General features: G+C 34.2%; 3 protein-coding genes across 4 annotated transcripts in view; all 3 read right to left on the reverse strand.

Annotated features, from left to right (window-relative positions):
- Positions 1 to 13,826: 13,826 nt before the first annotated feature.
- On the reverse strand, positions 13,827 to 16,431 carry LOC138691436 (zinc finger protein 782-like). Its single transcript, XM_069813363.1, has 2 exons — positions 16,403 to 16,431; positions 13,827 to 15,273 (listed from the first exon to the last, which is right to left on the reverse strand). Exons 1-2 carry the CDS (start codon positions 16,429 to 16,431, stop codon positions 14,247 to 14,249), a joined length of 1,056 nt encoding a protein of 351 aa, XP_069669464.1. The 3' UTR covers positions 13,827 to 14,246.
- A 3,231-nt stretch (positions 16,432 to 19,662) lies between these two features.
- Positions 19,663 to 36,971, reverse strand: LOC138691940 (zinc finger protein OZF-like). Its single transcript, XM_069814597.1, has 5 exons — positions 36,810 to 36,971; positions 34,116 to 34,189; positions 26,663 to 26,797; positions 26,195 to 26,277; positions 19,663 to 21,136 (listed from the first exon to the last, which is right to left on the reverse strand). Exons 2-5 carry the CDS (start codon positions 34,182 to 34,184, stop codon positions 20,188 to 20,190), a joined length of 1,236 nt encoding a protein of 411 aa, XP_069670698.1. The 5' UTR covers positions 34,185 to 34,189; positions 36,810 to 36,971; the 3' UTR covers positions 19,663 to 20,187.
- Positions 36,972 to 60,012: 23,041 nt separating this feature from the next.
- The window catches only part of LOC138691933 (zinc finger protein 235-like), a 25,772-nt gene continuing 13,695 nt past the window's right edge, over positions 60,013 to 72,089 (reverse strand). For both annotated transcript variants that reach the window (XM_069814587.1, XM_069814585.1), the window contains exons 2-5: positions 71,361 to 71,458; positions 68,895 to 69,032; positions 68,217 to 68,293; positions 60,013 to 61,645 (exon numbers count right to left, since the gene is read on the reverse strand). In XM_069814587.1, the coding sequence (XP_069670688.1) occupies positions 60,667 to 61,645; positions 68,217 to 68,293; positions 68,895 to 69,032; positions 71,361 to 71,458 (1,292 nt within the window). In that variant the 3' untranslated portion in view covers positions 60,013 to 60,666. The remainder of the gene's footprint in view (positions 61,646 to 68,216; positions 68,294 to 68,894; positions 69,033 to 71,360; positions 71,459 to 72,089) is intronic.

Consider the following 72,089-nt stretch of genomic DNA (forward strand, 5'->3'; position numbering starts at 1 on the left):
TAATGACCTTCATCTCATTCAGACGCTAAATAACCTCAGCTGTTGATAAAGCGTCGTAAAATAACCTACTAAAATAAAAATTCATTGGAGTTTCTTCTGCTGTTACATATTTGATACCTAAACATCTTCGGTTCTACAACTTTCTTTGATACATTAACATTACTCTTGTTGCTATAATGTAATATAATATAATATAATATAATATAATATAATATAATATAATATAATATAATATAATATAATATAATATAATATAATATAATATAATATAATATAATACAATATAATATAATATAATATAATATAATATAATATAATATAATATAATACAATATAATATAATACAATATAATATAATATAATATAATACAATATAATATAATATAACATAATACAATATAATATAATATAATATAATACAATACAATATAATATAATACAATACAATATAATATAATACAATATAATATAATACAATATAATATAATATAATATAATACAATATAATATAATATAATATAATATAATATAATATAATACAATATAATACAATACAATATAATATAATATAATATAATATAATACAATATAATATAATACAATATAATATAATATAATATAATACAATATAATATAATATAATATAATATAATATAATATAATATAATACAATATAATATAATACAATATAATATAATATAATATAATATAATACAATATAATATAATATAATATAATATAATATAATATAATATAATACAATATAATACAATATAATATAATATAATATAATATAATACAATATAATATAATACAATATAATATAATATAATATAATACAATATAATATAATATAATATAATACAATATAATATAATATAATACAATATAATATAATACAATATAATATAATATAATATAATATAATATAATATAATATAATATAATATAATATAATATAATATAATATAATACAATATAATATAATATAATACAATATAATATAATATAATATAATATAATATAATATAATATAATATAATATAATATAATATAATATAATATAATATAATACAATATAATACAATATAATATAATACAATATAATATAATATAATATAATATAATATAATATAATATAATATAATATAATATAATATAATATAATATAATATAATACAATATAATATAATACAATATAATATAATATAATATAATATAATATAATATAATATAATATAATATAATATAATATAATATAATATAATATAATATAATATAATATAATACAATATAATATAATACAATATAATATAATATAATATAATATAATATAATATAATATAATATAATATAATATAATATAATACAATATAATATAATATAATATAATATAATACAATATAATATAATACAATATAATATAATATAATATAATACAATATAATATAATATAATACAATGATTTGAAATTGTTGATCTGTGATGTACAATTCAAATATGACTCCGTCTATTGCAATAGTGTATTGTTAAATGACTGTGAACATGTATGTAACATAAAAATAATATATAAATATATTAAACATAGTATGTAATATTGCAACACTTGTAAAAAATTTCTGATAATGCATTTAGGCATAAGCTTTGTAACTGGCGAGCGGATTGATTCTGTATAGTACATAGATAATTTAATTGTGGATGTGTAATGTGTATTTGTGATGTATTAATTAATTGTGGATTTGTAATGTACTTAAGCATAAGATTTATAATTACTAGTTGATGATCAGTTGATGATATTGTGTAGAGTAGATAATTTTTATTTATTTTAAATTTGGATATGTAACATAAACGTAGCATGTAGTATTGCAAATATTGTATGCAATGGAACATGCTGTTTTAGCACAATAAAGAAAAAAATATATATATAATACAATATAATATAATATAATATAATATAAAATAATATAATACAATATAATATAATATAATATAATATAATATAATATAATATAATATAATATAATATAATATAATATAATATAATATAATATAATACAATATAATATAATATAATACAATATAATATAATATAATATAATATAATATAATATAATACAATATAATACAATATAATATAATACAATATAATATAATATAATATAATATAATACAATATAATATAATACAATATAATATAATATAATATAATATAATATAATATAATATAATATAATACAATACAATATAATACAATACAATATAATACAATATAATATAATATAATATAATATAATATAATATAATATAATATAATATAATATAATATAATATAATACAATATAATATAATACAATATAATATAATATAATATAATATAATATAATATAATATAATATAATAGAATACAATATAATATAATACAATATAATATAATATAATATAATATAATATAATATAATATAATAAAATATAATATAATATAATACAATATAATATAATATAATATAATAGAATATAATATAATATAATATAATATAATATAATATAATATAATATAATACAATATAATATAATACAATATAATATAATATAATATAATATAATATAATATAATATAATATAATATAATATAATATAATATAATATAATATAATATAATACAATATAATATAATACAATATAATATAATATAATATAATACAATATAATATAATACAATATAATATAATATAATATAATATAATATAATATAATATAATATAATATAATATAATATAATACAATATAATACAATATAATATAATATAATATAATATAATATAATACAATATAATATAATACAATATAATATAATATAATATAATATAATATAATATAATATAATATTATATTATATTATATAATATATCACTCCTATTAGCAAACATTTTATTCAAACTCCCATATTTACACAAAACAAACATGGTAACTGACAGCATGGAGTTGGTTCTAAATTGCAAAATACTGCACTATGGATTCTGTTTTTGGTGGTTGGTTCAGATTTCTCTATAGGGAAGCACGTTACAGATAGGAGTTGGTTCTATTTTGTATAAGAAACTATAGACATTAAGACACATTTTGCAATAGAAATCCAGATATTCATAAAATGGTGGTTGGTTCCATATTGCATAAGTGCATCCAGTTTTCATCGAAATCGGTTCAGCCATTATCGCGTGAAAAGGTAACAAACATACAGACAGATAGACAGACAAACAGACATACAAACAAAAATTTCAAAAAAGCGATTTTCGGTTTCAGGGTGGTTAATTATATATGTTAGGACCAATTATTTTTGGAAAATCGAAAATTACCAGAAAAATTTCGGCTACAGATTTATAATTAGTATAGATGTCATAAAAGTATGGAAATTCCTCGTAAAGCTTGATTAATTTCATTACTTGGTTTTTGTTCCACTCTGACATGATGCTACAAAGGGCGCGGAAACAGAGAAACAGCTGATTAAAAGTTGTCTGCTACTGCTTTTCCGAACCATGTTCGGGTCCTGTCGCGTCGATTCGGCTGGCCCACCTAGGAAATGTGGCACAGAAATAGAAACAGCTTCTACTCAGCAGATGTCGAAAGGGAAGGAACGAAATACGTACTGCGCATGCGCCTGCGCTGTAAGTCGAACAACAAATAGCAAGTGTGTGTGTGTGTCGGTATCTCTATTCAGGGGTACCACTTGCTTTAGGGACTTAATGCCCTCTTCAGATTGGGGTGTCTTTTTTTTGTAGGTGTTTGAAGTTAGCTCTTTGCGTTTTGCGGTATTAGGTTTAATTTTTATAGGAATGTGATTGTAGGTGTGAAGGTGAATGGTTTTTGTTTGTTTTTTTTTTATAGTTTAACAGCAGTGAGACACAACGGAGGGATTTCCCTCCTACGGCGGGCGATTTGCGTATTGAATGAGTAATGAATCAACAGTTGTGGGAGGATTAGTATTAGGAGGGTTGAGGAATGTTTGTTGGATAAATGGTTTCTGTAGTGCTTTGTGAACATAGTTGCAATTTTTTCTTCTAATATAATCGGTGATTGGTTCGATTTTGGTGACATTGTAGACAGTATGGTTTGAGGTATTGAGGGGAACGTTAAATGCTTTGCGGAGTAATCTTCTTTCGGGCTGACATGAGGGAAGGGGGAATTTTTGTGTAAAGTTGGGAGGCGTAGAGAATTGTTGGTCTGATTATAGATTTATATATTATAATAGTGTTGTTGGGTCGGCAACCTGGGTTGTTTGGGTCTCTGCCAGCGCATGTATAGAGTAGTGCAATGGAGGACTTGATTTTATTGCGAGTTTGGTTGATATGTTGTGTTAAACTGAGTTTATCGTTAAAGATAACGCCTAGATATTTAATTTTTCTTGTGTAGGGGATTATGGAGTTGTTAATACGGATAGGATATCTTCCTCTCGCTCCCAAGGGGCATCTGTGTTTCTTTATCAACATGGCTTGGGATTTATCAGTGTTGACTATCAGTCTCCACCTGCCCAGCCATGTTGCTAATATTTCCAATGCGAGTTTGATGTGCCGCCTCGCCGTATGGATTCGGTAGGAAGTGATGATATCATCAGCGAATTGTCCGAGTCGTACGCAGTCGTTTTGTGGTATCGGGATATCCGCTACGTAGGGATTAAAGAGCGTCGGAGAGAGAACCGTGCCCTGTGGAACACCGCTATTTAAAACTATTGGAGTTGATATGTGCCCACCGATTTTAACTTGGGCTGTTCTGTCTCGTATGAAGTCGGATATCCATCGTGTGAATTGTGTCGGTAGTCCAAGTTGCGTTAGTTTATATCTGAGGCCGTCAAGCCAAACAGAGTCGAATGCTCGTTGAGTGTCTAGTGCTACCATTATAGTAGCTTTGAGAGTCTCCAGGCCGTGTTCGACTGGTGTTATGGTTTTTAGCAGCTGGTCTACAATGTCTGTGCCTTGACGGAATCCGGCCTGAGCGTCTGGTAGTAAGTTATTGTCATCGATGTAGCTTTGTAGGCGTCTGTTAAGCACTCTTTCGAGTACCTTACAGATTGTAGCTGTCAGGCTAATCGGTCGGTAGTTTTTCTTGTCTGTGTGGTCTTTGCCCGGCTTTGGGCGTGCTTCCATCTGGGAGGTAAAGATCCCAGACGGAAACTCAATGGCCTTGTCTGGGGTAAATAGGGACTTCTTAATATATTGTGACGGCTACGTGAGGTTCGATCTCACGACGACACCAGTGTAAGTTTATTTCAACTCAACAATGTAAATTTTATTATCTCAACAATAATTATCACTCCCTACAATTTCACTCCCGTCAACAATGACAATTTACTTGAACTATTACGAACAACAATGAACTGTTGCAGCCATACAGATGTTTGACAATGACTTGTTTCAGTATATTTTAGTGTCATTGTTATAATATTTTCAACTGGCTAATAATAAAATTAACGAATGTTGGTTTGAATGTTGGGGAGCGACACTAGCGGTGGAGAAAACATTTATCTTTTTGCCCTGAGTGGTTTGAGATTTGTTTTCTTCCTTACAGTTTACTTCGTAGTGTTTTGTGAATATCGGTATAGGAAATAGTGTACATAGCGTAGTGTTAATCTCTTATATAAGTACATAGTTTTTTTATTTAAGCTTAGGACCGTATTTTATCGTAGTTTATAAATTATTTAACGAACATTATGGCTTCCAGCAGTGTTATAAAACATAAAAAAGGTAAACCAATGCGAAGTGGTCAGAACAGATGTGTGTTGAATTTATTTCAAACGTTATGTGCTGAAAATCCAACTTACAGTTTAGAAAAGGTGGCTGAGATGACGGGGAAACTGACGGGAGTGGGAAAAGCAAGTGTTTATCGCATCAGAAGAGAGGCGAAGATGAATGACAATAAATTAAAGAGTCCGGTGAAATTTCGCAAAACTGTTCCACTATTAGAAAAATACGACGAATTCACAAAATCAGCAATAAGATCTAAAGTTCACCAATTCTTTTTTCGTCAAGAACTGCCAACTTTATACAAAATATTACCTGCGGTGAACGGTGATGAAGATAATAGTGATAATAGTGATAAGATAAGACGTAAAGAGGTTAATTTAAATTAATTCTTAATTTCCGCACAAAACAGATTATGAAAGTCTATAAAAATATTTCTAGTTCTAATTTTATTATAATGCATGTCATAATACAGGCTTTGTAATAAAAATAGAATTGCCTTCTTGGTGTAGACTTTCGAAATATAGATTTTGACACTTTGTGTTGTAAGTCAATTAGTCGAACGTTTTTAAGACGGACAGTAGCACCTTCCCCTTCACTGACGGTAGAGAGTGTGAGTAGAGGGGACAGCCTCTCAACTAAACTGAAATGGGGATTAATATTCACAAAGCACTAAGCAGTTTTCAGTTCACAGCTCGTTTGTCTTGGCTAGTCATTCAGTCAGTCAGTCAGTCAGAGAGTAAGTCAGTGGACAGCAAGCCAGTCTTGTGTAGCAGTGAAGCCAGCTTCGAGACCAGAGCGCGACTGTGGAGCCTGAAGCCAGGCATTCGAACGTCAAGACGCCGAAGTTCGATGGAACGACGTCTTGGGCGATATTCCGTCGCCAGTTCGAGGCCATCGCAGAGCACAATGAGTGGAGTCCAGCAGAGAAAACCACTCAGCTGCTGGCCGCGCTTCAGGGACAGGCGTCGGAGATTCTTCACAGCGTTCCAGAAGATGGGACAGCCGCTGAGATAATGGCGGCCTTGGAGGGACGTTATCAACTTGCGGCAGCATTTAGGACCCAACTAAAAACGAGGATCCAACAGTCAGGCGAGTCCCTGCAAGAATTTGCAATGGCGGTGGAACAACTGGCCCATAAGGCCCTCAGGGGCCTACCTACTCACTTCATCGCTGGAGAGGCGGCCTACACCTTCGGCAGCGGAGTTCGAGACCCCGAAATCAGACAACAGCTACTCTTGGCAGAGCATCGCACCATCAACGCAGCTCTGACGGCGGCCCTCAGGATGGAGGCAGCAAAGTTGACGGCGAACGTCTCGACGTCGCACCGGATTAGGAGCATCAACCGAAATCAGCCGAGCGACGAAGACGAGGAGCCCTTCCTCTGTCGGTCGTGAGATCGAACCTCACGTGGCCGTCACATTATTCTTTCCCACTCAAATTTTACAAAGAGGAAGGACCCAAAGGCTTACACTACAGCCAGAGGCTTATTGTGCTTACTTCTGTGAATTATATTTGTTGTCCAATGGCTGCACTCTTGTACGAATACAGCACGCTGCACTGTGAACTTAACCAGGCAATGGTAGTGATGACAATGACATGTATATAGATGATGGTGAAATGAGTCGAAAGTTACCAACAAGATAGGACGAAAAGGAGGAAAATTGGACAATGTTTGGATCAAAGTTAAGGCAGAAAACTATGAATAAATTAATGTTCTTCTTTGTTTTTAAGGGAACTAGGTAGTGATTAGGAGTAAAAAATCCGATCTTTTATTTTGTGTTTAAAAAAGTTCAAAACATGCTCATTTAAACAATACTGTATAGTATATATTGTGGAGATATCTCTGCAGGTAAGCTCATTGAATGTCCTCTTTAAATTTGGCGGCTCATGTAATTCACATTCCTTTTTTTTTTAATGCAGTTTTCAGTAAGTTGATATATTTCAAACTTCAGTGCATTTTTCTCTGAAACTACTAAATCTATTTATATGAAATTTTTACAATATTTTCTGCAGTCTTTGTTCTACAAAGTAGACCTACTGGTTTATGAATATCATACACAGAACATGAGAAAAAAATTATATGCTTTGAAATAAATGACAAAAATTGTTAATCAAAGTTCAATATTTTTTTTTTCTGTTTCACTGAGGGTAAAATATTTCACTAAATTTTGCTTTATAATTTACTATATACATCACTTGATAACTTTAAAAAAATACAAGGTATATAAGTGAAGATTGTAGCAAGTAATGTGCACCTGAAGATAGAAGTACATTTAGCAAAACGGGAAAACAGGTTATCAGTTACGGCCTTTTTTTCGCACTTATATCCGAAACTAATTAGTTGTCTTTCGTACCACTGAATTCAGAATGATTTATTGTTTAATCATGGAAGTTTTTATTCTAATCTGAACACTAAAATCCTAGAAATAAACTAAACTTCTATACTGAAATTCTTTATTCGCATAGGCATCACTACTCACTATCCTTAATTGTATGACTCAAGAATAAATATTATAAATTTGAAGATATGTCTGTCATTTAGGATATATACATTCTTTTACACATAAACATACTCGTAAGCAGTCACAGTAGCGGCTGGTGGTCAAAATAATGAGTGTGCTACAATTTCTATATTGGCCTACTGTATAGGTACACTTATATGTATTTATCTTAATTTGAGACTCGCCCAGTGACGAAATATGGAGTTCCTTCCTACTGCAGAACCTGTCGATTACCCTGGAGTTAAACCCCTCCATCTTGGACATCACACTCTTTTCTATTGACAGTGTTGCAAGAGCAGTGAGGCGATCCTGGGATATAGTGTTCCTTAAAAACGTTTTTATGCGTTTCAAACAAGAAAAACATCTTTCTGGCTCAGCAGTGGTGATTGCTGTTGTAACCAAAATATTTAACAACTTCGTTATTTCACAGAATAGACCCTGTGAGTTGTTGGAGGCTATGTATCGTAACAATTGAACAGCTCCATCTATATTTCGGAAGTCGGGTCTTCCGTATAGAACTCCAAGTTGTGTCTTTAACAACCTTTTGTTCAGTACAGTATAGCTGTTGACAGGAACTTCGCGTTCAGGAAAATTAGGCTATGCGAAAAATTGCCAGAAAATTTGCTGTTTAATAATTCTGTTGCGTCTAGTTAGCTTAAAGACTGGAAACGATGAGTAGTTTCCTGAATTATACGGTTACATACCTCCTTGGCATCAATTTCCTGGGATTCCATTTTCCGTCCCTGCTGACTGATTCAGGAGGAACCTCAAAAAGCAGGTAGACGGCAGCAGCAGTCGGACACTTGAATTACCAAATACATTGTAAATAGTTCCGAGTTCTTCCACAAACAAGCATTCTTTCGTTACGCTTTACTTTTGCAGTCTCCAAGCTGTGTTGTGCTGAAGCTGACTACAGCACTTCCCCGCGTAAAAATAGCCAATCAGAGCAGTGATTTCAGCTTCGCACATGCGCATAACTGTCTACATTCTCATGTGGAGTTCAGAGTAGCACAACGAACCCCCTGAGGCACCAAAGAGCTAAGAGCGAAGACTAAACACTCTATAATGCGTCATGAACATAACCACGGGAAATTGTCAAATGACAGGTCAGATACTATGGTATTGCAAATACATTATTTGAGCAAAAATTATCATTGTGCTGTAGCATTGTAGCACATAAGGACGGGCCGCCCCTGAGCAGTCACTGCAGTTTGATGTCTGTGGGGCTTGTCTCACACAACAAAGTCACCCCCAATTTTTAGCACTGCTACACTTAAGTGGAAGGACCTACACGAATAGCCAAATATGTGTCAAAATTAAGTTTTTATTTTTTGCCTAAAAATACTTCATAGTATTGACATAATTTGAGCGAAATTTCAAGATTGTTAAGAAGGAAATCATTTCTTATACTCCATTTTTCAATAGCCGCTACATGCCAACCTTTTACTCTGCTTTAACTTCTCCGTTAAATATCCGCAGTTTGTTCATTTTACATTTTCTAACATTCAATATGTAATATCTCAGACAATAATTGAGAAAATTGAATAAAATTTTCAGGGCATATTCTCGCGCTATACATGAATAATTCTATAAGAGGAAATTGTCAAATTGCAAATTAAAGAATAAGTTGAAATTAGACGTGTAATTTTTCTTTCTCTTCTTAAAAATGCAAAATAAACACAGATACGGAAATACTGCACATCCAACCAAAAAGCCAGAAACTCAACACACTAGAACAGCGTTTCTCAAAGTGTGTTCCGCGGAACCCCGAGGTTCCATAAGCAACTCTTAGGGGTTCCGCCAATTCCTGATGTGAAATTATTTACTTTTTAATCTTTAAAATATAATGTTATAAAAACATAAAAAAATAATAAGAACAGAAGTATAATCGTCTATTCTGTTGGCAATTTTCAGAACAACAATGGATACCGTTTTCGGCAATCCGAACACTAATGCACATTGTTGAAATAATAATAGGTGCGCTTGAAGTAACTTAAGCCTCTGCAGCTAACACATTTTCCAACAATAATACACAGATCTAAATTGTATATGGAATTAATTGAAAATTCTGTGAAGGATATTTTTTAGTAGGTTATTTTACGACGCTTTATCAACATCTTTGGTTATTTAGCGTCTGAATGAGATGGTGATAATGCCGGTGAAATGAGCCCGGGGTCCAGCACCGAAAGTTACCCAGCTCATATTGGGTTGAGGGAAAACCCCGGAAAAAACCTCAACCAGGTAACTTGCCCCAACCGGGAATCGAACCCGGGCCACCTGGTTTCGCGGCCAGACGCGCTTACCGTTACTCTACAGGTGTGGACAAGGATATTTTGCAGAGTTGTTTTGTCGTTCCTTCAAGAAAGCACAGGAAACTTCTTCTGGAGAGGAAAGACCATTGTTTGGAAGTTCAAGGTGAATTGTGTGTTAATTTTGTGTCTCAAAGTTTATTTAAAAAATATATATATATTAAAGGAAAATTGTGCGATTTTTATCATCCCTTCTTCAAAATTGTGTAAATAGAGGCGAGACCAATCATTGCGAGCTACAGTACGTCATCCTATTTTTAATACAGAGTGATACCGATCCTCAGTCTGTTTTTTTAAATACAGGGTGACACTGAATCATGGATCAGTGGCTTAAAACAGGATCATTAAAACAATCGACATCCAAGTGTGCCACTACAACTTCAACTATCCCTAAATGTGAGTCTGATGAAGGCGAAATGAAGAAAACAACCCCTCTCCACGAATATTCACTGGGTTCATTGGATTCCAGAGTTTTATTTTGGGTTTAAAAGGGTGCCGTGGATAGAAAAGTTTGAGAAACTCTGCACTAGAACAATACGAAATATACAGACAAATGGAAACACACCCCAACGAAATTCTCAACACACAACTCAATTTCAAAACACAAACACTCTTTGACTCTACACTATACCACAGGAACACACCCTCACAGGAAACAGAACAAGTGGCGCCAAGACCAACAACGACTAGTTCTGAAGGTGACCCATAAATAAGTCGAAACATGTAAACAAGGTACTGTACGTTAAAGTTTAACACAAGAAAGTCCTATCATACATATTCCGAAGTGATACAGTGTTAAAAGTTGTGTAATCATGATGTATAAAATTTCTAAACATCATCAAACAAAATAGACTAGCAGTGTTTTAGCTTTCATTTAAGACAAAATTTGTGATCCTGTGATACTCTTGAGAACCGACATAATTATCTTTATATTATCGCATCTTTTATGTTTGTGACTGTACAATAAAGAGGAAAAGTAAGATTGTTGTATTTAAAAGGCTTCATACATTTATATCAAACTATTTTAGGTAAATAGATGCTCTACTGAAAATAATGAGAAAAGATTTTTCTTTCCTGTAGGTCCTTCCCCTTAAGCGACAAAAAAAGTGAGTTACAAAATACTGCATATTTACATAATATTAATCGAATTCTTAAAGGCTACGCACGCCAGAATTCCGTTAAGCCATTCAGTCCCGATGTATATGGGAAATCATTTTGAAACTAATGAAATACCAACGTTCTAGCAAACTATTTTACATTGACTGCAAATAATGCAATTCAATGTGTGATAAGTACAGCATGCGACTCAGGACCCTACTGAGACGATGTAAGCAACCAGTTCTCTGGAGGTCAGTATGACGTAAACCCTCATCTCTCGCTCTATTAGAGTACTGAGCATCCAACTCAAGACATTCAGAGTAAGCTGGATTATATTACGCAGAACATTACAATGAAGTCACACAAGTTGTTCATGCATTAAATAATGAAGATTGAGCTGCATTTACCAACGGAAAAATCCCTGACTTCAGAAACTTGGTATGACAATCTGCAATTCATAAAGACCAGTTAAGGACATAGTGTCAATAAGGTTTCATGGGCCCTTTTTCCGGAGAATGCATAAATCGACTGTCCATGATTTCTTTGTTATACGCAGAAATTTTCGTTGTGAAATTTTGAACAGTAATGCTGGAAAACCTCCATTATTTATAAAACACGTTCATACACGAATAACTTCCCTCCAAGACTGGATTATCCATCAGCGTCTCGAGTTCCACTGAAAAATAATAAAGTTAAGGATGTCAGAGATTTATTTCCATATGCAAAAGAAAGCCGCTCATTTTATGAGTCTTTTCCAAGCTTCTGAGACTATGGAAGATGAAGAGTAGAGTGAAATTGATGACAGAGATGAGGAGGGAAATCGTCTGGAAAATGTGGATGTGGAATGAACGAAAATAATGTCCTAAATCGTTTGAAAAAAAGTTGTTACTACTCAACATGTTCATGATGTGTTACCTTGCTCGATAAACTTCTATTCCTTATTTTGTTTTGAAAACATATTCAACTTTTAAAAAGTTCGTGGTTTATTATTTTATGTGGAATAATTGTAACAAGTTCTAGACATTTATGATTCGTTATTTGCTATGTTATATGTAAAATATCTCAAGTTCTAAATGTTCTGTATCTTATATAAAATATAAATAAAAATAACAAATATTTACGAAGACTACACACGGCTTATATTTATTTCTGATTTGAAAGTACGTTATACATTATTAATTGACATACTGAAACTCTATTTCACTAATGTTAACTTAACGAAAACGTTTGAATGGAGCCGCCATTTTCAGTTGACTGTCTATGTTGTAAACAAATGACGACCGCAAAGCATACTTTATATTACAGTAAAGAATTTCCAGTTTGAAATGTTGGCAAACAAACAAATGGTACGAAGGTGATAAAAACAAGAGAAAATATACAGAGATTACAAGAAATAAAGTACTCTAATATAATATAATAGATATTAATTGACTTACTAAAATTCTATTTCACTAATGTTACCTTCACCAAAATGATTGAACGGAGCCGCCATTTTCAGTCGACTATCTATGCGGGAAACACATTACGATCGCAAAGCATGTTTTATAGTACAGTAAAGAATTTACAGTTTGAAATGTTGGCAAACAAGGAAACAAATGCTAGAGTAGTGATAAAAAAAAACAAATGCTAGGGAAGCGATAAAATTGTGGGATAAGCAGCTATGATTGGTTGAAAGACGTCCTTTCGTACCGTTTTATTGGTCAAAAGTAGTGTGACGTAGTAAAAGTGTAATAATCACCATGAGTTAATGGTCTGTCAAATATTTTCCTACTGGGTACCGTGTAATGTTCCAAGGAAATTCTTCAACCAGGTAATAGCCAACATTAATACTAGTCAGCTAGACAAATGGACAAACTTGCAACCATTTCTGCTGGTCTAAAGCATAGCATTAATTTTGGCCCTCGGCTGTACAATGCTTTAACTAAATTACACCCAGAACTTCTAACATGTAACCCACTAACATATAAGAAGAAAATTAGAAACGTGTTAATATCTTCAATTTGATTAAATAAATGTATAGCCTATGTGTATGAATTAATCAACGTGCGAAATTATTCTTCTCTAGTGTTAATATTATATTATATAATTCCATTGCCGCTGTAATTTAAATTTTAGTTCCTATTTTATTTTATTTATTTATTCTTATTATTATTATTATTTTATTTTTTTATTTCTCTTATATTAATATTGTATTATATAATTTCTGTAACTGTAATTTTAATTCTATTTCCTATTTTATTTTATATTCTCTTATAGGCCTATTAATATTATATCTGAACTGCGACCGAACACGAGCGCTGCTCATTCGGTCTCAAATTTTGTTAATACTACTGTATCTCCTGCTTTATATTGTTTGTATTATTTTATTTTATTTCTATTTCTCTTGTTTGTTTGCAATTATATTCTGTATTCTGTATATTTAAATTTAAATAAATAAAATAAATAAATTTCCATTTTGATATGACTGTCATTTGATCTTCACACTCAGCAAAATGTAGATATAGCAAACAAAAGAAGGTTGAACTATGTAGGGATTTACAACAGAAGTTAGTTATCACCTACGACAGGCCTGGACAATTTGTGTATCCCTCGGAATTAAGCAAGTACTACGACGGGGAAGGATGTGGATTCGGATGGCTTCCATCCGTGTGCTTACGTGAATGATATTTCAAACTTTTCGAATGTGAATAACATTTCTCGCAGAAGTCGCACTTGTATGGCTTTTCGACAGAGTGGGTACGAACATGATTTCTTAGAGTTCCCGACTGTGAGAAGCATTTCTTACAGATATCGCACTTGAATGACTTCTCGCCTGTGTGACTTCGCATATGCACTTTCAAAGTTCCCGATTCAGAAAAACATTTCCCACAGATATCGCATCTGAATGGCTTCTGGCCTGTGTGTTTGCGTACATGCGTTCTTAAATTCCCGGAACTTGAAAAACATTTCCCACAATATTCGCATTTGAATGGTCTCTCACCAGTGTGAATACGAATATGAGATTTCAAAGTCCCAGACTGCGAAAAAGAGTTCAGACAGATGTTGCATTTGAATGGCTTTACACCTTTGTGCATGCGCACGTGAGCTTTCAAGTGATTAGATTGCGAGAAACATTTCTGACACATCCCGCATTTAAACGGCTTATTTCCCGTATGGGTGCGTTCGTGAGTTTTGAGAGTTCCAGCTTCTGAGTAACTCTTCCCGCAGATACTGCATTTGAACGGCTTTTCACCAGTGTGCGTGCGGATGTGACTTTTACGAGCTCCAGTTTCTGAGAAGCATTTCCCACAAATGTGACATTTGAACGGCTTTTCACCAGTGTGAGTACGTAAATGAGTTTTTAGATTTGCTGAATATGAAAAACACTTCCTACAGATGTCGCACTTGAACGTCCTGCTGCTTGTGTGTGCTCGGGAGTGTATGCTGAACCTCTGGAGATCCCAGAAGACTTGGCCACAGATATCGCATATAAATGGGCCATGGGCTTTGTCATTGGCCTCTACCTGGAAGTTGCTATTTCTTCTCGGCACCTGGTGATCTGAATTTTCAGAGGCTGGATTCTCTGAAGAAGTACTATTATCAGGAATTTTCTCCTCTATCTGTGGCGAGTCAATCCCATTACTAGTGAAAATGCTGTAATAAAAAATCTACATTAACGAAAATTATGACGCTTCTAACAGGAACATGCTAAACATTACCCTGATTGTGGAATGCAGTAAATTCCAGAACTGGGGAAAAATACTTGGGAATATTTCACAGAATATGAGCTTCAAAATGTCAAATGTACTTCTGCATGCAACTATATTGTCGATCTGACTACACAGAAACCAGAGCAGAGTAATAATGCACTTGGATGCAATTACAAGATTAGTTTCAATCCCGTATACATTCATAAGTCTGTCTCCGTGAAGTTCACATTCTAATCATCTATTATTGATTAACGTTTTTTAACCCTCGGTCTATATCTACTATGGAAAAACGTGCTCTATACCTGGGGTCTTTTTTGACCCCGGATAGATTTCTTTCAACTAACTTGAAAATAGGAAGTTGTAAGAATAATTATTGGATAATTTATGTATTTTGGTATTTATTCAACTGTTTCCACATCAGACTATGGCATTATAGAGGAGTATTACTTCTCATTTTCTGTGTTCACATTCACTTATGTCAAAAGAATTATGCAGTGTTGACAACAACAAAACGGCTTTGAATCTTTTCAGCACGTAAGCGGCCACAAGAGTATTTTGTGTATAGCCAATATTTCTAGGAGGTTGCTTACGCTGTGGTGATGGCTGAGTAGCATAGTTCAGTTGTCCATTTCTTGATGTAAGTAAATGTGTCACTAATACATTGACGTTATCATCTGCATCAATAGAATCAATATCTATTTCGTCTTCAACTTGAATATCCTCCTGTCACATCTACTTCCGCAACACCGCCGTCGCTTTCGAATATGAAATCATTGTTACATTCACTATCACTGTGGTCTGCGTCTTTTAGAGCATGATTAAGGCTGTAACCTTTCTGAAAATCAATATTATAAATCAGTATTTATAATAAAGAGAGAGAGAAACCGACTTACTTCATCAGAAATCTACTGCACACTGAAAACAGTTAATTAAAAATGTGCAAATATCTCACAACAGTGCATCCCAGTTCAAGAAATATCAATATTTGATCTGTATTTGTCCCAGTGTTGTCATAAAATACACCAAGAGCGAGACCAAGTAACAAATTCATTATAAAAATTAGTATAGCATACTCTATACCTGGGGTCTTTGCTGACCCCATGTGATAAAAATGAAAAATAATATTATACCGCTTATACTAGGATCATGACAATGTAACATAATTGTAGCCAAATGCTCACAAATAGCATATCTGGAACATGAAAGAGTTATGTCAACATTTTACATATGCATTTGTAAAAAATAAAGGAGTGGGGTCACAAAAGACCCCAGGTATAGACCGAGGGTTAAAATAGTTAGTCACCCGTGGATGCCGTACCTTAGCAGTACAAACATAACAGTAACGGAAACACTTAAAATACTTCGAAAAATGCTTATCAAAAATATCACACCTCAGACTCACATTGACGAAATTATACACATTACAGAGATTATTACAAAACAAAATTATTTCACACATAACAATAAATATTATACACAAACTGAAGGATTACCAATGGGTTCACCTATATCAAGTATATTAGGTGAAATCTTTATTCACAACATAGAACAAACACACATACTAAACACCGACAACAACAAACACGCAGAGAAAATAATGTACTGGCATCGATATGTAGATGACATATGTAATAGTCCTATATAATGGAAACAAAGGGCAAAAATAGAAAACCTACATCAACAACTGAACAAAATACATCCCAAATTAAAGTATACAATAGAAACAGAACATAACCAAGCTATAAACTTCTTAGACATCGCCATAACCAAAACAAATAACAGACACGAATTCAAAATATACAGGAAACCACAACTACAACACACATACACAATTCATCAAACCATCCCATACAACATAAACATGCAGCTTTCCATACAATGACACACAGATTAATTAATATACCAATGAACAATGACAACTACGCTGAAGAATTAAACACAATAAAATATATAGCACAAGACAATGGATACAACCCTAACATAATAGACACACTAATAAAAAAGGCAAAACAAAAACAGACCAAACCAACACAAACAGCACGCGAGAATAAATACCATACATAACATTAACATATCACAATACCAATACCGACAAAATTGCAACTTCATTCAGAAAACTAAAATACAAGCCAGCATACAAAACAAATAACACAACACAGAAATATCTAAATAATCACATCAAACATTCAAGTAAATATAATTCAACTGGAGTTTACAAACTAAAATGCAATAGTTGCCCACATTTTTACATTGGATAGACAGGAAGATCCTTTCACACAAGATATAATGAACATATTAAAGCTATAACCAAACCCTACATCACATCAAATTATGCAGAACACATTATCAACAATTATCATGACTACAATAAGTTCAAATTCTAATCATTAATAATTGATTAACGTTTTTTAAAATAGTCAGTCATCTGTGGGTGCCGTACTTCAGCACTACTTATTCAGTTACGGTATTTTACAGCAGTGGTATTCAACCTTTTCTGATAGCATATCCCAAAATATATTGCTACTCACAAACTGTATTATAATTATATAAGAATCGACAAAAGATTATGATTATTGATGTACAAAAAATAAATTATTATTATTATTATTATTATTATTATTATTATTATTACATGGAAGTGTAACGATAAGTCGTTTGTCCTAAATACATACCTTATTATTTGCTGATGATATTGTTTATGGCAACTTCAGAAGATAATTTACAACGTTTGGTTTACAACTTTAATCAAATGGCAGAAAGTTTCAATATGGAAATTTCAACTGACAAATCTAAAGTGATGGCTTTTTTAGGAAAGGAACCAGTCCGTAGCAAAATATGCATCAATAATAAGATCATCGAACAAGTCAAAAATTTTATAGTTATCTCGATTACCAAATTTCATATGAACAAGAAAAGGATTTGAATGAGAAAATTATTAAATTCAACAGAGCAATGGGGATAATTAATCAGATATTCAAACCAACCTCAGTACAAAAACACACGCGCACCAGAATTTATAAAACATCGGCCAGACCTATACTCTGTTTTGGTAGTGAAGCTTGGACGATTCGTAATATTGATTCACAAAGATTAACGGCGGCAGAAATGAGATTTATGCGTCGTATAGCGGGATACACGAGAATGGATCATATTAGAAATTTTGACATTATGAAAGAACTGCAGATTGAACCGATTACGCAATACCTACAGAAATACAGACAAAACTGGAGATCACATGTCATCAGAATGCTTCGTTCTAGGATTCCACGCCAAATTTTAAATTACCATCCTGTGAGCAAGAGATCCTTGGGCAGACCGTTCAAGCGTTGGCAAGAGACCGTAACGGGCCACTAGGCCCAAGACATGCAAGGATGATGATGATGATGATGATGATGATTATTATTATTATTATTATTATTATTATTATTATTATTATTATTATCATTATTCTGTAGTTATTGATGCAATAATAATAGTAATGACTGAGGTAAAATTATATTCAAGGAAGGAAAAACAGGAGTTGATATTGCAATAGAAACTACAATAAAATGCAATAATTATAAACGAGTAGCAATAATAAAATTAATAGCCTATGTCAGAATTTTTACATACGTAATCATTGGGATGTGTACCCCTTGAGATAACCCTGTGTATCCCTAGATGTACGTGCACCACAGATTGAAAACCAAAGTTCTACAGAATATAGTTTTATATTACAGAACTGAGCTGGCTAAATGGGATCAGTATGCACGGTATTATATTTTATGCTCGACCATCGAAATGTAGTAATTATACACCTGGTAGTAACCCTTTAATGCACCTCATTAAAGTACACCTATTCATTATAATTCAGTTGTTCAGCCAATGAGAAATCACCATTGTACCATTATAAAACCGCAAGTATCGATTATTCTCGGAGACGCAATCGAAAGACAATTAGCGAAAAGTCACGGAGGCTGGAAATTCAATACTGTCGCAGAAGGTTATGTTCTGCTACTATAATAATTAGCGTCAATTATAAATAATATTCAAATAAATTCAATTTGTCATCTCGTTTTTCAATGTCGAATAATTAATAATTTTAGTTTTCAAACTCAGTATTAAGGTAGGACAGGTTGAATACATATTGAAAATATATGGGTAATAAGTGTTTCTCAAGAGAGCGAAATATCAAGAACAATGCACGCCATCACACGAACTATTGAAATGAGATGTATAAAAAAAAATATTTTACATAACCCCAAGTGACAGAAAAGAAAAACACTAAACCGGAATATGTGTTAAAAATGTATTTAATATTTATTTTTGAGTATTTATTTAGTAATTAATTAATTTATTTAACCTGGTAGAGATAAGGCCGTCAGGCCCTCTCTGCCCCTATACCAAGAGATTCCAACTACAATATGAAGAATAAAATTAGAATTAGTATTAAATTTACAATTACAATATAAATCAAAGTACGAAAAGATTACCTGACTAATTAAAGCTAGATAATTTATCATAGAAAAACAAACAATATTTTATATTTATTGAATTACAAATTAAACCTAGAATAATAAAATTGTATAGTGGTGAAATGACTGGATATTGAAATATTTTGTGATAGATTAAGGAAACTATTTACAAGAAATCAATTACTGACCAAGTGCCTAGTAAGTTTGCGTTTGAATTCCATTTTATTTCGACAGTCCCTGATGCTAGCAGGTAGCGAATTCCAGAGTCTTGGCAGGGCTATTGTGTCCCAGAAGGAGTAAAATTTAAGAATCAAGTCACCGTAAATTTAATAAAAAATTATTCTACCGCGCAGATTGTTTCTCCCCCGGTTTTGACGCCGTAATTAGTCAAGTACTGAGGAGTACTATGTCTGAAAAGAATTTTCCCTTGACGGTGAATTCAAGCGGCTTTCAGCCGTGTGCTTACGTGCGTGATATTTTAAACCTTTCGATTGTGTGTAACTTTTCTCACAAACATTGCATTTGAATAAGTTTTCTCCCGTGTGTCGGCGCATATGCACTTTCAAAGTTCCTGATTCCGAAAAACATTTTCCACAGACATCGCATTTGAATGGCTTATGACCCGTGTGCTTACGTATATGCGTTTTTAGATTTCCCGAACACGAAAAGGATTTCCCGCAATATTCGCATTTGAATGGCCTTTCACCAGTGTGAACACGAACGTGAGACCTTAGACTTCCAGACTGCGAGAAAGATTTCAGACAGATATCGCACTTATATGGTTTTACGCCTTTGTGCATGCGTTCATGATCTTTCAAATGGCTGGATTGTAAGAAACATTTCCCACAGAAGTCGCATTTGAATGGTTTATTTCCTGTATGCGTCCGTTCATGAGATTTCACACTTCCCCTCTCAGAATAACTCTTTCCACAGACGTTGCACTTGAATGGTTTTTCACCGGTGTGAGTTCGAATATGACTTTTTAGGATTCCAGAGACCGCGAAGCATTTCCCACAAATGTTGCATTTGAACGGCTTTTCGCCCGTGTGACTACGTGAATGTATTTTTAGATTGAATGAACATGAGAAGAATTTCCCACAGACGTCACATTCGAAAGTCCTGTTATTTCTGTGCACTCGAGAATGCATGCTCGAACTCTGGCCATCCCGAAAGACCTGCCCACAAATATTACATATAAATGAATCATGGTGTTTGTCACTCGGGGACTCCTTTTCTCTTGGCAACTCGACGTAAATCTGGTGATCTGTTGAATTTTCAGAGGCTGCGTTTTCTGTTGAAATACAAATATCTGACTGCACCTGCGACGATTCAGTCCCATCACTAGTGAAAATGCTGTAATCAGAATTCTACATTAACGAAAATTGTGACCCTCATAACAGCTAAAAGCTAAACATTAAATTCCAGAACTACGTAATAATTTCTCGCAGAGTAAGTTTCCGAATTTGAATGCTTTTGCATGGGCAGGCATTACGCTGATCTGAGTTCACACAAAAGTCAAAGCAGTAAAATAAATAAACATCGTATATATTTGGATATAATTAGAAAGTCCAGTTTACATCACATTTGATTTAAGACTGAAAGATGAACAGGAAATACCAACACGTGTCTCAAGATAACTGAGAATGAACGGAGAAAAGGAATGTTCTTTTTAAGGCCCGTAACACATTTGAAGAGTTTTCGCTAGCGAGAAATGTGTTGCGAGAAAGAGGCGAAGAGCCTTCCTCCACACACTTGGCGAGTTCTCGCTATCACAGATCACACCTCGCTATGATCATCTATGCACTGCCTTCATGCAGAAAGCATTTTTCTGATTATAGTAATCACTCGTTGGGGGAAATATTATAGGTTATGTATTTACGTATATTGCCGTACTTAAATATATAACCTGTAAGTATATTGTCGTACTTAAATATATAACCTGTAAGTATATTGTCGTACTCTACAAATTACGTACGAACGCTATGTTGAATCTGAGAATTCAGATGATGAGGAAATGGAGTTACATGAACATATTTTGTTCATGACAAGAAGAAGTAAGCCTAAAATTAAAGCCAGAAATATCTGAAAATCACATTGTATCTTACGAAAATAAGGGCGAGTTTTGGACACTGTTTTCGATTTGAATGATGATACGTTTAGGCGTTATTTCAGGTTGAATGGACCACAGTTTTTTCCATTCATGATATGATAGAGGATTATTTGCTATATTTTGATTAAAATTACGTAAACTGTTAAGACATACAGATACATTATTTCAAATATTTAATCAATACTATTAAATCTCATCAAAATAAAACATAACCCTATTTATTTTCAGATAATCTGATATTTGTCTCCAGATTTCTTTTGTAAGTTTCGTGTTTTTATAGTTTTCATCCCGTGTATCATATAAATAGGCCTGCGGGTGACATCGTACAAGTTCGATAAGTTTCTGACTGCAATAATAAGCCATTTTCCTCATTTTCAAATAAAAACAATACAATTCGTCGCCACCTGTGATCAGGGGCGTATTTTGCGGGCTACCAGCGGTAGCCCAAGGAAATTACAAAAGAAAAAGTTTATAATATAACATAATGTAATAATTTTGTATTATTAGTTTTACCATAGTAATTAAAATTAAAGTAATTGTTAGATATATTTTGTGTAATAATAGGGTCAGCGGTAGCCCAAACCCTTTAACCAGTATACGCCCCTGCCTGTGATATCTTTTTCTACATTCAATCGTAATAAGAGTATAAATGTCAAACATCTTTGATAAATGTGTCAAATAAGGGTGAGTTTTGGATACTGGTTTCGATTTGAATGATGATACGTTTAGGCGTTATTTCAGGTTGAATGGACCACAGTTTTTTCCATTCATGATATGATAGAGGATTCTTTGCTATGTTCTGATTAAAGTTATGTAAACTGTTAAGATATATAGATACATTATTTCAAATGTTTAATTAATACTATTAAATCTCATCAAAATAAAATATAGCCTTATTTATTATCTGATAACCTGGTATTTATCTCCAGATTTCTTCTTTAAATTTCGTGTTTTTATAGTTTTCATCCCATGTATCATATAAATAGGCCTACAGGTGACATCGTACAAGTTCGATAAGTTTCTAACTGCAATTATCAGCCATCTTTCCTCATTTTCAAATAGAAACAATACAATTCATCGCCACCTGTGATATCTTTTTCTGCATTCAATCGTCATAAAGAGTATAAATGTGAAACATCTTTGATAAATGTGTCAAGAAAATTCGCTGAGCTACCGATTCCAGCGAGAAACTCGCGCGAGGTTTTTGCCTCGAGCGAGAATCTCTTCCAGTGTGTGGACGTCCATTTGAATACATGTTATCAATTTTTTTTATTTTTTTTCGCAACACATTTCTCGCTGGCGAAAACTCTGCAAGTGTGTTACGGGCCTAACTAATGCAATGTTTCTGGCAATGAACCTCTTAACTCATTTGATCTCCAATATTTCTCCCAGAAAGAGCTGAACATCACTGAAATGGTTCTGATGGATTTTTTCTTAAAGACTGCATAGAAATAAAAGTAATGAAGAAATAATTCTGAATGAATTGAAGTGTTATGACCAGGCCCCGGGGTTTTGATGACAAAGATATATCTAAAAAAAAATATATATCTATAAAATGACCTAAAAAATCAATAAAATGATCTAAAAAATTACTTAAAAACTTTTGTCTTCAGTTTAGGGAATGGCAGTACAACACAGTTCTTACTTCTGTAATGCCAGAATTGAAACTAAAAACTAATATTAATTAAGCTTGTGTATTTGTATTTTTATTTTTATTTTAGTATCAACATCTTAGGTTATTTAGCGTCTGAATGAGGTGAAGGTGATAATGCCAGTCAAATGAGTCCGGGGTTCAGCACCGAAAGTTACCCAGCATTTGTTCATATTAGGTTGAGGGAAAACCACTGAAAAAACCTCAACGAGGTGACTTGCCCCAACCGGGAATCGAACCCGGGCCACCTGATTTCGCGAGCAGACGCGCTAACCTTTACTCCACCGATGTAGACGTGAATTTGTATGTTCTAGGAAAGAGCATGTATAGAAAATATTACGTTATTGCTGTAGGTAACCACCAGAATGCGCAGGTTGTCGAAAGTTAGTAATCGTTATTCATCTATTTCGACTTCACAATGTCTGAATAGGTTAAGTATTCATGAATATACAATTATTAACATTTTCTGAGAGAATTTTAGGGATATATTATTTACATTTTTATTTTATTCACGAAATAGTCCTAATAAATGTCACTCGAGGTCTGAGATAACCCAAATAAATGCACTCGCTTCAAGCGTGGATTTATCGGCAAGTCTTAGACATATTGTGACATTACTATTTACTTCGAAATTATTTTATCACATTTCAAAAGTAAGTACAATTCGGGAAACCATTCTCAGCAGATTTTAGGTGTATCCTTTTCTAACAATTGGGCCTGCAATAAGCATCATGGAAATAACTTCAACATTATTATTAACAAACAAATGCGACATAATGAATTAAAACAAAAACAAGGTTAATATTGAACTGTTAACTTTTCATACTACAATATTTTAAACTTGGACTGCCCTATAATCCTACAGAGATCAATATTTAATATTTAAACCTACATATTACACCATGTTTATATTTATTCCGCAAGTTCACTTTACCCATTATACAAATCACTGGAATATTGTTCTATCGAGTGTGGAAGTCATACATACCTGCGCCTGTTCTCCTTGTAAAAATTCTACCGGTACACTATTTCTACTCTCTTCAATCATTCTCTCTGCGCTTCGTTACATTTATCAGAGACCTCTTTTCAAACTTCAAAATATCATCCGTATATCCCTCTATGATTTTCCGTCTATCAACTGTTCCTGCATCATGGATAGCCCCGTAATGAGCGTAGTTCGTTTACCGACTTCAACAATGCATACGGGCCAATTCATTCTGAGCATATTTTAGAGGTGTCCTTTTCTACCAGTTGTTCGAAAAGTACATGTTAATATTCATTTATTAGAAGTAATGGAATCCGACCTAACAAAATAATTCCTTTCAGTGCTACTGTGAAAAAACCTCGGCATCTATTTCGACTCTAATATGAACTGGAATACGCAAATCAGATATATCTGTAGAAACGTTTTCTCTATCATGCATTCTTTGAAACGCCTGAAAAATTTCCTTCCTACTAAACTCAAACAAATTCTAGTACAGACCCTTGTAATGCCTCACTTTGACTATTGTGATGTTTTATATAGCGACCTAAGTACTGAACTTTCTCAAAAACTTCAACGTGTACATAATGTCTGCGTCCGATTTATTTTCAATATTCGCCGACATGATCATACATCGGAATATTTTCTACGACTCTCCTGGCTCCGCTTGCAAGATAGACGATTAGCACATTCTCTTTGCCTGCTATATCGAATTATACATGATTCCACACCCAACTACCTTGCCTCTCGGTTTACTCTCCTAGCTTCACATCACAATCGTAATACACGTTCACAGCACAATCTGTTGCTATCAATACCACGTCATCAGACATCTCTGTACTCAAGTTCTTTCTCAATAGACATGGCCCGCTCATGGAATTCACTGCCGCTGGAAATTAGGGGTAGTCTTAGCCCTCAGTTGTTTAAAATTAGGTTGTTTAGATATATTTTAAATGCAAAGAATTAGTTTTTTAGGTATAATTTTTATTTATTATTATTATTATTTTACACAGTCATTACTTTATTTTTCCATTAACACTAATATCTGGGTAATTGTCATTGTCTCAATGTAACCCGTGCTGTGCTGATCATACTAATTGTACTATTCCTTTAGTTGTGAGATTATATTCATATGTATTCTTTTTTTTTTAAGTTAATACTTGTATACTAGAATGTATTTTCCTGTTTGTGATTATGTATTCAGTCTCTTTTTTATTATATATTTTTTATTATTGTTATTTTAAAGTTAATACTGATTGTGCATATGTATTCAGTCTCTCTTTTTTAATTAATTATGTTTATTATTACTTTTAAGTTAATATTCGTATACCGGTATGTATTTTTCTGCATGTGATTTGATCGTGGTTGAGTGGAAGAGAAGGCCTGATGGCCTTAACTCTGCCAGGAAAATAATAATAATAATAATAATAATAATAATAATAATAATAATAATAATAATAATAATAATTGTGTAAACACCTCAACTTCTCACTAAAACCTCACTTTCAATCTTTGTAACATAAATAACTATTCTGTTCCATAACTATCTTACAAAGGCGGTAGTCTAAAATTCGATGTGATATCATGCTTGTGTTCCTGTAAGTTCCGTAACACAATTTATATGAACTAATGGAGCCAATCACAGGTTAAAGACATTACATTACTCACCTTTCTGATAGAACTTCGCAGTCCTCTGTGATCTCTTCCAGCTTAATCTCGTCTTTCACTTCAACAATGCCAAATGTCTCATCCTGAAAACAATAAATATACCGCTAACAGACGAGAATGACAAAGGCAGAGTGAAGAGCTAAGGACTATTAAGAAAAGAACGTCGTAGTCAAACCACAATCAAATGCAGTAGGGTGCGCTCCTTTACCTTGAGGGGTCGAGATTTGAGGCGTTGGATAATCATCCTCACGCTCACAGATCAAGTTCAGAACACACACACTATTTGACACAACTCTTCATCACACGAACGCACCCACACAACAGGCAGCGAAGCTGAGATAGCGCCGAGATCTAGTAGGCTCTGAGGATGGTGTCAAGTAACACCGAAACAGCTGTAAGCCGCACATGCGTACATAATTAACACGAGTAAGATCGCCATTTAATCAATTACTAACAAATTTGACTCACCTCAGATTCACGTTTCATTGCAGGAAGTGTAACTCCCACCGAAGTCTCCTCTATTTTAACTTCCCGTTTGAGAATGTAGCTGGGGTCCATGTTGTCCACAGTAATCTGAGAATGACGCGGAGTCAAATTTCCTTCCTGCGGAGTACAGAGCAATATTCTTTAGTGTTCTTTGGAAGGTAACAGATATCTTGAAACACATTACTCCAAGTCTGCATGTTACAATTATATATATTTTTTTTCCGCGCACAATTAGGAATATCCTCTTTACACTACCTCTGACTGAGGTTCTGCTTGATATGTACATCTACGGGGACATCAATTTATTTTTACTAACATTTCTAATATTAACCTGGCTATACCTTTGCATTAACGAATCGGAAACGCAGTTTGCTACTCCCTTCCACGACTGGAGTTCGATGATACTAGCTTAGTATACAAACAAATCACTTTACTGGGTATATGAGGAGAGAAAAGTAGTTCATCCTTTTACGTAAACTAGGAAATATCACGCTTTTGAGTTTGATAATTTTCATTAGGTTTTTGTTTAATCAAAATATAGTACAGTATTAACAATACTCACGAACTGAGCTGTCCATGTGGACGTATTCATTATGCAGTGTATATTATACTGTCTAGAGCACATTAGCGTACAATATAGAGAGTGAAGTTAAATTGAAAAATAATCATAATATGGATATTTAAACACATTTTCGAAAATAGTGGCCGTTCATTTCGATACAGGCTTCAGTTCTAATGTGCATATTATCGCACTATAGACTACTGTACGTAATTCCAATTACCAGATTCGTACTTCGTATCAGTAACTCATGCTCAAATAATTCTATACCTACTCTATAAAAGAGTACCTTACGTACTGTAAATTCAATCTTCACTTCTGTCCGATCCGAAAAGATAAAAGTACTCAGATACGCTATCCACTGTCCGTCCAAGTGGTTACGTCGCAGGGTCGTAGAAAAGGAGGTAATCACGTGACAGTTAATTACTTAACGAGGCCCATTTAAGCTATTTTAAACAATTGTATGGCTATAATATTACGTAGACGTCAAATTCCTAACAGAAATTAAAGTTCTCAGAAAAGAGATAACACAGCCCAGCCACTAGCCTTTACATAGAGGCGAACAGAAGCTGGTGGGGGAAACTGGGATGCCACGTAGGCAAATGGACGACAGTACCTGTGCGAAAATGATTCAATATTGAAAGCTCTTTCGTCACAGGAAAATGCAAACATATTTTTGGAACTTACTGTTCACTATGACCGTAAGGCTACTATGACTGTATATGCGGTCTTGGATCTGTGTAGAGGACGGTTGAACTTCATTAGTAGAAGGGGTGGGAGTGAAGTACATTAAAAAACTCAGGCACAATAAAAATTTAAGTAAAAATAAAATGACGTCCCTGTATTATCAGGCAATATATCTCACATATAAACTAACATAATTCAATTTAAATCCTGTCCAAATTCAACCTCACAAATTTCTAGCGCAATAATTAACAATAGATCCCTATTAGAAACAACAACAACCAAATTTCTTGGCTTAAAAATCGATAATGTGTTAAATTGGAAAAATCATATTAAAGAAATTCCCCCAAACTAAATTCAGCACGTTTTGCTATTAGATCTATGCAAAAGATAGTAAATATCAATACCTTAAAAACAATATACTTTGCATACTTTCACTCGGTAATGAATTTTGGAATAATATTCTGGTGAAATTCCACAGATAGTAACAGTGTATTCCTATTACAAAAAAGAGTAATTAGAATAATAGTAGGTGCGAAATCTAGGGAATCGTGTAGGACTATTTTCAAAAAACTACAAATAATGCCCATGGCTTGTCAGTATATCTTTTCATTAATAATCTTCCTCTTACGTAATCGTGAAAACTTTGTAACTAATTCAACAGTTCATAGCATAAATACACGTCAAAAAAAATGACTTTCATACTCCATCGGCAAGTCTATCGTGCTATCAAAAAGGAGTGCGTTATATGGCAGTAAAAATTTTGAATAGCCTCCCTATCGATATAAAAAATGAAACTCAAAACATAAAATTATTTAGAGCCAAATTAAAGAAGTACCTAATTTCTCACGCCTTCTATTCTGTAGGTGAATTCATGACATTCAATAACGCTTCATGATTGATACTAAAGCTTTGTGTTGTACTAGTAGACTATATTGTAAATCTCTTCTGTATATATTTCATCTAGACTGTGACTATAAATTAAGACTTTATAATAGTATTAAGTTTTTTGACTTGTTCCATATTCTAGCTGTGAAGCAATGTATGAATACCATGGAATGTTAATAAATACAAATAGCTAATAGACCATGTATGCAATGGAGGTGGAAAGCAACTGGCCACCTTAACCCGTTATCTCCTGGGTTAGTTGCCTCCTGAGTGATATCTCATTGGTGTTGCTTATGAGGTTCCAACCTGCCTTCAGACAGTTGACTAAACAACAAACAACAACTCTTTACACCTGAGAAGTTATAAAATTATAGGGTGCAATATTAATGACTGTTTGGGCGGCAATTCTTTCTGATGAGCTCAACGACCCTATTTCTTTGACCACACTGAAAATTACCTCGAAATGCTTCATGAAATAGTATCGAAACTCTCAAAAGAGTCCATCAGAATTAGAGTCTGGCTGGGCGGAAAAAAAGGCCTACTGGCCTTAGCTCTGCCAGATTAAATAAATTATTATTATTATTATTATTATTATTATTATTATTATTATTATTATTTATTATTATTATTTTATTATTTATAAATGATATAAGTAACAGAATAAGTTCTAGCTGCCTTTTATTTGCGGATGATCTCAAAATCTTTCGTAAAATTAATAGTTCGGCTGATTGTCAAATTCTTCAAAATGACATTAATTCAATTTTACGATGGTCTGTTGAAAATGGAATGAAAATTAATCAATCCAAAACTTTTGTTATTTCCTTCTCATGGAAAACTACTTCCCAAAAATTTAATTATTCTCTCAGTAATGTCGTAATTACTAAGAAAGATTGTATTAGAGATCTTGGTGTCTTACTTGAATCAAAATTATATTTCCATGATCATGTGCAATATATTTATGCCCATTCATTAAGAATGCTTGGTCTAATTAGATCTATAACTTATTCTTTTTCTACTCCTATGTGTTTATTAATTTTATACTATACATTGGTTAGATCCAAGCTTGAATATGCATCTGTTGTATGGAACTCCATTACTTCCACTGACTCGGCTAAATTGGAGAATATTCAAAGAAAATTTATTTCCTTGTGTTCTTATAGATTTTTACCAAATTCCGATTATAAATATGAGATTAATTGCAAATATTTCAATTGCGGTAGTTTGTTCACCAGACGTCAGGATCTTGATTATTTATTTTTTTGTAAAGTCATTAAGGGTGATATTGATTGTGAATCATTCATAAGCAATATCAGTCTTCGTATTCCTGCTAAGGGTTTAAGATTTCATAAAATGTTTAATAATAGGAATTCTAAATCTCTGTCTCCGGTCTGCAGATGTATTAAATATGCTAATTTGCATGGATTGAACTTGGATCCATTTAATGTGTAGTGTATGCTTTTCGAGTTTCATGTCAGTTTTATTAATTTATGCCATTTGTTAAGATATGTATTATACTATTCTTGTCAATTGGATATCTTTACAATATTACTTATAGACTGTTATATTGATTGTATTTCATCTCATTGCCATTTTCTATCATTCATTCTCATCATCATTTGTTGTTTTGTTCTGTTTTGTATCGTGCTAAACTGTAATTGGCCTTGTGCTGTTGTTTTGCACGTTAATATTCTAAATAAATAAAATAAATTATCATTATTACTATTATTATTATTATTATTATTATTATTATTATTATTATTATTATTACTGTTTGAACACCGAGGACTTGTTCAGGAGAAAATAATATGGCAACAAAATGATGAAGCCCTCACTGTAGACTGATTGTGAACAACTTTTTTAATTGAAAAAAACTGATCGGCAGATCTCTTGCCATAGAATATCCTCCTTGTTCACGATATCTCACTATAGTACTACAAGACAGAGTTTATGCACTGAAAATTCGTGATGGGCAACATTTAAAGAAACATATTCAGTTTGAATTAGGAAACTTACCCTCGTAGAATATTTGTGGCAGGATTTGTCTTTTTGCAATAAAGAGATATGTACAGTACAGAGGTCTGCATCGAACATTTTCGCTCGAGCGCCAAGTAGTTCATAGGATAATCCGATAGGTAGCGCACATGGATGATACGTAAAATTGTCACGAGCGATAAATCTTCGAACGGTATAAGCCGAGCGTTAGACATTCGTTCTTGTTATAGTGATGAATTGTGTAGTAACATCATAGATGTTTATCATTTCAAAACTTTGCAGTGTTTAACTAACCTCTCCATAGTACAACTACAAAACTTGCTTTAAAATGTAATATAAATGTTGTAGGTTCCCCCCCCCCCCCAATACAGGAGTGATTTTGTTTTTGCCACATCTAATAGATGTTATTGGATGTAAATGTAATTATTTCAAACGGAGAACACAATCACGATAATGCGAGAAATGTATCAAGTTTTCTAGTAATAATAATAATCTCTAATATAATTAGTGTATTAATCTTTGCGTCTGTAACAGTTGTGCAGCATGATTATTCGTTTTATTATATTTTCTGTGCCGTTATCTCTGTACTAATATTGTTATTAATCTACTGCTATATCAATAATATTTTGTAAAACGTTTCTACATTGTCGCAGTATATAGGCGGAACACTATGTATGGACCTATCATATTATATATGTGGTAAATCAAATATTGAATAATTATTAATTAGCAATAATAACTGTATATCGAAGTTTTTCATACTATTTTATTTTTAACTTCATGTTCCTGTTTTGGTATGTTCCACTAAACGTTTGTCATAAACGCAGAAAATAAAGCCTTATTTTTACCGTGTGAGCAAAACATATGTGTATCTTATCTGTCGCCTTCCATATACGATAAGACATGTCGGTGAGATGACCTTGTACTGTGCTTCTATTTATTACGAGCGTATCACGACCGATCGTATTTCACTCGAGGGTGCGACACTCGACCGAGTTCAAGCGAGCGATTTAAATCCAATGCAGCACTCTGTACAGTATATATGTTTTTACTTGATTATTTAACGACGCTGTATCAACTACGAGGTTGTTTAGCATCAATGGGATTAGTGATAGCGTGATGGTATTTGACGAGATCAGGCCGAAGGTTCGCCATAGATTACCTGACATTCCCCTTACGATTGGGGAAACCTCGGAAAAAACTCAACCAGGTAATCAGCCCAAGCGGGAATCGAACCCATGCCCAAGCGCAACTACAGTATCTAATTATCTAACATAGGTTAGAAAGCCTTATCTGTATGGCATTACGTTTGTAATAATATATTACGATACGGGGTTGAGAAGTGCTTTTTACAAAATCGAGGAAAAGTTTGAAAAACGAACTGAGCGAGTTTTTCATTTTCTGAGATTTTGTAATGCACTTCAAAAACGTGTATTGTATTGTACTTTTTGCACGACAGTATATTTTTAAAATATTGATATTCAGTACATACGTACATTAGACTATGAACAGCTGACTGATTCTCAGCAAGAAGTTTGTATATATATATATATATATATATATATATATATATATATATATATATATTACTGGGTTATTTTACGACGCTGTATCAACATCTAGGTTATTCAGCGTCTGAATGATATGAAGGTGATAATGCCGGTGAAATGAGTCCGGGGTCCAGCACCGAAAGTTACCCAGTAGTTGCTCATATTGGGTTGAGGGAAAACCCCGGAAAAAACCTCAACCAGGTAACTTGCTCCGACTGGGATTCGAACCCGGGCCACCTGGTTTCGCGGCCAGACGCGCTGACCGTTACTCCACAGGTGTGGACAAGAAGTTTGTCACAGGTGTCGGTAGATGTCAAGAGTAGTTTTAATTGCAACCCTAGAGCAGTTATTTGTAATATTTCAATTTACTTATCTAGGTTGGCAACTCTGAATTCAGTAAAATCAACGACGAAAAACACACTATAGTGAGGGAATGAAAGTTTTGTAGAATATTAATAATATAATTTGTCAACTGACTTATGAAAGCTTATTATAGACATTTACTTTGCCTGCACACATTGCATAATCTTCTATTAATAAATTTCTTTATTTTCGGTGTGTGTATATGTGTCTGTGTTGTGTGAGTATGTATGTATGTATGTATGTATGTATGTATGTATGTATGTATGTATGTTTACACGCACGGGCGTAAATAAATCAATCACCTCTCACAGACATCTTTATGCGTGCTTAACAAAGTTTATAAAAAGAAATGCAACTGACAATACCGGTATTACCTTCACAAGCTAGATTCAAATTCATGCAGTTTATAAATTCTAAACAAAAGACGGGAGAATTTAACTACTCATCATTGAAATTTATGGACTCAAATCGCAGAGTAAATGCTGCATAAAGAAGAAATTATTTCATTTTTAACAGCAAAGTTTTCATGGGAAATGAAATCTCAGTAACAAAGTGAGGCGTGAGTTTCAATAACATAAAATATGATAAATTAATAGTACATTATGCAACGAGCCTATAATGATAGTAATTAAGAATCGAGTATGGATATTTATGAAACGAGCGCAAGTGAGTTTCGTAATATTCATACGAGCTTCTTAATTACCATTATAGGCGAGTTTCATACGACTTTTTATGCTCGACCATATTTCTAACTTGAAATTACCGGTATTCAGATGTATACATTTTATTTGTATCTGACAAGATCGGAAGTGACCTTGTTCTAGGTCGTGAATTGTGAGATGTGCGCAGACGCGAAAGTATTGATTTTTTCCGAGGAACAATAATGTCATTGACCATGACGTAGTCCCGTTAATCTTGATAATATTATAATATTATAACCTTGATTATTGAATTCGACATTGAAAAACGAGATGACAAATTGAATTTATTTGAATATTATTTACAATTAACGCTAATTATTATAGTAACAGAACATAACCTTCTACGACAGTATTGGATTTCCAGCCTTCGTGACTTTTCGCTAATTCTCTTTCGATTGCATATCCGAGAATAATCGATACTTGCGGTTTTATAACGGTACAAAGCTGACTTGTCATTGGCTGAAGACATGTAAGCTGAGTTATCATTGGCTGAAGACCTGTACTTTAATGAGTAGGTGTACTTTAATGACATGCATTAAAGGACTGCTACCAGGTGTATAATTACTACATATCGGTATGGTCGAGCATAAAGTATATTACTACAGTGGCTGTGAAACAATTAGTAAATGAAAATAAGTATAAAACAGAAATAAAGGTTGAAGTTGTTGGATTCGAATGAAAGGTCTATTCACACTTACACCTAGTGACGTATTTGCCTCTTCTACAGCCAATGGGTCAACGTCAGGTTCCATTTTGATCACGTCCATTACAACTGAAAGAAAGTCAGACAATCAGCTGTTTGCTATATCTGAGCTTTTCGAAATGCCTTTAATGAAACTGCAACTTACGACATGCTTATTCAAACGGAAACATGTCATTTATTTTATTTTTATTTATTTTAGTAGGTTATTTTACGACGCTTTATCAACATCTAAGGTTATTTAGCGTCTGAATGAGATGAAGGTGATAATGCCGGTGAAATGAGTCCGGGGTCCAACACCGAAAGTTACCCAGCATTTGCTCACATTGGGTTGAGGGAAAACCCCGGAAAAAACCTCAACCAGATAACTTGCCCCGACCGGGAATCGAACCCGGGCCACCTGGTTTCGCAGCCAGACGCGCTGACCGTTACTCCACAGGTGTGGGAAAACATGTCATATGAAGGGTTTATTTTATATGGAAAAAAAAAACCATTGCATACGTTATCAATACTATTGAAACTTTCTCATATTTATCTTATAAATATATTCAAATTCCACTCTCACTATTAATAGTTCAGGTAATTGTTCACAAAATCAATATACGGTAATTATGTAGTAAGCATGGGCCAGGCTGTCTTCCCTCAATAGAGGTCCAGGGTACATACATTACCAAATATATAGGCTACATACCAGCAAGGTTTAAGCTAGAAAAAAATAAGGTGAATTTTTATTAATGTACTGCCAGCACAGTAAATTAAAAACAAACACTGAAAATACCTTAGTTTTGTAGTGTGGAGTAGTAGAAACTCGATGTGATCACTGGGAGAGCTGTGGTGCCACCCAACCCGCCCTAAATAGGTTCCTTACTTATATAGGAAAATCGTCGTACTTGAAGGAAGAAGGCGGCCATATTCTGTCGTTGTGATGTTATTTGAGGTGGAGTGGGAGAATGATTGCAGTGTCGCAAACTGTGGTAACCATTCATATTATCTTACACACCTAACAAAACCTAACCTAACCTAACCTAACGTGCTACACACCTATTGTAACATTCCTAACGTTTAGCACACCTGTTGTAACATTTCTCATAGTTTCATTTCGTTTGCCGATATTGGCATCCCTGCTACGCCTATAGCCTGGAACTCAAGAGTCATCTAGTGGAAGTGAAGTGAAACTGCTATTCTGTTAATTACGTTTCCGAAGTTGTTTCTGTGTTATCTGCAAGAATTATTGTGTCATTGTAGTGATAACTGCATTTATATTGTACAATAAAAATTGAAATGTGTCGTGGCTGAGATAAAAGTGTTCTAAATTGATTTCCAGCGCCACAATCCCAGTGATAAACGTGTGAATATTCGTTTGGAGTCCGTTGGAAGTGGCAGTACAGTAATAAAAATTGACCAAAAATAAATAATTGTCGCAGAAATCTACAAATGAAAAATTATATTTGTGCAAATTGCGAAAAGCTTGTGCAATATTAGAAATAAAAGATAAAATTAATAAAGTACCGGTATACAGAAACAAAAAGTTACGTAATTTGTTTCTTGGAGTTTTATTACTTTCAATCCATCTTACCACAATCTAGATATACTTATGTAAGTAAATCGTTAGACGTAGATCAGATATGTTTAGAATCAATTACTGCTGAATTTACATCACACTAAAATACGTTATTCAATGGGCATTCTGAACATTTAAATTCTTTACTAGTAGGCCCTTCAAGATGTATTGTTAGCAGAGCGCTAACTCTTTTTACTGAAAGGCAGTTTCTAATTCCAGTTTTTAAAAGATTCACGCAACTAAATCCTCGCTCACAATTCACAGTATGCGATGGAATACAATTCAATTACTTAGAAGAAATTCTTCACTTAACGTGTTAACTTACATGAACTGTACCATCCCTTAGAAATCCATTCCTGAACATCTATTGCTAAATATCATTTTGAACATTGCCCATGCCATTAGCATTTCATTTAATTTCAGATCAGTTCAAACACATCTGTGATTTCATTTTCTCCATTACCTTCTTCGTTTCTGAAGTCCAATGTGGTTGTCGCATTTATGCACATTTACATTGAACGTTTGTTTCCCTCTGCTTCCCTTCACCTCTCTACCCCCTGACCATGCAAGACACACTCTCTTTGAGCTGTCCCACCCTGCAGATCCCAGGACGACTTTGAATGAAGTGTCAATTCCAATACAATCGACGCGCAAAAAGATTATGCATAAGATAATAGTACATATTCCCGGCCAGATGAAATATAAAGGAATTTACCAATAAAAGCTGTAACAATTCTTCTACAAATTAAAATAAATATTATTTTTATTTTCCAGTCAAAGCAGGGAGTGCTGCAGCTCCGCAGCTCTTATGGACGAGCCGCCCCTGCTTGTTGCATTTTTAGAAGTCGGTATGTTTAATTAAATCTTCAACATTTTCTTTCTTATGACAGGATTACTGTCACCGCCTTGGAAACGTATGTAACCTGAACGTCTAATCGTGGAAGACGGAAGCCTGGCAAATTATTTAAATTTAGACACTTGTATATTTCTCAGTTCCTTGATCGTTGTTAACTAAACACTACGATAAAGTATCAAAGTGAATTACTCTGTAAGAGGATAAAATGTACGAATAAGCTTAATATAGAATAAAATGAGTTACCAGTGTTCAAAAGTGTAAAATAAGCGAAATACCTTACGTTCCTAAATCTTAACACGATGAAGACAACAAACCAAATAGTACACAAAATTTCCATGTAACTAAGTTTATGCTCGTTTAATTTTTCTCATTGTTCTTCTGCAATAGATTGTCAGCTATTGCATTGTATCAAGAGTTTCACGCACAAACGATCCCAATAACTGCACGTTATACTTTTATACTATAAAGTCATCAAGAATACCGTGATAAGAATCATAGCCTCTTAATAGAGGTTCGTATAAAGAATTAACATCCTGAACTTGAATTGCTTTTAACCTACAAGTTAATAATACATAGGATATAATTTATAAGTCAACTATAATAAGTGTCCGTAAAGTATCAGATTACTTGTTTGGAATTTTATTATTAAATTAAAATACATTACCTGTATTATTTTATTTCAAAATGTATCGGCATTTAACACACTTGTAGAATATTACGCCTTACGAAAACCCAATAGCGTGACATACGTACAGTACGTAATATTGGAAGTTATGTTGGTATGACTGACCTCCGAAGTATTTGTTGTATTTCGTCGCTTAAGAACCAATGTAACTGACAAAATGTAAATTTTACAGGAGAAGGAAAAAACCGAATAAAAACCATGAAAATAACGCAACAGTCTTGAAAAGTGGTGTATGGCTATGAAATAGCATAACTAATTTGTAACTAAGTGAAAATGGATGATCATGGCCGTAGACATTTGGCCATGTCACTTACGCGGTATTGGAACTCTGCCGTTGACTACATTTTGTTAGTTACGCGGTATTGTGAGGCAACTTTAGCAGCTTTAGGACACATGCTGACAAGCGTTTTCTTTGCGTGAAAACTGCCTTCTGGAAATATTTATTATTCGTGCTCTTGTATATGTCAATGTGTTATCTGAATTGTTGTCCTATCATCTGACTTGAGGTCAAGGTCGGTCGGCTGTAGCTTGAATCAGCACTAGATTACGTTCCAGACAATGATTGCTGCATTCTTAGTCAGTCAAATGCTGAAACTATGGGAAAGGAAAAAGAAGACAGAATTCAATGTTTATTGTAATAATAATAATAATAATAATAATAATAATAATAATAATAATAATAATAATAATAATGACAATCTGATACCAGGTACTTTATTTTCACACTACGTATTTGAATAGATAAGTAGAATTGTTACTAAAACGTTGCTGACAAATATAATTTTATAATAAAATAATAATAATAATAATAATATTATTATTATTATTACTATTATATTATTATTATTATTATTATTATTATTATTATTATTATTATTATTATTATTATTATTATTGACAATGGACTTGACTGACTTGCGAATAATGAAAAGAAAATCATATAAAAATATAATGATGATAATTTTTCAGGCACAATATTCGTTAAACACAATAAAGAAATAATTATAGGCCTATGCTGAAATCACAAAAAGTAATCCTTGAGTAACCCTAGTGTGTAATACTATCATAAAAACTATGGCACAATCTGTTCTATGTACAATAATGTGACGGTAATTTAGGCAGGCTACTAATTCTCTTTTTTTTTTTTCTGTGCTTTTGCACGAGAACATGACTTTTTTTTTTACTGAAGGGACGCCATCAATACTATTAGCTAACCAATATCGCACAGTTCATTCTTGAATTCCTAATGTACACAGAAACATCTCTTTGCAAACCTGAATTTTTTCTCATCAACTTTTAGGTTGTAGACCAATGTTCTCTTCCTTCTCGATTCAGAATTTGTACTGCCAGGTCTTTTCGTAGGAGTGAAATCCACAAGATTTGATACGTAAACGGTCCCCTGTTCCCAAGTCATAGTTTTCCAGAATGCCTGAAAGATGTGTCTTCTCTCATTAGAAATTAAATTACAGCCCTTACTTTCGAAATTTGGCACATTTTATAACTACACTCTGGCCCCAAATTCCTTGCATCTCTTTCCGTATCATGTGTCACTTTACCATCTTTCGATCTCTTATAGCTAAGATAAGCTTCCTCTTCCATTCTAAGTTTTCTATTTTTCATTTTCTTCCACTTACCCTTTTGTGGCTTTGAACTTCTTTTTCTCTCTTCTGTCAAATTTCCATGAAACGCTTGTAGATTCTTCTCTTTACCTTTCTCTGGCGAATGTAAAGATGTAGAATAAGTAGCACTCACGAATTCTTCGGGGTCGTCTACATCTGAAGACGCGTCCGAAATTTGGCGTAGATCCTTCGTTGACAGAGTATCGTCTTCAGTTTCTGTCCTATCCTATTTCTAACTGTATTATTTTAATAGTGTTGCTTTAAATCATGCCAGACTGCATAATACGATCATAACCTTACCGGTAACACTGGACGGATAACCCGTGATCTGCAGCAGCCCATTTTCAGAAGGACGGTTTTCTTTTGCATTTGAATTATCAGGCAGTACACCTACGAATAAGATGAGATTACTGGTGTTTATAAATGTGATATAAATGGATTAAAAAACATGTGTAGTAAATATTATCATCAATTTAGATCTTCCTCCTACCGGAGGAAATGGAAGGAACCAAGCTCAGGACCACTGAATGTAGCGCAAATTATTTTAGCGGCCCATTCAAGATTATTTATATTAAGTACTTAAATTAAGTTTGCTGTTATGATTCCGTAACTGAAGAAAAATAAACGTTTAATAACTGTGATACGTCTTATGCCATACCTTCGTTAATGTTCACAGAAGTTTCTCCCGTCTTGAATGCAGAACATAGCACAGATAGGATTTCGTTCTCGCTAAACTGACTGTCATCTGATTCATTGTCCATTTCTTTTCTTGAATCTGTAGGCCTATATAATAATAAAATATTAAATGTACTATATTTCAGTGGCAGTAAGATTCTGCGGGAATTCAGCTCAACTAACATTCAATTGACATTAGTGAAATAATTATATTATATCTACCTTTTAAATATTTGAAACTGAACACTTCTTTAATCTTCTCAGAATATTACACACTGTTGACACAATTTCACAAGGCAATAACGAGAACCAGCTTCCGTACTGAGGGCGCGAGGGAGTAGACATAATATCTGTTGTCAGATACGCGGTATTTCCTACAGACTTCTCGCGACTTCAGATACGCGGTATTGTACCCCCCCTCCTTCGCACGCAGGTCATTCATGCAATCAAATTCCCGCGCTTGTCAATGCATGCAGATGACAGTGGAGGTACCATCTGTGCAAAAAAACAGTTTTGACCAAAAATGTCAGTTACGCGGTATTGTTTCTTAAGCGACTATTTACAACTATTGTTGTTAGGCCTTGAAATTTGGAATTTCCACACAGAAACTTGTTGCTATGGAAACCATTCTTCATAACACTTAATGTTACTTACATTACAGTGTATTTTTCGAAGGTTTTAGAATAATATTGCTCTAAATGTCCAATGCAGAATATATTACATTTTGCAGTTTTAAAATATGATGTGCAAAAAGTATTGTACAGTACAATACACGTGCATTACAAAATCTCGGAAATTGAGAAACTCGTTCAGCTCGTTTTAAACTTCTCTAGATTTTGTAAAAAGCACTTCCCAACCTTGCATCTTAGTATTATTCAATAATTAATCAGTGTAGAGTGTAGATATATAAATAAATGATGCCTTTAAACTTTATACAGTCTAAAGTTATTTTTCTTCTCAGTGTACCCCTTCCCATAAATATACATCTATAAAATAATCTACGCCAGCTAAATGAGGCAGCCAAATACTGGTACTTGTCATGATATGATGGGAAAAATTGAAGTAATTTCTATCGTGTCATCAATATTGTCAGGCTGACAAAGATGAGTTCTATTACTGAATATTAGTAAGAAACTCTTATGGCAAAGCTAAATAAGCAGAAAGCGTAGTGTAGCGCTCATTGCATACTTAACAGGAGTCCAAGCATGATGCCTTAAATAGGAATCGAAGGCACGGATCATACAAATTAAAGAGTTACATACACTGTAACAGCAAAGTCACGATAGTATGTCGATTAGTTCTCAATCTTTCAATTAATGATATATCGGTAACTAGGTTTTAAAAACTACCTAAACGTGAAGTTTTAAATTATTGATTTTGCCCACTCCCCCACCCCAAGAAAATCGTGCCGATGACTCACTTAAGGAGATTGATGTATTTTACAAAATTTGACTCGTCGTCATTGTCAAGCAGTGTGCCCAACTGTAGCGGAATTTGAGGCTTCGGGAGACATAGCGGCGATAATCAAAATCCTCCCGAAATGTAGCAGAATTTTAAAAAATTCATGTTGGAGCCTTAAATTTGAATATTTTCTCAGAAACTTGCCAAATTTATTTATTTTGAGATTTTGGGTGATTCTAAATTTCCTAACAGGTGGCACTATTGCTTGTAATCACGCGTAGAAATTACAGAACCACTAACGATTTTTCAGTAGTGGTCACGTACTAATATAAAAAAATAAAATTTAATATACATTGTGTATTCTAGAGTTTTAGGGTTACACGCACTTTAACTTTAAGTAACATTACATAATAACTTAAGTAAATTAAATACAAAAAGAAAAATAGGTAAAGCAACTTGCTTTAAGAATTGTCTTTATGAAATTAATGTTTGAATAAAATTGTAGGCTCTACTTAAATTTCTGTTTACAAAATACGTAAAGTTTAAGCATTTCTGAATAAATACGAAATAAAACTAATTCAATTCACGACTTTGATTTTAAAACAATATAATGAATTTATTGAGGCCACCAGTTTCTAAAATCCTTAACATCACTTGTCTCAACTATTTTCAATGAAAATGCACCAGCCTTTGCCAATAAAACAATAAGCTCACAATAAAAAAAAAAGTTCTCAGGAAATACAATACAACCTATTTCCGTCGTCTCCTTAATATTTCTCTATACTTCGAATTTCTTCATACATATTCAGTACCCACCGTATTCACCCTGATACAATGTAAATTGTAATAGTGATCAAGCGTAGCGGAATTTTGGCAGCTCCTTAGCGGATTTCGTGTTTCTGCAGTTGGGCACACTCACATCAAATATCCTATTCATATTTCGTCTCAAATACCAGCCAGGGTTGCCATACGTACGACTAGAGATGAGCTTAAACGATATTTTGAAGTATCTGTGACAACTGTGACTGTGACAATTAAATATCTGTGACTTTTATCGGTGATTTTGTCATACCGATATTTTATATCGATACGTAGCATGAATTACACCGATATTTTGTCACACCGATAGAAATTAGCAGGAAATATTGAAGAGCAGTGAAATATGAATACGATTTCTCTATACACACCACTCATCAGTGATTTATATAGGAAGATCCAACAAAGAAATTATGTACATGTACCATTAACAAATAAATACTTACCTAACTGAACAGTAACATGTCAAAAGTTAACCTAATATACCAAGAGGTTATATTGTAGATATTGAACCAGTTGATCATTTTTAAATGTAGTTGGGTATGTAGAAATTGAGGTTATGTGATTATCCTAATCGTTTTAAAAATTGATCCTTTTTATTGTACATAATATAATGGATAAATTATTTTAAGTCGTGCATTAACATTATAATATTGAGTCATAGAATAAAAATTAATGAAGCATAAGTATTCGGAAAAACATAGGAAAATAATTACAAAACAAAACAGTTGTTCAGACAGGATTTTACACAAGATTAAGTACTGGTAACCAATGGTGTTATTATTTAAATCGGGTAATAACTACATCATTTATAATAAGATGGAGAAACTACCGCCAGATTGCTGTTATTGTATCATGCGCACGCGCAAACCTACGACGTAGAGGAGAAAAGATCAGTCACAGAGTACTGAATACGGAGCAGATTTCGATAGCGATATTTTGTCACAGATATTTCGCGTCATCAGTCACAGGTTTATCTGTGACAAAAAAATACCTGTGACAAAATATCGGTTTGTGAAATATCGGCCATCTCTACGTACGACTATAGTCGTACGCATACGACTATTTTTACTAATTGTACGACGTACGACCGCACTCTATGTCGTACGCAATTTTGTACGACTATTTCACTGAAGGGAAAAATAATTGGGAATTTATAGTGTCGGTTTATAATGAACATAAAATTTATGGTTAATTCGTCCCTTTTAGACAAGTTTTCTTCATTTAGTGTGTCTTGGATTAATGTGAAAAAAACCACGCTTTTAAGGGGGGGGCGGTTCTTTGAAAATCGATCTGTAACTATGCTTGCCATGCAAGTCATAATTTGTCATCTCGAGCTCTAGGTTTCACGTAAACGGCGCAGTTATATCAAAGTAATACGAGTTTAATTTTTATTAACTTCCTTGTTTGTTCGATAAAGGAAATCTTTTATCAATTAAATAGTACCGCAGTACCATTAAGAAGTCCTAACGCGTCGACATTATAGAGGTGTCGGGTTTGGGTCGAGTGTAGATGAATTAATTTGATATAATTTTCAGCCGCAGCATTTATTGGCCTATCTGCCGCCGCGCCGGCCAAAGATCGAATTCTGCTGACTTTAAATATAAGAAAGTTGTTTCTAACCAAGCGTCATCGTGCACGCCTTACTGCGATGACAGTGTTGATGATGAAGAAATGGGTGGTGATTTGTTTCAATGCTGAATGTCATTGTGGATGTGAACTATAATTAGTATTTTTAATTGGAACTACAATTTATTGGTAGTTATATATATAGGCCAAATAGAAATGATCGGGACGAAATTGAAATACAAACTGCTGAACCATTTATACCCGAACCCACGCATTCAGAAGTCGAAATTGCGATAGAAAATCTGAAAAAGTACAAGTCTCCAGGTATCGATCAAATTCCAGCAGAATTAATACAAGAGGGTGGAAGTGCATTATATAGCGAAATTTATAAACTTGTACTTGCTATTTGGGAAAAGGAAATTGTACCAGAACAATGGAAGGAGTCCAAAATTGTACCTATTTTTAAAAAGGGGGACAAAACCAACTGTGGTAACTTTCGAGGAATATCACTTTTGTTGACGTCGTACAAAATTTTGTCCAATATTCTTTGGAGAAGATTAACTCCATACGTAGATGAAATTATTGGGGATCATCAGTGCGGTTTTAGGCGTAATAGATCGACTATTGATCAGATTTTTTGTATTCGACAGATAATGGAGAAAAAATGGGAGTATAAGGGTACAGTACATCAGTTATTCATAGATTTCAAAAAGGCATATGACTCGGTTAAGAGGGAAGTATTATATGATATTCTTATTGAATTTGGTGTTCCCAAGAAACTAGTTGGATTAATTAAAATGTGTCTCAGTGAAACATACAGCATAGTCCGTATAGGCCAGTTTCTATCTGATGCTTTTCCAATTCACTGCGGGCTAAAGCAGGGAGATGCACTATCACCTTTACTTTTTAACTTCGTTCTAGAATATGCCATTAGGAAAGTTCAGGATAACAGGCAGTGTTTGGAATTGAACGTAAAGGTTACATCAGCTTCTTGTCTATGCGGATGACGTGAATATGTTAGGAGAAAATACACAAACGGTTAGGGAAAACACGGAAATTTTACTTGAAGCAAGTAAAGCGATCGGTTTGGAAGTAAATCCCGAAAAGACAAAGTATATGATTATGTCTCGTGACCAGAATATTGTACGAAATGGAAATATAAAAATTGGAGATTTATCCTTCGAAGAGGTGGAAAAATTCAAATATCTTGGAGCAACAGTAACAAATATAAATGACACTCAGGAGGAAATTAAACGCACAATAAATATGGGAAATGCGTGTTATTATTCGGTTGAGAAGCTCTTATCATCCAGTCTGCTGTCCATAAATCTGAAAGTTAGAATTTATAAAACAGTTATATTACCGGTTCTTCTGTATGGTTGTGAAACTTGGACTCTCACTCAGAGAGAGGAACATAGGTTAAGGGTGTTTGAGAATAGGGTGCTTAGGAAAATATTTGGGGCTAAGCGGGATGAAGTTACAGGAGAATGAAGAAAGTTACACAACACAGAGCTGCACGCATTGTATTCTTCACCTGACATAATTAGGAACTTAAAATCCAGACGTTTGAGATGGGCAGGGCATGTAGCACGTATGGGCGAATCCAGAAATGCATATAGAGTGTTAGTTGGGAGACCGGAGGGAAAAAGACCTTTAGGGAGGCCGAGACGTAGATGGGAGGATAATATTAAAATGGATTTGAGGGAGGTGGGGTATGATGATAGAGACTGGATTAATCTTGCACAGGATAGGGACCGATGGCGGGCTTATGTGAGGGCGGCAATGAACCTTCGGGTTCCTTAAAAGCCATTTGTAAGTATATATATATATTTTCTACATATTTTGCGATTCTTTATCAACTCCGTAATGGGTTGAGATTTGATTTTACTACACAGCGGTAGACTAGAAATATATTAAGAAGTTGCGGAATGTACGACAATTTTATGCTGAAGTACGTCAATTTTCATAAGTTAATACGACGGTTTCGATTCCTTTTTCTGGCAACCCTGAATACCACGTTCTGAACTGTAGCAGATGCACTAAAGTGACGCAACACAGTGCTGAAAACTGAAATATCATCAATGCACACTTATTCGTCTCAAATAGCTGAGACCTCGTGGAAGCATATTATGATAGACTTTGTCTGTTAGGTATTCTGATGGAGGACATCATTTCCACGTGTGATTAGAATTACGACGCTTAGGCCTATTCTTGGATATGGGCGACAAATGAGTCAAAATGAAAGTCATTCATGATACCATTATGCTAGTTGGAAGTTACAATTTTTCTTCCTAACACCCTAGATCATATATGTAACACACAAACCACGGCAGACTTGATGTGAGTCTATGCCGAAAATTCCAATCAATATGGAGAAGAGATTACGTGTTGCGGTTTTCGTCATAGAAGGGAACATAATCTTAGTTTAATATGTTTTACAATTCATTATCACATATACACACGGAACACGCGTGACAATTGTGCATTTACATTTATTGCGTATACACCAGTGAATACGAGTTACAATTTTGGATATTACAGTCCCATTTTAAATACATTTGTTACGACTGTATTGTATACCATTTACCATGACAGTTGATCTGTTGCAGTTTACAATTGTACGATAATAGGCTGATATTGTGAAATAATTTATCAGCACCGAACCATTTATAACAATGATTATAGTAGTTTACTATGTCCAATTTTTAATCTTAATTCTCAAACTTCGAATTTACGCTATATAATCATGACCGCCGGCGATTTGCTTCGGCGTATTTCCCCTGGACTAATAAGACAATGCCAAAGCTGTTCGTATAGTGCAGGCCCACAGGAGCAAGCGCGCGCTTTAGAGCCCAGGAGAGCCTGAGCGCTTTACAGCGGAAAGGAAAGAGACAGAAAGAGGTGGTATATGCCGCTTGGTCGAGCTATATTCAGGGATGGCCAGCACTGATTCAATAGATAAAGGGAAGAGAACTTATTAAAACTGTATCCATGGTAATTTCTAGATTTGCCTGAGAAGTATAAGTGCATTATAAGAATATAAGTTTTAATTTTAATGCTCATTTTTCACAACTTTGATTTTTTTTTATTCATAAGAAATATTTTCTCAACTTTTCGTATAGAAAAGTGAAATTTTCAGGTATAGGCCTATTTATTTAGTAGCCTTACAGAATGTTTTCGTAAATCTAATATACCGTATATACGTATTACTGAAGATAGTGTATTGACAATTTTGAAAATATTCGCATGGAAATTGTTTGTAAGGAAATGAATTAACAAAGCAACCATTGTTACATCATAAGCAAAAGATACGTGCCCATGTGTTGTAAAAATGTCAGCTCTATAGCTTCAGCAGATTTCGAGAAAATAATTTAATATTCTGATGATAGGAAGTTGCTCACAAATATCACCTTAAAAACATAATGCGATAAGAGTTTTGTTATGTAATATCAGTTACACTTAAAACAGATACAGTACCTAGGTAACTTTGCTTTGTACTGTAATATTGTTTTGATTAGTTTATTGATTACTTTTGTAAGGCTAAAGACACCATCAATATCGATTCCAACTTATCATGTCATATTCAATCTCTTTCTTTGGAATATCACTTTCTTTATGAATGATGTGTTTCATCCACTTAATACAGTATAATATTATACTACTGTGGAATTTAAGTGAATATTCCTTCTTAACTCTCTATTATGTTATTAAGATTTAAAACACAAGTACAATATTAAGAAATCAGTGTTAGTACTTTTGTTTTACAGACAATATAGATAATATCAAACAGAAAGAAGCCATATAGAAACTTACATACTTACTTACTTACAAATGGCTTTTAAGGAACCCGAAGGTTCATTGCCGCCCTCACATAAGCCCGCCATCGGTCCCTATCCTGTGCAAGATTAAGCCAGTCTCTATCATCATACCCCACCTCCCTCAAATCCATTTTAATATTATCCTCCCATCTACGTCTCGGCCTCCCTAAAGGTCTTTTTCCCTCCGGTCTCCCAACTAACACTCTATATGCATTTCTGGATTCGCTCATACGTGCTACATGCCCTGCCCATCTCAAACGTCTGGATTTCAAGTTCCTAATTATGTCAGGTGAAGAATACAATGCGTGCAGTTCTGTGTTGTGTAACTTTCTCCATTCTCCTGTAACTTCATCCCGCTTAGCCCCAAATATTTTCCTAAGCACCTTATTCTCAAACACCCTTAACCTATGTTCCTCTCTCAGAGTGAGAGTCCAAGTTTCACAGCCATATAGAAGAACCGGTAATATAACTGTTTTATAAATTCTAACTTTCAGATTTTTGGACAGCAGACTGGATGATAAGAGCTTCTCAACCGAATAATAACACGCATTTCCCATATTTATTGTGCGTTTAATTTCCTCCCGAGTGTCATTTATATTTGTTACTGTTGCTCCAAGATATTTTAATTTTTCCACCTCTTCGAAGGATAAATCTCCAATATTTATATTTCCATTTCGTACAATACTCCCGTCACGAGACATAATCATATACTTTGTCTTTTCGGGATTTACTTCCAAACCGATCGCTTTACTTGCTTCAAGTAAAATTTCCGTGTTTTCCCTAACCGTTTGTGTATTTTCTCCTAACATATTCACGTCATCTGCATAGACAAGAAGCTGATGTAGCCCGTTCAATTCCAAACCCTGCCTGTTATCCTGAACTTTCCTAATGGCATATTCTAAAGCGAAGTTAAAAAGTAAAGGTGATAGTGCATCTCCCTGCTTTAGCCCGCAGTGAATTGGAAAAGCATCAGATAGAAACTGACCTATACGGACTCTGCTGTATGTTTCACTGAGACACATTTTAATTAATCGAACTAGTTTCTTGGGAATACCAAATTCAATAAGAATATCATATAATACTTCCCTCTTAACCGAGTCATAAGCCTTTTTGAAATCTATGAATAACTGATGTACTGTACCCTTATACTCCCACTTTTTCTCCATTATCTGCCGAATACAAAAAATCTGATCAATAGTCGATCTATTACGCCGAAAACCGCACTGATGATCCCCAATAATTTCATCTACGTACGGAGTTAATCTCCTCAAAAGAATATTGGACAAAATTTTGTACGACGTCAACAAAAGTGATATTCCTCGAAAGTTACCACAGTTGGTTTTGTCCCCCTTTTTAAAAATAGGTACAATTATGGACTCCTTCCATTGTTCTGGTACAATTTCCTTTTCCCAAATAGCAAGTACAAGTTTATAAATTTCGCTATATAATGCACTTCCACCCTCTTGTATTAATTCTGCTGGAATTTGATCGATACCTGGAGACTTGTACTTTTTCAGATTTTCTATCGCAATTTCGACTTCTGAAAGCGTGGGTTCGGGTATAAATGGCTCAGCAGTTTGTATTTCAATTTCGTCCCGATCATTTCTATTTGGCCTATGTACATTTAGTAGTTGCGCAAAATAGTTTTTCCATCTGTTTAGGATTGATGGAGAGTCTGCAAGCAAGTCACCATTCTCATCCTTGATCACGTTTACCCTTGGCTGATATCCGTTCTTAAATTCCTTTATACCCTTATATAAATCTCGAATGTTTTTATCCTTACTATTTGTTTCTACCTCATTCAGTTTTTCCTTCAAGTACCTCTCTTTTTATTCCTAAGTGTACGACTTGCTTCCCGTCTTTCATTGAAATAATTATCTCTCTTCTCCTCAACTGGATCCTGTAAGAATTTCAATTTTGCCTGTTTCCTTCTTTCTACTACCATGCAACAATCTTCATCAAACCACGGTTTCTTTTTCTTAGTTTCATAATAACCTATGCTCTGCTCAGCTGCAATTTTGATACTATCTCTGATATTTTTCCACACGCTATTAACATCTAATTCCTTCTCAACTTCGTCGGAACTTTCTAAAGTGGCAAACCTATTCGAAATTTCGACCTGATAATTTTGCTTAGCTTCCTCTTCCTGTAATTTCAAAATATTGAATTTACTAATATTAACTTGTTGCTCTACTCGCTTGGCTACTGATAATCTTTCTCTTAATTCTCCAATCACCAAATAATGGTCAGAATTACAGTCTGCACCCCTGAAAGTTCGAATATCTACTATACTAGTATGTCTCCGTTTATCTATCAAGATGTGATCTATTTGGTTGTGTGCCAATCCATCTGGAGAAGTCCAAGTATATTTATGTATATCCTTATGGGGGAATGTTGTACTTTTGACAATTAAATTTTTCGATGTGGCAAAGTTGACTAATCTAACTCCATTGTCACTACTAATTGCGTGTAGGCTCTCTTTTCCAATAGTTGGTCTAAAAATATCCTCCCGTCCTACTTTAGCGTTGAAATCCCCCAATAAAATTTTCATATGATATCTAGGGAACTGATCAAAAGTATGTTCCAATTCCTCATAGAAGCTATCCTTTATATAGTCGTCTTTCTCTTCTGTAGGGGCGTGAGCATTTATAACTATGATGTCGCACCATCTACCCTTAAGTACTAAATATGATAACCTGTCACTGATAAATTCGACCTTTTTTACTGCTGATTTTATTCTTTTATGTACAAAGAATCCTGTTCCTAATTGGTGATTATTGTTTCCTTCCCCATAATACAACAAGTAATCTCCTATTTGTGATATGCCATTCCCATCTAACCTAACCTCTTGTACTCCTACGAAGTCTATTCTATATCTAGCTAGTTCTTTTGCTACTAATGTTACCCCTCCTGTTCTATAAAGACTAGTTACGTTCCAAGTGCCAAATCTCAAAACCTTATTCCTTTGCTGTGGTCGTGCCAGAGAATCAGTCCTATTCCGAGGCTTACTGTAGGAATTCGTAACAAGCTGTTTTTTACGGTGATGGGTTGTTAGCCCTTCGCCCAACCCCCAAGCTGGAGGACCACCCCTTATCGGCTGTCCACGACTGCTTATTCAATATATTCGCAGCTATCCTCCATATCTGGAGGCCGTCTCCTCTATCCGCAACCTGAGGACGCGCCATGCCGTGGTGATAGGGACCCACCATACATGGGCCATATAGAAATAGCGACATAAAATTTCACGTTCCGTTTGAAGTTTGTGCACCACTGTTTTCTTAATCCAACAGGTTGCTTATTCATATACACAACCCTTCCTCTTTCCATACTTAGCGCTTGCTGCCCGCGCACGACGTCAAGGTCAGAAAAATGCGCTTGCTTTGACATCACTGGTATAGTGCATAGTATAGGGTGATCCCGCGCCGTGGCGTCGTGGTTTAAGGCGTTGTGCCTAGGACTCGCGTTACGGAATGCGCGCTCGTTCGAGTCCTCAAGGGGAAAGAAATTTACTCATGAAATTTTGGCTAGTGTATGGGACCGGTGCCCGCCCAGCATCGTGATGCAGTTGGGGAGCTACGATAGCCAAATTCGGTTGCGAAAGCCAGCTATAACGGCTGGGGAGATCATCGTGCTAACCGCACGATGCCTCCATTCTGGTTGGATGATCGTCCACCTCTGCTTCGGCATGTGGAGGTGAGACCAGCAGCCGGCTGGTCGGTCTGGCCCCCCTTCATGGGCTATAGCGCCATGGATTATTATTATTATTATTATTATTATTATTATTATTATTATAGTGTAGGGTGTGAATAACAGTTCCAACAAAAGATTGAGAAATGTGTAAATGCAGACTGACATCACTTGGGACAACTCATTATGAAATAAAAATATAATTACATGCATGTTATTATTAATTAGTGTTACATAATTAAAAATCATATCATTATATATCCAACAAATTCATTGTTACTATTGGAATTAGACAGGGAGATTCTCTGTCACCTGTTTAGCTGAATTACGACAGCCGTCCAGAAAGTAAGTTTCCCTGGGGCCTTTTACAGATTGGGAACACAAATTCACGGAAAGATACAGCAATTTAGTTATTTTTCAACATATTCCCCAACAGAACAAAGACATTTGTCAATTATGGGATCAACTTTGGTATCCCCGTGTCGTAGAACTCCTGGGATCGGAACTAATGTGTGACAGCCATCTGCACCTCTTTGTCGATCCCATGATATGACAAATGTCTCAGTTCCGGTGAGGAATATGTTGAAAAATAGCTCAACAATTGCTGTGGTACCTGTTCCAATAAATCTTTCCATAAAATTATATTTTCTTTCTGTAAACGGCCCGAGGGAAACTTACTTTCTTGAAGCGGTTCGAAGTTATAGAAAAAAATATTCAAATAATAAATTCTTCCCAATTTGATACAACGCTAACAAGGGAAGGGTTTCGGCTCAAACAGGAATTTTTGGTTAAAAAGTTGTACAGACCGTAAAAGCATTCATTTGTGTACTCCCCGTTTGGTTGGTATTGGTCAATACACTTCTTTAAAAATGTACATGAGGATTCTCTATAAAATGCATGAAACAGCATGGAGCAGAGCAATAAGCACAACACGCAGAAGCAACACCTGAACAATCTTCTGAACCACACTCCAGTGCTGAAAAATCAAATGCTGCCTGAATTACATTTTTGAAGTCCGAGACTTGTTCAGGATTCACGTAACCAGCTGACTGTCAGGAATATTGAAGCATAGGGAGGTACACTGGAGCAGACAACTGGTTATGAATAACAGAGTGCATTTTCATTATAAACACTCGATTTCCCACGTTAAGTTCTGGATTCTCAGCAAGAGTCCTTATGCAATCTGTTATCCTGCGAGCATATATTTTGTATTGTCTAAGGAAACAGATATCCAGAGCCTGAAAATAGTTTTTTTTAGGTGGTATGATCATACATTCCATGTCCTAGCCTTGGAATGATTCATTTATTAAGGTTGTGTCCTTGTGCACATTCAATGACTCACACAACAGTATATACTTTTGATTAGCTGCAATATTTTCAGACAGAACATTGGAGAAAAATGTTCTTAAAAGGGCTTTAGACATTTTACCACTCGCACTAGCTTCTAGGCTAGGCTAGGCTTACGGGTAAGGTGTCCCATCCCCTTAACTTGTGCAGTGCTCTCCCCACCCCTCAACTTGTACAGTGCTCTAACAGACAAACCACACATTACACAAACGAATGCTTTTGGGAGCTTTACAGAGATGTAAAGATGGGCCTCTATACAAATTTTGGTTACGAAATTCCTGTTCGAGCCGAAACCCTTCCCTTGTAAGAAGCAAATTGAATAAATTGGCAAATGCAGATGATTGGTGGAGATTAATGTGAAAAGAAAATGTTCATTCTGTAATCCATCTTTCAATTTTTAGAGCTTCAAAGAATGCATTGATATTCTCTGTGACACGTGCTGTAGACACTTCTTTCAGTACCTATCCTAAGAAGAGTGGACTTGATTGAGGTCTAGCATAACCAAGCTGTGACTGCATTCCGAATGCACACAGACACCTCATCAACAAAAAAGCAGCGTCCTATAAATCCTTTCAAAATATACATTTCGACTGTACAGGCATGTGGATTCAGATCGCAGCTTGTGACAGTTGAAATCTGTTTCGAAACTGCGCATGTACGGTAAATTATGTATGATTTTGCTGAATGTTACTGTGGAACATTTGGTTAATCCACAGTTAATTCCCGATTTACCACGAAAATCGTCTGTAGCTGCATTTAGATTGGCAACATGCCATGATTGTTTGGCCAAGCACCTGCATAGATTTGGAATATATCAGTCCCCTAACTGCCTATTGTGCAACTCAAACTAAGAAATGGATATATACATCTTGATTACACAACTTTTAACACTGTATCACTTCGGAATATGTATGGTAAGACTCTCCTGTGTTAAATTTCAACGTACCTCGTTTACATGTTTTGACCTATTTATGGGTCATCTTCAGAACTGGTCGTTGTTGGTCTTGGCGCCACTTGTTCTGTTTCCTGTGAGGGTGTGTTCCTGTGGTATAGTGTAGAGTCAAAGAGTGTGTGTGTTTTGAAGTTGAGTTGTATGTTGAGAATTAATTTTGTTGGGGTGTGTTTTTGTGTGTCTGTATATTTCATATTTTTCTAGTGTGTTTATTTTCTGGCTTTTTGGTTGGATGTGTAGTATTTCCATGTCTGTGTTGATGTCTCTGTGGGTGTGGTTAGCATTTGTGATGTGTTCTGCATATGTGGAAGTGTTTTGTAATTTTGTTATGGCTGTGATGTGTTCTTTGTAACGTGTTTGAAATGATCTGCCTGTCTGTCCTATGTAGAAGTTGTTGCAAGTGTTACATTTGAGTTTGTATACGCCTGTGTGGTTGTATTTGTTTCTTTGTGTTGTTTGTGTGTTGAGATATTTTTGTAGAGTGTTATTTGTTCTGTATACGATGTTGTAATTTAATTTCTTGAATGAGGTTGCAATTTTGTGTGTGTTTTTGTTTTCGTATATTAGTGTGATGTATTTTTTGTGTTCTTGTGTTTGTGTTGTATTCTTATGTTTTTTTGTGATTATGTTTTGTCTTACGTACTATGTTGTCTATTATGTTGGGGTTGTATCCGTTTTCTTGTGTTATGTATTTGATTGTGTTTAGCTCTTCGTTGTAATCCTGTTGGTTCATTGGTATGTTGAGTAGTCTATGTACCATTGTTCGGAATGCAGCTTGTTTGTGTTGTGTGGGGTGGTTGGAAACAGGAAACAGAACAAGTGGGGCCAAGACCAACAACGACCAGTTCTGAAGATGACCCATAAATAGGTCGAAACATGTAAACGAGGTACGTTGAAATTTAACACAGGAGAGTCTTATCATACATATTCCAAGAAATGGATTCGGAACACCTCAAAATCTGTGCTTCAATGGCTGACCATGATAATATCTTTGAAAAATATTGGAATGCAAGAGGTCAAATGACTTTATTGTCAAACGCCTGGCATTAGAAAACAACAACAACATGTATGATGTTTATTTGTTCTCCACAAAGGGAATTTATTGGATGTGCACGCAACTCTGATAAGGAGGCAATGCATGAACCAGAGCTGCCAACTTTTATCAGAGGTGAAATATGAAGAAACTCCAGTGCCAGCTATTTCGGCATTGGAGTAAATAATTGGCACTGGAGTTTCCTCAACTCTCATCTCGTTATCTGCAGGCTTGGAATTCGTGGGATCTGCCTCAACTCACATGAAGATGGAATCCTGAAGACGGTGTAGTGTCAGTTACTTTACTCATGGTGAAAAATGAAGATGAGATCACAGAAACTTATCCAGTGCTCTGACTTCTTGTTCTACGAATATAACCAGTGTTCTGTTCATCGAAGATGTCATCTTTATAAATTTCTACCCACAGTGTCAGTATAATGCTATTAAGTTACTTATTTAATTTCTTACTCCAAAATATTTTAAATTTGAAATATGATTTGATTACAGTTTCTAAAAGAAGAAATACATAGCACAAGAAAATGGTTACAACCCAAGCATAATAGACAACATCATAAGGAAGACAAAAGAAAAACTCAACAAACACAACACAAACACAAGAAATATATCACACTAACATACGAAAACAAAAACACACACAAGATCGCATCCTCATTGAGAAAACAGAAATACAACATAGCATACAGAACAGAAAACACACTACAAAGACATCTCAACACACAAACAAATAAATACAACCACACAGGCGTATACAAACTCACATGCAATAGTTGCGACAGTTTCTACATTGGACAGACAGGCAGATCATTCCAAACTCGAAACAAAGAACACATTAAAGCAATAACCAGAGGACACAATACATCTACATACGCCGATCACATAACTAATGCTAACCACACATACAGTAACATAAATACAGACATGGAAATCCTACACATACCACCCAAGAACCAAAAACTCAACACACTAGAATAATATGAAATATACAGACACACTAAAACACACCTCAATCAAATTCTCAACACACAGATCAATTTCAGAACACACACACTATTTGACACAACTCTTCATCACACGAACGCACCCACACAACAGGCAGCGAAGTTGAGATAGCGCCGAGATCTAGTAGGCTCTGAGGATGGTGTCAAGTAACACCGAAACAGCTGTAAGCCGCACATGCTTACATAATTAACACGAGTAAGATCGACATTTAATCAATTAAGAATATTTCATTGAAACAGACATATATAGTTCTCTGTGGAATATTATTGACGAGAGTATTGTATCGGGTAATATAATTCCATTATAATTTTACAGCATCTTTGTTCAGGTGCTGAAGTGAAGTTTCAATTTCACTTTTAACAATTTGTCTGTTCTCTAAGAAATGGCCAACCACAGTGCAGCTGGTGACACTTAGAATAAAATCAGGTTCAAAGAGCATATATATAAGTTACACATTTGTGATGTATGTTTGTTCTCCAGGAATGAAATTTTTGGATCTGCACGTGACTCGGATAAGGACACAATGCTGCCAACTCTCATCAGAGGTGGAATGTGAAGAAACTCCAGTGCCAGCTATTTCGGCATTGGAGTAAATAATTGGCACTGGAGTTTCCTCAAATTTCACCTCGTGTTCTCCAGGGTGGGATCTGCACTCAACTCATATAAGGACGGAATGCTATGTTCTGTTATCAGTAAGCTTGTAATGTTGGGAAACGATTACAAATGTTGACTGCAGTATTGTACAGCAGTGGCAAGAAAAACCGGACCGACCCTTGTAGCTGATTTCAGAGCCTTGTTCACAATGACAGCACGATGGACTGGTAACTAACTAGGATAGGACACGCTCTGTATATCACCGAATGGAATAAGATTGTGTGAGATGAAAGTACAAGACGTACTGTTTAAAGTCATACCTGGTATGGGTGGCCAATGACCCCTCGTTTTGGAAATATTGGCTATTGTTTGTGACATACTTCCGTTAGGTGCCTAATAGGGAAGCATTAGACTGTGTAACAGCGTAACCCATTTGGTCGGATGCTGAGTTGTTATCCAGGCAACCTGAGTTCGAATCTTAACTGGTCCTATATTTTTTTTTTCTTTTAATAATGATTAATATTGTATCACAGTTATCTATTTACATATATAATATTTCTCAATGTATTCAACGCTTCATCATGTTTTAAACAAATTACTAATTAACTAACACTGTACTGTAAAGGATAAACAAGGAAATATTGCTCACGTAGGCAGGTCACTGGTGTCTGTTCTGTTTCTGTAGCAGCTATTCCACTTCATTTTGTACCCGATTCATTATGATAAATGTTATAAAAACACACAAAACACACATATTTCCTGCACCATGCACAGCAATGAAAGAAGGTTGTCCACAGTCACACACATTTTCCCGCACTTCTGCTGCGAAACAGATATCCTTCACATCCACAAACACTTCTCATTCGTTTATTAATTTTGATGCATACCACGCATATTTCAACATGGCTTTGAATATAGGAGCTGACAACTGAAAGTGAATAAAAAAAGAAAGAAAAAAAGAAATAATAATAATAATAATAATAATAATAATAATAATAATAATAATAATAATAATAATAATAATATCAAGCTTTAAAAAATGAGAAGGCATTAGGATTGGAACTCGGGTTGCCTGGATGACAACTCAGCACCCAACCACATGGGCTACGCCATTACACAGTCTAATGCTACCCTATTAGGCACCTAACGGAAGTATGTCACAAACAACAGCCAATATTTCCAAAACGAGGGGTCATTGGCCACCCATACCAGGTATGACTTTAAACAGTACGTCTCGTACTTTCATCTCAAGCAATCTGATTTAATTCAGTGATATACAGATCGTGTCCTCTCCTTGTAAGTGTGAATTCTGCAGCATTTAGACAGTTATAGCGAACCCACAAGAGCGTAGTTCGTGTATATTGCACCAAGTCAATTGCCTCGTCAGTCTGCATGTTGAAACTCCTGTCTGAAGCCATGCTGAACTCTCACTGCACTCCGTGTGCTATGGTATTTCAATACTATACACGACAAAAGTGCTACACAGGATCGTAATTGCAACATAGATGATATACAAAATATTGAAGTGCGTAAGCAAATGGAAAGTCATTCACATCATCGAAAAATTACTTCTATATGCTGAGACTGCAATGAATATCAATGCACGAAACTAAAGTAACATAACACCACAGTACAAGGAAATGAATACAAATGAAAAGGACATTATACAGCAAATAAATGAAACGTAGCACTAACAGCAATAGAACAAATGTTTAAATAAATGGCCCGACATAGACAGCAAGTCTTTAAGGGGATAGGGTAGTGATGCCTGTGTTATTAAAAAATTTCAGTACTAAAGTTTAGTTCAACATTTCTAAGCTTTTAGTGTTCAGGATGGAATAAAAATTTCCAGGTTTATACAATCAACCATTCTGAATTCAGTGGTATAAAAGTCAACTAATTAGTTTCTTATCCAAGTGCGAAAGAAAGGCCTTAACTGGTAACCTGTTTTCTCACTTTGCTAAAGTGTACCTCAATCTTCAGGTGCACATTATTTGCTACAATCTTCACTCATCTACCATGTATTTTGTTAAGTTATCTAGTAATATATATTGTAAATTCTAAAGCAAAATTTGGTTGAATATTTCATCCTTAGTGAAAGAGAAAAAATATTGAACTTTGTTGAACATTTTTTGCAATTTTTTCAATGCATATATATATATATATTTTTTTTTTCGTGTTATGTGTGCGATATTCTTAAACCCGTAGGTCTGCTATGTAGAACACAGGCGGCAGAAAACACTGTAAAAATTTCATGTAAATGTATTCGGTAGTTTGAGAGAAAAGTGCACTTAAGTTTGAAAAATGTTAACTTCTGGAAAACTACATTTAAAAAAAGGATGCATGAATTACATGCACAGCCAAATTTAAAGACGCTATTTAAAGGGCTTGTATTCAGAACTACCCCTTACAATTTTTATACTTTTTAAAGAGCAAGTTTTGTACTTTTTTTAAGCACAAAATAAAAAACGGATTTTTGAACCCTAATCACTACCTGGTTCCCTTAAATGATATTTACAGAACCATAATTGAAGCAAAGATGATATATAATGTTCAGATACGGGGAAATTATTTATCGGAAGTAAATGTAGATGGAAGATCTAAATTTTGTAAGAAATATTTGGGGATCCCATGAAATGCTTCAAATATAGCAGCCAGAGTGGAAATGGGGATGGAGAGTAGTAGGGGAACAATATTAGTTAGGAAAATTGAATTTTTTGGTTATACTGTAGAGAAAGAAGGCAATGATATCTTGAAGAGATGTTTAAGATTCATACCAATGATGAAAACTAACTGCAATTGGATAAAATAATTAGAATTTTTCGGTTATATTGTAGAGAGAGAAGGCAACGATATCTTGAAGAGATGTTTAAGATTCCTACCAATGATGAAAACTAATTGTAATTAGATAAAATAATTAGAAAATAATGTAAGCAGTTTAAGACTAAATTGCTTATGGGAAGAAATTGGTGAAATAATATAAATTTGATAGGTAAAATTATAATGGAGAGGAATAACGAGATAATGAGACACGAAATGTTTAGCAATTTAAATGATTTACAATCATTAATAAATTACAAAGCAATGAAAATCACGTGGGGACAGGAAAAATACACAAAAGTTAACAACAGGGAAGAAAGGATGGAACTAGTGTAGTGGAGACTGGGAATTTGGAGGTTAAAAAAATAGAAGAGGAGACGTGGGGAAAGATATGTCCTTTATGTAGTTCCAAAAAAAAAAAAAAAAAGACGCGTTATGCATTCTACTATCTTGCCCAGAAAATAAAATAACAAGAAGTATTTTTATTCAAAAGGCATTGGTAAAACTAAATGTAGAAATAGCATATAGGGAATTGTATAGAACAGAAACGAGAAGAAAACTGAGGGACGTCGGAAAATTTTTTTGTATACAGTGAAAGAAAAATGGAAAGGAAAACAAAGATATAAACATATGTGAATATCTATAGAAATAGTAATTAAAGAAAAGAGCTTTTTGTTAAGAAATAACTGAAATGATTGTATGTAATATGCTATATATAGTAATAGTTATTAATAGTAAAATGTAGTTAAGAGTGGGTTCCTGGAAAACAGAAATATATCAGGAGCACCATTAACAAATGATATGCAAATTGTACATAGTTTTGATGATAATAAACATACATACACATATGAAAAGGGGCTTCACAAGGTAACACCGACTGGGTGACAATCAGTGCTCATCAAATTACAACAGAGAACCATGTTAGAAATGACAGATAAAAATTGTTACATTAAATCATCATTTTCACTGTCACATTATTTCAAATTCGTGTAAGACTTTTTTCTGAGTTGTTTACATTTCCCAAAATTGCTATTGTATAATCAAAATGAAGCAGGTCCGATGCTACAAGTCCATTTTTTCATTTTATAATACCTTAGATAATGAAGTTATTTTTATTGAGAAGTTGAAGCCGTTTTTTGACAGTTCTACAGTTCTTGTATGGGAGCTCTTATTTTCCACAAGCTGATACATTTGGTGATTCTAAACAGCTATTATTGCTATAACAATATGGCAGCTAAAAGTAGAAAAGTAACAATGTTGAAAAATTTATAATTTTTAATAAGAGTAGTAGTAGTATCTTACAAAATCCCATGTCAACTTCATCATTTCCAACAGTTAAAAGATTAATCATATTAAAATATCAAGATATGTCATACATCTCCACGAAATTTCAAATAAAGATTAGAATGTTTCAAAGTAAAATAATATAATTCCTCAGAAACGTGGAGTTGCATTCTTCCGATTACTCCTAGAATATGACAGTTTGTCAAGAAAATTCAACAAAATTTTAATTTTTTCTTAACCACTATGTCCATTGTCCAGTTTCCAGGAATAAGTGGACCAGAATCATCTTCAGCGATGTCCATATGCACTGTGTGCAATATTGGGAAGCAAAATAATTTATTATGAAGAAATCTGCATTGGCTAACACCATATGCTAATCGTACTGTAAGTAATATCTTTAAATCAGGTAATGAATATCTGAAGATGCACATTGAGATGGATAATAAATTTCATTGTCATCTTTACATTTTATATTACGTTTACTAATTAAGAGTACAAAATATAAATAACTGCATTGTTTCAGTCTACTTCCACATGATAAACCCAGAGCATTTCGAACTGGTCACGTACAAACCACGAACTGAACTGAAGCTCTGGTAATCCCGTGTGTCCCAACTGAGTAGTTAAGAATGATCCAGGAATGGGGGTAAGAACAGGTAGCAAACACAGTCCATTACTTGACCTTGATCTGCGAGTTCGAAATGCTATGAGAATAGTTCTCTATGCTGTTCACGATTATATCGGGATGGGGAAAGGGATTAATTATATATGCCGGTTAGTAGACAACTTTGGGAACTTTTAGAATTACAAAACTCAACTACTTTTTTCCAATTCCTTCTTCTTTCTGTGCAGGCAGTTGTGGCGTTTTAGATAACTCGATATTGCGAAACACTTTCCACAAACTTCACATTTGAATGGTTTTTCACCGGTATGATTGATTGTGTGAACTTTGAGAGATGCGTGATAAGCAAAACATTTCCCGCATATATCGCATTTGTATGGTTTCTCGCCAGTGTTTTGCCGTGAATGAACTTTAAGGTCTCTCAAAACTGAAAAGCCCTTGCCACATACTTCGCATTTAAATGGTTTGTCGCCCGTATGTATCTGTGAATGTGTCTTCAATAAATATAAATAAGAGAAATGTTTTCCACACAATTCACACTTGAATGCCGTCTTCCCAGCATGCTGCAGTTTATGATTATTCAGCGATGTCGACATGGAAAAAAGTTTTCCACAGTAATCGCACAAGAATGGTTTTTCACCAGTATGTTTCCGTGCATGTACTCGAAGTTTAGAAGCAACAGAGAAACTCTCTCCGCAAACATCACATTTGAATGGCTTTTCCCCAGTATGCAGGCGTTCATGGATTTTAAGAGAACCTGATTGCGTGAAACACTTCTCACAGAAATCACATTTGAATGGTTTTTCGCCAGTATGCTTGCGTATATGAATGTTCAGTTGTGCCAAGAATGAAAAACATTTTCCACAATCACTGCACTTGAATTGCTTCTCATCCATATGTAGGCTTATATGAGTTTTTAGCCTTGCAAAATAGGAGAAACGCTTTCCACATACGTCGCATTTGAATGGATTGTGTCCTGTATGCAGCAGTGCATGTCTATTTAAGTCTCCAGACTGAAAGAAACATTTCCCGCAAGTTTCGCATTTGAATTTTTTCGTTTTCTTCTTGAAGAAAGGGGAATTTTTGGCACTTGGAATTATCGTCACGTGTTCTTTATGTACCATACTGTCTGATTCTGATGACATTATATTGTGCTGGGTAACTGCAATACTGGAATGAAAATTTGTTTCAGTGTACACATCAAGTGCAACAAAGAATCATTCCCTGCGACATGAAAACCTAGAGCCAACGTACTTACACAGTACTAGAATACGATGGTTGGGTGGCCGTCACGCACATTATGACGAAGCATTCTCATCCCGTGGTATAATACAGGTTGATCCATTTGGATATGAATAATACTAATTCATTATTATAAAGTCATTATAATAGTATGAGAAATTTCTTGCTGGCAATATTATGCTTAAAAAACAGGAGTTCCCATACATGGCAAAAATGAAAATCAACAATGCATAATATGAAATGAAAATCGTAGATGCTTTAAACGGCGAGAGAATAAAGACACAATTGCATTATTTGGGCAAGGAAAAATCCACATGTCTGCTATGAGCTTGAAAGATCAAGTCCAAAAGTTAACGTACGGTGTAAAGTGAGCCGCAATAAAGTCTATGGACCATTATTTCCAGAAAAGACAAAATCTAAGGCTCTTGCTCGAATATATTGCAGTTGTTTCTGTTGCCACAACTCGAGGAGGACAACGATATGAACATTGTATTCCAGCAAGATGGTGCATCCTCTCACTAGGAATGGGAGGTTCGTCGTTTACAATCGTATGTGTTCTGGTCGTGATTGCTTGGCCCCCAAACTCCCCAGATCTAACCCCTCCCGAATTCATGTGGGATTTTATTAAAGACACTGTCTATTCACAGAAACCCAAGAACATTGATGACCTAAGGATGAAAATTACTCAAGTTTTGCAACAAATCACCCCTTTGAGGTTACAACGGGCATGGGGTGAATTGTATCACCATTATGAGTTGTGCAGGGTGCGCAATGGGGGTCATGTTGAGCTCTGAGGAATCTCCCATCTTTCAGTGTTATATGCATAAAGTTTCAACAAATAAAGTTCTGTAATAAATGTTTAATAATATTTTTTATTTTATTCATACCCAAACGGATCACCCTGTATATTTAATATTTAAAATCATATGGGAAGACTGAAACCCTGAGGGTCATAATACAGATCACAGAGAAGTCTAAACTGATTACTTGAGATAACAATGAATCTAGACTCCTCATCTGCATACTTTAGAGTCAAGAAGTATCAGACACTCAGTATAGGATCATCATTAGCAAAGTAAACGGAGTGCGTACTATATAAGCTAAATTGGACGGAGATATGTAATAATAGATAAAATCGATAATGTGAAAAAATTGAGTTATTTGCAGAAATCTGTTGTTGACTTTATTATTTAACTCACAAAAAAACCCAAGAATATATCTGCATTCTTCTGATATTTGTAAGCAAAATTATTTTATTGCATAAAATTCATTAACTGATTTTGCTTTCCAATATTAAATCAATTGTTGGTCTATTATTAAAAATCGGTTAGCCTTTTTTTATATTATTATTTGTGGTATTCTTTTTTTAATAGAATGTTACAACATTTCTTGTGCAAAGTGTTTAATACATAACCAGATTTACTTCAATGGTCAATATCTCGGGTACAGGTTTTTGTTGATTGGTCTCTTATTACGTAACTCCCCCAATTATGATGGTCTGCGACTTTAATTTGGTATTTCGATACAATGGAAAATGTTCAATGGGGAATTTTGTTTAACAATAATCACATAAAGGAAAATGATACTGTATAACATTAATTTTTCATTTGTGCATTTTTGCGAAAATTATTTATTTTATAGCTTAAATCCTGGAATAAATAAATTTCAGAAAGTTGTAATTCCACCAGATTCTCGAGCATACAATATACAATAAAAGCAAATAGATCGTTAACTTCAGAAAGTGTCAAACTCTAGGAAACGAGAAAAATTTGAAATCATATTATCAATTTAATAAAACCACTATATATGCAAATGAAGCAGCAGATGCCTGGAAAAAAAAAAAGAGGTACAACAATATCGCAGTTAACAGAGCCGGACATTTTCTTTCCATTCCACAAAACAAATCATCCACAACAAATTTAATTTAATCCAGAGAAAAGAAATAGATGATAAAATTAAAGGCAAATCATGGGCGATAAGAAAGCCTGAAAAAATTGCGCAAACATAAAAAAGCTATGCTGTTGCTTTGTATAGATCAGTGACAAGCCATCTACATGCAATAAGAAGAGGCCTACAATACATGCTTCTGTATCGTAGGCCAACGAAGGCACTCTTCTTGCACTCCAGTACATTTGCACCAGAGTATCTTCCTTCTCTACAGCTGCAAATATTTTAAGATATTCAATATATATTCATAAATATAAACGTAAAATAAGAAGAAAATGTTAAGGAAAGAAGTTAAAATACGTAAGAAAATAAAAACAAAACCACATAGACCCACTAAATTAAGATAGATAAATTATAAGACTTTATGTAACACGAATATCTCATGGATATGAGAATGGAAAATAAAACTAGCAAAACTGAGAGCAAAGAAGACAATTGAAAGAAAAACATTGTGGTTACTAGATTCCATGCAGTTAACAGCTGTCAATCACAAATAGAATTATATATCATATAGCTAGTTGCACATACTGAAAAAATGAAAAACTCTCGTGAAACACAAAGCATAGATTAGAGCATAAATTTTCTTAATCTCTCATTTAAGTACGCTGTTTCAACTATCAGATTACAATGAGATTCTTCGGTATTCCTCAAACGTGACATTTCCGAAGTCTAGAAACTGCAAATGGGTTCTATCGTCATGGCAGACAGTTAAGACCAGCGTCCAGTTTCACAATGTTTATAATCTTTGTAAATTGCAAACTCCTGTTTTACAATCGCAGGTGAGAACACGAGAAATGTAAATGCAACACACACGACTGCTTTTAAAGATGTTTTGGGGAATTTGATTTCTTGTGTGTAACTTTACGGTTACCACTTTAAAAATGAAAGTGGGAGGGAACTGTTTCTAATTGCCGGAAGAAAATGCTTGCAGTACGACAACCGGAATTTTTTTAATCATTCAGTTGATTTGTATAACGTAAATTTACTGCGTGTGTTCACTGAATATTTAATTAAAATTAAATCTAAAGAAATTTAAAAGGCATGATCTGGCCGATAAGCTAATTCATTAATAAAAGTCAAGGTTTTAACATGTACCGTCTATGCTTATCGTTTTAACAAGTTTATTGGTTTTCTTTAATACCTTGTTACATTTATTTGATTTTTGAACGTTTTCGGCTCTATTGAGCCATCATCAGAACCATTTATGCCCATATGCTTGACAAAGGTACACATAAAAGCAATACAAATATGTAACCCAAATGACATCAATTAACATATGATTCCATATACAACATTAACCATATTACATTACAAAACTAGCTATGTAGGCCATAATCAGGTGTTAAAATTGCAATTATTAAAATTATTACATGATAGGCTTTAAAATTATAAAACAATCCACAGGCATCTACCTATTTAATTACAATTGATAGTAGCTTGATGCAACAAAATGAGTGCTGTCCTTGTGGTCGCTGAGAGTAGGAGAAAACGTTCAAAAATCAAATAAATGTAACAAGGTATTAAAGAAAACCAATAAACTTGTTAAAAGGATAAGCATAGATGGTACATGTTAAAACCTTGACTTTCATTAATAAATCTAAAGAGTTTTAAAATAGCCTATTACTTTTAATTTTGTTTGTTTAACGCAAAATAGCATCTCAAACTTTTATCTTTTCTTGTAGAGTTTAAAATGCGTTAAAATTTTGTTTCTATAAAGTAAAATAAGCAACATTATTATTTTCGTTCTCTAGAACATTCAATTGCAATGGAAGTGTATAAATATTTCTCAACATTTTACATTCATTTTGAAGTAAGGGTATTTTATTGTGGAAGATTCCATTAAAATTAGATTCTAGAGTTTATTTTTAAATTTTCAAAGATTATGTTTAACGTAAAATGAGCAGTGTTCAGTAACCGTTCCCTAACACAGTTTAAACACAAAAATTAAACGCTTTATCATCTGTGTTTTTTCTTATGCATTTAAAAACAATGTATAATGAGAGATATAATAGTTGAACGACTGGAGTTTTTTGTAAGTCAAAGAATACCACACTGCACATACTCCTAGACAAAAGTCTTCAGTCCTATGTTGCCAAGGTATTCACTTCGCTTTTCTGTTTAAACATTACATATCTATGCTGAGAAGGAGTTAAAACTATAGCCTATTATGAGCCGCCCTACAGATATTCAAACATTTCGGCTCGCTCAACAATTATGTCCCCCACTGTACATGGCACTGACCTTCCACTTCCCTACTCAGAACACGCTAGGTGAAAAAGTAGTTCACAGCAACACAAAGTAATGTGCACTCGCTACTCATTACAGCATTGCATGATCTCATACGTTACGGATTTTAAAATACACATTTTTCTGGAAAACTATCAAATATAGGAAAATGGTATTTTACTTATTTGTTGCTTTTTGCTAAAGGAAACATCCATCAGAATTAATCACATTACTTACGGTTGACTCTGTATAAATTTGTATGGCCTTTCTAATTACGAGCTTATGTTTAATACAGTACATAGCCTACTCTTGCAGACAACGCAATTTTCTTGAAGCTTTACATTTAAAAGAATGTACTGTAATTCGGAAACAATTCTCTTCTAGAATGTTGCCCATTACAATTGAAATACTGCTATGAAGATCTCAGTTGCAAATCTGGCTTTCAGATATAGCTCTTTGTGAAGCTGAAGAATGATTTCAAGGGAAAAATTATTCCGTGGCCGGGTATCGAACCCAGCACATTTGTGGTTCAAGTCACACAGTTTGTGTGCACTCAATATTGGGTCCTTGACGTCTTATCAGTCCACTTGAGGTATGAGGGTATAAAGGGAAAAATTGAGCTGGTATCTGTTGCAGTTCCTGGGTAGCTCAGTCGGTAGAGCGTTGGCGCGCTGAGCCAAAGGTCCCGGGTTCGATACTCGGACCCGGAAAAATTTTACCTTTGAAATTATTCAAGATCTCAGTTCTGCAGAAGCCACAGGAGTACATAACGTCATATGATATCAAAGAAAACATCCTAACTGGCGTCTCTAGCAGGATTAATTCAAAGAAACACACCACCAGTGGCGATTTCTCTTAAGGAGCACAGGAGCAGTGCACCACCTCTTCAAATAACACATGTTTTTAAATTTATATTAATGAGCTGCAATAGACTATGTGAGCGACATAATTCTTTATTATAATAATATGTAAAAATAACACTGCACGTGTACTGGTCTTGTTGACGCCTGGGAATTATGTTTACCGCTCGACACTTGCGGCACACTGTTCCATTGGAGCATGCGCAGTAGTGCTGTTTCACTGGCAGGCTTTGGAGCATGGTAGAGAGGCAATACAATGTGCGTAAGAGGGGTTAGGAGCACTTTCAGATCTGTTCTCAAGCTGTCTGCAGTAGTAGTTAGATCGTTACATCACAAATGTTACAATGAATAGTGTGCAAAATCTTTTAAATATGTAATTTTCTGTAAGACCTTTAAACGAAAAGATCAAAATAAAGAAGATGGGTACACCTACACATGAATTAAAATTACAAGTGGCGAAGCATAGTAATAGAGAAGAGAAAAGAAAATTGAACATTCGGACTTACGAAAAAGCAATATGCGGCTACAATATAAAAGACGCTGTATTTTGTTTTGCTTGCCAATTGTTCGACGGCGATAATTTATTGACAGAAACAAGTACGTTTTATGAATTTTATTTATTTTTCTGTTTGAATTTAGGACTGTGCGTAGTAACTAAATAATTTTGATTATCGTTCTGCAGGTATGATTGATTTGAATCACATGAATGAAATAATTAAAAAACACGATTCTTCAGCTGCACACATCAACAATAATGTTAAAGTAGCAGTATTGGGTCAAACAAACATACAGACACAATTGGATTTAATATTGGATTGTTGAACTTCACAATGATAAAGTTACCAAGAACAGATATGTGCGCGCGATTTTGTGGAGCTTCTTTAAACGCTAGTATTTTTCTTGGCCTCATCAATTTAAAAGTTCTGAATTAGATGCACTCTTAAGGAACATTTGGAAAGAGGAACAGTGTTTAAGAGCACATCAAACACTATACAGAACGAAGTCCTTCAAGCCATTTTGCATGTATGCCATGATGAGATTTCAAAGAAATCAAGAATGCTGTTGACTTTTTAGCAGTTAAGGCTGATGAGACGACACACGTATCGAATGCTTGTGAACGTGTGAACTTTGTTATAAAACGCAATATAGCGAAAACAATATTATTTACGGTGTGTTGCAATAGAAATTCAACATTTTACTTTGCTATTAATGGACCTACATAGGAAACTAATTAACTGCAATTTCTTGACTAACAAAATTATGTAAATCTATACCTATATAACATATGTTAATAGTTATGGAGTAGTTAGTGCAAATAATGATAATGATGATAATAATAATAATAATAACAATAATGATAAAGATAATAATAATAGGGTGTAATAATAATAATATGATAATCATAATAAATATTTGTCCACCACCAGGATTATTTATCACCACACGCCACTGCACACCACACTCACCTCTCAGTAAGTACTTCGTCTTCCGATGATATTATTTCTTGCTTCAGCTCTTCCTTAAGTGCATCCAAGTTGCATGACTGTAAAATAATAATAATAATAATAATAATAATAATAATAATAATAATAATAATAATAATAATAATAAAAGTATATTAACGAAAAACAATAGAGAGAGATTTACATACAGTATATAGGACTTAGCTTGGACTAACCGTATCGAAAATATCACTAAAAAGAGAAAAGGTGACATCAACATTCTTGAAAATCGAGTACCCAACATTTAGAAAATATTTACTTCTCGATGACTCACCCAAACCTACTACATATGAATTTAGTTACCCAGCATTTGCTCTTAATATGTGGAGGGAAAAACCGCGGAAAAATCTCAACCAAGTAACTTGTAACTTGTACCAACCAAGATTTGAACCCGGGTCCGCTGGTTTCATGCTAACCATTGCCCACAACGGTGGACAAATGAACATACAAGCCTTAGAAATTCTATAGAGAACTACCTGAATTAGAATCACATTTGATATAAAATCTATAAGCTAATAATACAAGTACTAATGAAACAAACATGCTATTACGTATGAAAAGACAACTGGACATAATTCTATAGAGATAATGTCTAAGAAGAGTGTATTACAAGAGAAATAGCACACTGTAAACTTCACTGACCTCATCTTCATCCTTTACAACAGGAGAATTTACTGGTACTGCAGAATTCTCAACTTTTATTCCTGATATGAGATCATAGCTGTGGTCCAAGATTTCTGCACTTACGACACTCTGGTGTTGATTTAACATATTTCCCTCCTGAAAAATACGTAATTTCAGGGAGTTACTCTTTGAGATATTTCAAATAAAAATGTTTAATACACTTTTCTCGTTTTTGCTTCCTTTGCAGATGACACAACTATCATAATTACAGACAATAACTTTGCCACATTCAAATATAAAACAGAAACAATTCTCCTTAAAATTTATGACTGGTTTACAACCAATAAACTAGCATTAAACATTAATAAAACTAACATAATTCAATTTAAAGCCACTTCAAATTTAATCTCTGAAACATTGGACACAACTATCAACAATATACCTCTACTAGAAACATCAACAACCAAATTTCTTGGTTTGCATATTAATAATACAATAAATTGGAAAAATCATATCAAAGAAATAACCCCCAAACTTAGCTCAGCATGCTTCGCAATTAGGTCGTTACAACAATTTCTAAACAGCAGTATCTTAAAGACAATATATTTTGCCTATTTTCATTCCATTATGTCCTACGGAATAATATTTTGGGGAAATTCTGTAGATAGTAAAAGTATATTCTTATTACAAAAAAGAGCCATTAGAATAATAGTTGGAGCAAAGGCTAGAGAATCGTGTAGATTATTTTAAAAAAAATTAGAGATTCTAACCTTAACAAATCAATACATATACTGTACAATAAATTTCCTCTTATGTAATAAAGAAAATTTTCCAACTAATTCAGCCATACATAGTATAAATACCCGCAGAAAGAATGATTTTCATACGCCATCATCAAATGTATCATGCTTTCAAAGGGGAGTACGTTACATGGCGATAAAATTGTTCAATAGTCTTCCTGAAGACATTAAGAATCATAGCCAAAACCCTGCATTATTTAAGGTAAAACTAAAAAATTACTTAATATCTCACACTTTCTATTCTGTAGATGAATTCTTGACATTTCACAGTACTGTGTAAATATTATAATACTATTAAATGGTAAACATATTACATTGTATAAAATATTATTGTTATTAAGGTATTAATTCTGTACATATTTCATATTTGCATTTTATATGCATTGCATTTTATTGTTAAACGTAAGAATTGGACATGTTCTTTATTCTATGCTGTAAAGCAAATGTAAGAATATTATGGAACAAATAAATCTACCTACCTACCTACCTATCTATCTATCTATCTATCTATCTATCTATCTATCTATCTATCTATCTATCTTTTCGAGATAAAAATTGTTTTATATGAAACACTGCATACTGTGTTTTGGAAAAGACATTGTTCTAATTACAGACATGCTCAGTTAATTTAAGCGGAAGCAGTATAGCCTATTATGATAAGGAATTTTTTAATTGGGTTATTTTACGACGCTGTATCAACATCTAGGTTATTTAGCGTCTGAATGATATGAAGGTGATAATGCCGGTGAAATGAGTCCGGGGTCCGGCACCGAAAGTTACCCAGCATTTGCTCGTATTGGGTTGAGGGAAAACCCCGGAAAAAAACCTCAACCAGGTAACTTGCCCCGACCGGGATTCGAACCCGGGCCACCTGTCTTCGCGGCCAGACGTGCTGACCGTTACTCCACAGGTGTGGACATGATAATGAATGATTGAAAGAATTTTAGTTTTGACCTTTAAATGTGCAGAAATTTGAACGGAACAAATGTAACACTGTAAAATTTCTTGACAGAACTAAAGATTAAAGGAATGTCATTTTCTTTAGATACAATGGACATGGAATTAGAATATGAAAATGTAGATGTGGAAGTAGGAATTCGTGCTTTATTTAGTACAATGGATTAATGCTCATTGATTCACAGGGAAATAGTTGGCGACACTGACTAAACAAAAGAACGACCATGCGATAAATTGATAGTGATAAATCGAGTTGCAAAATTTACGATTGCTTGGAATTCAAAATGTAATTACATTTCATTGGTCGAAAAAGAAATGACGTCATATAAACGAAATAGTCACGTAATTCAGACGAGTTACTCATTACTAGCTACTTTTGTGAAAATAATTTTGATAAGACCGATAATCTTCATATTAAATTCTCACAATTCAAGCATTGTAAATCACTAATAGTAATGTTAAACTCGTTCAATCAACAGCTTCTGATACAGCAATGTGTTAATTATTGATACTTAATAAGATATTTCAACTTTGCGAGTAGTTTCGGCGTTGTTTTCGCCATTATCATTCTAGTGTGGAAAACTTTTACTCTGTATTTTGCATATCGTATTCCCTTGAATATGGAAAATACTGTATACTAACACAATTAAAAAAAATCAAATATAATCTATTTTAAATTATGCTTTTGAAAAACGCAGTGTCTATGATCTCACATCATCCAATTTACCTCTGATGACGGCTTCTTTTCTTCTGTTTCTGCATAATCACTTGTTTGTACAGCCAACGGGTCGACCTCAAGTTCAGTCTTGATGACATCCATCATCACTTGGAGAGATAATACAGAAATTAATAATAATAATAGAAATGCTAGTCAGACGTGGTTACAACACACAATTCTGAAACGTTCAAACTAGCCCCGAATTATAATAAAGTTAACGTAAAATCACATTGTTCTTGTTTAGTCAACTGTATGAAGACAGGCCTGAATCTCAGAAGTGACACCAATAGGGCATCTCTTATGAGACAACTAAGCCAGGAGAAAAATGGAGTAAGGTTACTATAGTCCCGTCGCTCTAATTTCCGGCAGCCAATCGCGTTGCAGGTCGGCTACATTTAAAAGTGTGCGTCTTGTGATTCGCTGTTGAAGAAGTTATTTATTTTTTAAGGCTCGATAAATACTTAATATAATCACCCGCCATTTTGGCTCTTTCGTTGGCGTTCGCAGAAAGCACACGAAGACGTTATTTGCCGCTCAATTATTTGCTGAATTACAGTGCGATTGATTTATTATCATAGGAGCTACGACATGATAATGTCTAACGGTGTGGCAAATAGATTCCTCGTATGGTAGCTCGGCAACGAAAGAACAAAAATGGCGAACGGTACTATCTACGTAGATTTTATAGAGCCTTCACTTCCTAAGACGTAAGCAAAGAGGAGGAGTCACGCCGGGAAT

Source organism: Periplaneta americana, chromosome 16, assembly GCF_040183065.1.
Source record: "Periplaneta americana isolate PAMFEO1 chromosome 16, P.americana_PAMFEO1_priV1, whole genome shotgun sequence".
NCBI classification, from domain to species: domain Eukaryota; kingdom Metazoa; phylum Arthropoda; class Insecta; order Blattodea; family Blattidae; genus Periplaneta; species Periplaneta americana.

Excerpts from the sequence above, each read along its gene's own strand:
- LOC138691940 (XM_069814597.1), bottom strand. The coding sequence starts at position 34,184 with ATGGACGTGATCAAAATGGAACCTGACGTTGACCCATTGGCTGTAGAA. Across the intron at positions 26,278-26,662 it reads CAATGAAACGTGAATCTGAG|GATGAGACATTTGGCATTGT; the intron begins GTGAGTCAAATT and ends TATTGTTTTCAG. Across the intron at positions 21,137-26,194 it reads TGCGAAGTTCTATCAGAAAG|CATTTTCACTAGTGATGGGA; the intron begins GTGAGTAATGTA and ends TTCTGATTACAG.
- LOC138691436 (XM_069813363.1), bottom strand. The coding sequence starts at position 16,431 with ATGGGGTCAGCAAAGACCCCAGGTATAGA. Across the intron at positions 15,274-16,402 it reads GCAAAGACCCCAGGTATAGA|CATTTTCACTAGTAATGGGA; the intron begins GTATGCTATACT and ends TTTTTATTACAG.